Source organism: Oryza sativa, chromosome 8 (genome assembly GCF_034140825.1).
Source record: "Oryza sativa Japonica Group chromosome 8, ASM3414082v1".
Classification (NCBI taxonomy): Eukaryota; Viridiplantae; Streptophyta; class Magnoliopsida; order Poales; family Poaceae; genus Oryza; species Oryza sativa.
In genome coordinates this window covers 7,864,520-7,936,608 of record NC_089042.1, presented here as the reverse complement: position 1 = coordinate 7,936,608, position 72,089 = coordinate 7,864,520, and the positions used below count along the sequence as shown (strand labels likewise).

General features: G+C 45.2%; 2 protein-coding genes across 5 annotated transcripts; both read right to left on the bottom strand.

Annotated features, from left to right (window-relative positions):
• Positions 1 to 23,079: 23,079 nt before the first annotated feature.
• On the bottom strand, positions 23,080 to 31,146 carry LOC107276878 (uncharacterized). Of its 4 annotated transcripts, none has more exons than XR_010734540.1 (4): positions 30,916 to 31,086; positions 29,866 to 29,960; positions 28,807 to 28,918; positions 23,080 to 23,704 (listed from the first exon to the last, which is right to left on the bottom strand). XR_010734540.1 is itself a non-coding variant. In XM_015793545.3 (4 exons), exons 1-4 carry the CDS (start codon positions 31,095 to 31,097, stop codon positions 23,648 to 23,650), a joined length of 474 nt encoding a protein of 157 aa, XP_015649031.1. In that variant the 5' UTR covers positions 31,098 to 31,146; the 3' UTR covers positions 23,080 to 23,647. The 4 variants fall into 4 exon arrangements, 3 of the variants coding, with proteins under 3 accessions (XP_015649031.1, XP_066159653.1, XP_066159654.1); XM_015793545.3 differs by having other exon boundaries at positions 30,888 to 31,146; XM_066303556.1 differs by having other exon boundaries at positions 28,807 to 28,913; positions 30,916 to 31,146.
• A 17,611-nt stretch (positions 31,147 to 48,757) lies between these two features.
• LOC4344984 (BTB/POZ and MATH domain-containing protein 2) lies at positions 48,758 to 49,912 on the bottom strand. The gene has a single exon (XM_015793736.2). The coding sequence runs from the start codon at positions 49,910 to 49,912 to the stop codon at positions 48,758 to 48,760; it is 1,155 nt and encodes a 384-aa protein (XP_015649222.2).
• Positions 49,913 to 72,089: the final 22,177 nt, after the last annotated feature.

The following is a 72,089-nucleotide window of genomic DNA, read 5'->3' as shown; positions in this document are numbered from 1 at the left end:
TAGTTTCCCGGTGCAATTTAGGCAGCCGATCAATCTATAACGCCTACAACGTATCAAACGGATGAGACTAAAGGAAATATGCTTCTTCTCGAGATCATCTGCTTCTCCTATCTATTCCTTTTTCTTTTGCATACTTCGTCACTTGAAGCAATAACAACTTGGCCAAGAGAACCCCGCGGTTCAATTATGAAAACGGGCCGAACTCATCACATTGTTCAATTCCATCAAGATTCAAGGTTGATTGGGGTTTACTTGTGCTCCTCATTGGTCAAAGCATTCTCATTCTACGCTACTGAGTTCCGAATCGTTCGTTAGTTTCATGCGTAAGAGCAAGTACAATAGAGCATAGTCCGCAGGCTATAAAAAGTAACACATCATCCAAATACACATGTGGAGGAGTAAGAAAATTGGAGAGGGAGGGTAGGGGGCGCTAGCGCCAGGCTGCGCAAGAAACAATGTAAATCACGGGTAAGTGGTAACGGTGCAAATCAATGAAATAAGTAAACCAAAGGAAAATTTTCTTTCCTACAAGTTATAGAGAGAAAACATAAGAAATTTTACATCCACTCAAACCTCCATTTTTTCTATTCCCATGTTGAAATTCTCAAAACAAATAGGCCCTAAACTGAATTAGAGCTATTACCTATCTCGAGGACCTGATCCACTATAAAAGTTCATGTTTCCCGTCCTCTTCCAATCTCGCGTATACCTTGGTATCAATGCACCTTACGTCCTTGAAATACCGTTGTTGGTTACATTACTTCGACAAAAACATATGTTCAACGGTCAGCTGCTTTGGGCCTATTTGGTACATCTTCTATTCTGAGATCCTTGTCTCCTATAGTTCCTATAGTTAAAGTTGTACCAAACACTTCTGAGATTATATATAATATGAACCAGGGTTAATGGATTGACTCGACAAAAAATGGACAATGAGAATGGAGCGACATTCCCTCCGCTCAGCCCTTGGAGTAGGAGGTATACCAAAAGGTCCCTTCGTCTATTTAAACATAGATGTAATATTATATTATATATTTTAAAAATTACAATGTAGGTTTTATGATTTCTATTGTAAATTTAATTTAGAATAAATTTTACGAAACTACAAATACTTTGACCAAAGTATCACAAAACTAGATATTTAAGAATGTGTATCTAAAACTACAAATTTAGCATGAAATTTATCATAGAACTACAAATTTTAGAGTTTATATCCATTGCACTATTGAGATTATAAAAGTTTAATTTTGTGATTAAACTGATGTTAAATCTGTAGTTTTCTGATATGAAACCTTAAATATGTAATTTTGTGAAAAATACAATTTCAAATCTTTAGTACATGTAGTTTTAGTTTTGTGAAATTTACTCTTTAATTTATAATTTAAAAAAATGTCTGAAAATGTGGCGCTATAATTTAATAAAAATGCTTACAATCGGCCGTCCGATGTGAGGCGCAAACGTCGGACGGACGCGCGAGCCGTTCGATCCGCTAGGAACGACACGAGACTAGCAGGTAGCGAACCTTATCTCTTCATCGCTCATTGTCGTCCACTCATTTCCCTCACCCTTTCCTCCCTCCTCCCCTTCTTATCTCTCTCTTCTCCAAGAAACCAGAGCTGCTTGCAAGTCCAAGCTCCTAGGTGATGCAAGCTCCAAGGGGAGAGGGAGGTCTGGTCGGCATGCGACGGTAGCGTGGTCGACACTGGAGTGGGAGGTCTGGCCAGCGTGCGATGGCAGCGTGGTCGCCGATGTCGCCTAGGCAGCAGCAAGCTCCTAGGTGATGCATGCAGCGACCCTACGCGTCAAGCTGACCAACCAGGCGATGGCACCACTTCTTCTCTCGCGTTCAATGTGTCGCCGTGGAGGCCGGCACCGTCATGGACGTCGACGCCTCACCACCGGGAGCATGTAGGGGAGAAGTACAAGAACGGGTGTGTTGAGATTTTTTTCAATGTTTCAGATAGTTTAGTTTGATGTTTCTTTGGGTTGGATCGAATGTTGCAATTGGATTTTAGATGGTGTTCCATAACTTTGCTCCTTGATGCAAACCACCAATGGAAATTTGTTGTTTCACATGTGTGAATGAAATGTTTCGGTCATGACTTGAATATGTTTCAGCATTTTAACAATGTGAAACATTTTTTTCTAGTGGTGAAACATTTTCGTAGTAGCGCTGAAAGAGCGCCCAATTTTTTATTTTTTGATGTTTCACCCCATGTACCATAATATAGTTAGATTTAAAATGTTCCAGTGAGGTTGTCAGTAGTGTTTCATTCTTTTTTTTCGTCGTAGTTGGATGTGTTTCATGTTTCATTTTGTACCGTGTAGTAAAATGTTTTATTGCGTGATTTGATTGTGTTTCACTATTTTTTTTAATGAAACATATTTAGGAGAAAAATCGAGCGCCTGATTTATAGGTGCTTCCGCCGGCGACAGAGAGAACCGCTGGTGGCAGAGTCGTGCCGCGCAGCGCCAATCGCGCCACCGAGAAGATCACTTCGAGCTAGCGGTCAACGGGTTTATTTTGTTCGGGACGTTGCAACCGCAAGGCAGGGTGTCCTGTGCACACTTTTAATCGACGGCTAACAGCGTGCGCGCAGATCAGACGGTTCATATATACGTCTGAATTGACGCGTAGCGCTCTCCATAGTTTGGTCCTTGTAATATTGTGCTTTACTAAAATTTACACCATTTACAAATATCAAATATAACTACAGGTGTGTAGTGCACATGCACATGAACATGCATTGTATATTGACTTTTCTATAATTGTGAAAGTTAGCCATCGAATAGTACTATACCGAAAAAAAAAGAAAAATCCATCTGTCAGTCTCACATCCGGTCCCACATGTCAGTCTCACGTTGCTGCTCTCGTAACAAACACGGATTACACGAGCTCTTATATATATATTTGACTCCCGAAATCTCGACGCTTACGGCGGCGCGCGACTACTATTACGGCGATCGGATCTGCTCGCCGCCGCCACCGCCACCGCCGCCGCTGACGACGACGACGACGACGACTGAGCGAGCCATGGACTATTTCACGGGGACGGGGACTATCGTGGTCTCCGACGACAGCCTCTACGCCGCCTTCGGCTACGGCGACCCCTTCGGCTTCGCCCCGCGCGCGAGGCCCCCGATCCGTTCCCTGCCCTTCGCCGCCGGCGGCTACCAGTGGTGCCTCTGGTTCCACCCCACCACCTTCGCCGGCTTCTTCGGCTTCGGCGTCGAGCTCCTCACCGCCGGCGCCAAGGCCAGGGCGTCCTTCGAGTTCGGCCCCGTCGACGCCGCCTCCCACAACGTCATCGTGCGGATGCCGCCCTTCCTCTTCGACCACCCCCACCACCCCATGGTCATCATGGTCTGGCCCAAGGCCATGCTCGCCGAGGAGGCGACACTGTTCGTCCGCGACCACGCCGTCGTGTTCCGGGTCGACGTCACCGTCGTCCCGGACGAGCCGCTGCCTCCGGACGCCGGCGTCGGCGACGACGACGTGCTGCCGCCCTCGGACATGCTGGCCCAGCTCGGCAACGTCTACGACACCAAGGAGGGCGCGGACGTGACGTTCTCCGTCGACGGCGAGCTCTTCGCCGCGCACCGGGTCATCCTCGCCATGCGCTCGCCGGTGTTCAGGGCGGCGGTGTACGGCGAGATGAGGGAGAGCGGCCGCGGCGGCGGACCGATCGCCATCGACGACATGCGCCCCGACGTGTTCGACGCGCTGCTCCGCTACATCTACACCGACGCCCTCCCCGCCGCCGCCGACGACGACGACATGGAGGCAACGTGGAGCGACCTCCTGGTCGCCGCCGACCGGTACGGCGTGGAGAGGCTGAAGCTGATCTGCGAGCGCGCGCTGCGCGGGAGGCTCGACGCCGGCAACGTCGCCGACATGCTGGCGCTGGCCGACCGGCAGCACTGCGAGACGCTCAAGGATGCTTGCATCAAGTTCATGGCGACGTCGGGGAAGATGGAGGAGGTGAAGGCGAGCCAGGGGTACGTGCAGCTCCGTACTTCTTGCCCTTTGCTCTTGGTCGAGGTTTTAGAGAAGTCAAGCAAATTTTGCAAACCTTAATTACTAGGACAACTGGACAATTGTACAGATTAATAAAGGTAGTGATAAGTGGATACAATATGTTATAATGTTGGTCTTTTGGCCATTATTTTTCTATGCCTTACGGAATACGTACTTTAATGAAAACTGAATACTCCGTATGTAAAAAAAAAAATCCAACCTACGTAGGAATATGACAATGTGACACTACCTAGGACAACGGATATGAACAAACTGATCCGCAGCTAGGTTGGTTTTCCTTGGAACGGAGAGAGTACATCACTTTCAACCTCTGCATGTTCTATTCTTTCCTCTCTCATCCTACCTCCTTTCCCCAAATCCCCCATTCCGTTCTTCCTCTGCTAGGCAAGATGACAAGATGTAGACTACGCATGATTACCACCGGCATCGAGTGACCTCCAGGAATGCCTGATTCTCATTTATATACAGATGGTGGCCGATAGAGAAACGGGAGCCAAAGACCAAATCGGCGTCTACCTTGAGCTCATCACCAAGGGAACCAAGGCGAGAGCCTCCTACAAGCTCAGACTACTCAACCATGTCACCGCCTGTCCTTGCTTGTGGTACACCTGCCCACTCAAAATCTATGACTCTATCGATGATAACAAATCTTTCACCTGGGGAACCAAGAAATTCGCTGACAGGAGCAAGCTAGAAGTCGCATCGGAGTATCTACAAGACGTTCGCCTCGTAATCGAGTGCGATGTCATGCCATTAGTAAGGATCGAAGCGATCGCGGAAATCATCCGATCACCTTCTTCTCCTTGGTCGCAACTGTCAGAAGACATTGGCAAGCTGCTAGAGATGGAGACCGGACGGAGCCGACGTGAGCTTCAAGGTCAACGGTGAGGCCATCGACGCGCATAGCATGGTGCTGGTGGCACGATCACCGGTGTTCAAAGCGGAGCTCAACAGGCTGATTAGAGGCGAGAGAGGGCACAAGATAACCATCTAGGACATGCAACATGTTGTGTATGTGTCCTGGATGGTTATCTCATGCCCTCTCTCGCGCCTCATTGGCCCATGGAGCTCCACTTTGAACACCATTGATCGTGTCGCTAGCACCATAAGACGGGCCAATGAGAGGGAAGAGAAATATCTCGGTGAAGAAGAGAGGAAGGAGTTGATCAAGCATCTGCTCATTACCGTGGATCGCTATGCTATCGAGGGGTTGAAGACGATGCTCGAAGACGGACTCTGCAAGGTCCTTAGCTTAGGCAACGTCAAGGAGATGTTTGCCCTAACTGATCAGCATGATTGCAGCATATTGAAGGATGTGTGTTTTGAATTTATCACCTCCTCATCGGTCCATGGATTGGGCGATGTGGCTTTGAGTGAAGGGTATGAGAGCCTACGAGAATCTTGTCTTGCTGCCATAGTAGATGCCTTACAGCGAGTACAATAGCAGGCTATATGGGCAGTCCTAATCCTCCACCTAGGATGGTGTCTATAGCATTAACTACATTGCTATGTAGGACTTTTAGCTTATGTGGCACTATATTAATTGAGAGAGAGAGAGTGAAGAGAGGAAGAAACTGGGTCTTATGCAAGACACAGCTTCAACACGAGAACCTATGCATTAGACACTATCAAGTTTTGCATTGGGAGAGAATAATGTCTTCCTAATAGATGAAGAATAAATATGATTGGTAGAGAAGAGAGATGATGTATTTATTAATGGCCCACTTTAAGAAACCATGGGTTGTAGAGTAGAGTGTAGTTTCTATTGTGATGTCTTATTGACATGGCACCATAGACACTGCTTATGGGCACTATGGGTTGGGACTGCTCTAAGTCAGCTCTAAGCACACATGGAGGAGAGAAGAGAAAAGAGAGAAGAAAAGCGGGCTACAGATTTGTAGCCAGCTGCAGCACGAACTCCAATACATTTTGTGTGTATGAGAGGTGGGACTATATATTAGTGATGTAGTATATACTTATAGGTAACTATTATATGAATGAGCTATTAGATTGGCTATAGATGAATTGGAGCCTATTAAACTTGCCACCATACGTAAGAGACAATCTGTACACAAACTCTAGAGGAAAATGATAGTATTAAATTAAGGGGGGTTGTGATGATATGGATTAAATTAGAGTTAGCAACCACTGGCCTCTATTTTATATAAAACTTGCTCTTTTAGAGTACTTCATATTTCTATTTGAGAACGGTAGTATCAGCTCAAGAATCAAGACAGTCTGTGTTCCTTCCACAAGGTTCCCAACCTCACTCCTCCATTTTCCGCGCGCACGCTTTTCAAACAGCTTAATGATATGTTTTTTGCAAAAAGTTTCTATACGAAAGTTGCTTTAAAAAATCAAATTAATCTATTTTTTTTAAAAAAATCTAATACTTAATTAATCATGTACTAATGGACCGCTCCATTTTTCATGCGGTGGAGTTGAGTTCCCAACCCCAAGGATCAAACACACAGTCGTGCCTATATTTCTGAAGAGCGACTTCAACTGAATAAGTTGAGAGGAAAGGTATTGGGATAATGTGCTGGGGGTAGGGATGAAAACGGAGCGGATACAAACGGATAATGCTCATACCATATTCGTTTTCATATTTTTTGCCGGATACGGAAACGAATACGGATAGCTCGAATACGGAAACAAATACGGACTATCTTGAATACGAATAAGAATAGAATATGATCGGACACGAATACGGAAACAAATTTTTCTCGGAACATGAAAACAAATTCAACTTCTAATAGAAACAAATATCAACATATATAATTAGCTCATTTTATATAAAATGTAGTATAATTTATAAATATTTTTAAAATTTTAAATAATATTAATAATGTGGACTAATGTTAAGAGATGAACTACTATTAAAATCTAAAAAGGTATATTGAAGGTCATAGAGTTATAAAGAAATGAGATATGTCTTGTGGCTTCTGCGGATATCCGAATAACACTGTTTACCGGATATCCGAATTATTATCCGTATCCGACGGAAAACCTGATACCATATTCGTATTCGTATCCGAGAGAAAATATCCGTATCCGTATCCGTATCCGAACTATCCGAGAATTATCCGATCCGAAAGGTATCCGTATTCGTTTTTATCCGGAGCGGACGGAAACTATCTACTCCGTTTTCATCCCTAGCTGGGGGAACCGATCCTAGTATAGGCTCTTCTTACGGCTTTTCTATCCAGTGGATCGACATGGCTGTTGTTGTATGTGATACAGTACCAAGAGCGATACATATAGGGTACAGGGTTCACTATATTGGTTTAGTGTTTTCTACTGGGGTCACCGAAATCCTAAAATTTTAAAAATTTTGGAATTTCGGTCTGAAATTTCTGAAATTTTAAACAAAATTTAGTTGTATTTAATAAATATTATCCAAATTCATGAAAAAAAATTGAAAAATTCAAAAATTTCGGCCAAATTAATATCGTATCGGGGGTCACCGAAATGACCGAAATTTCCGAAATTTCTAACCCTGATAGGGTATTGCCTCTTCTTTGAGTGCGTTTATGAGCTACAGTACCCAAAGCTTGAACAACCAAAACCGGTCAGCATGTAGATATCTACCTGCTACTGGCATATTTTTGTTTAGGTAATGGAATTTATTTTAGCCTTTGCTTCAGAAAAACTACAACCCTTTATTATAGAGTTTGCAATTCGAACGTGTTACATATGTCAGTTGATGCATATATAGCAAGAAAACTAATTGGGTCACTATCCTAAAGACATAGCATACTTTCTATAGTTGGCGAAAACCCTACAGGTTGCATATACTTATTAGCGGATCTAGAAATATTTTTGAACCCGAGCAAACTTCAATTTACTAAAGAAATTCTATTTTAATTTTTTTAATTGTATGAAATTTTAATGGATTCCCCGCTGACGAGCCTGGGCGGTTGCTCAGGATCACCGGGCGATAGATCCATCCATACATATACATGTAGTCCTTGCTCTAATCAAACTAAAAACTAGATCGACTATCCAAAATCAGTGCCCGACCGTTCTATCAATCTAAAACTCACATCACCGCCGGCACCATCGAACCGAAGCGGAATGTATTCATCGAAGTATAACTGCATTACAAATTAACCGCTCGTCCAAGCGTAGTCGCTAAATGTAGACGGTGACCATCAACTGGTTAGGTTCTTGTTGTGAAACCAACCCACCTTCCAAACATAGTCGCAAAACGTGAGGAACAATAGATGGCGACCATTAACCGGTCCTATTGGTTAGGTTCCTTGTAGTGGAACCAATTCACATTGGTTCAAGTTCTAGACGTGATACATGTACTCACATTTATGATTATTTATTTTTCAGTGGTAGACGACGTAGCGTGCTGCGTTTTTTGGTCGCCGATGGCTGCTGCTCTCGCTATTGTGCGATGCGAACTTGCGAAGCTAAATGATAGGCGATCGAGGAAGGCGAGGCATCGGCGTTGGGTGTGTTGCCTATATCTGATCTCTCTCGATCTCTCGTTAATGGGCTGAAAAGGCAGACCATTTTTTACTAATGGGCTTACCAGTGAGAGAGAAATTGGGGCTGTCGGCCCAAATCTAATAGGGGTTGGGGGTGTGTTTGCCCACCTCGCCCCCCCTAGCTTCGCCACTCGAAGGTGAAGGGGACGTGGTGTCTCCATCCACGGGACGATCGCCCCTCGCCGTTATTAATTCTAGCTGAGCTCGAGCTCTAACGACCTCGATCTCGGCGGCACTGGGCAGATTACACTAGTGGAGAAACCATCTTTCATGAGTTGGTCAAAAATCACAATAGTTCTGGTTGCTCAAAAAACCGAGACTAAATAACATTTTTAGTCCCGGTTCATAAGTCCAATGGCACTTTATGATATTTAATCTGGTTGGTAACACTAACCGGGACTAAATATCGATCAATAGCTGTTAGGCCATGTCCGCCCCCTAACCGGAATTAAAAATCATATCTTTAGTTCCGGTTGATATCAACAATCGGGACTAGATATCTTTCTCCCACGTCCTACCTCGAGATGCAAATCCCACGTCTTTATCTCTCTCCCACGGCACGATTGACCCTAGAAAAATGAGAGAGACTGAGAGACCTAGCCACGTCCTTATCTCTCTTGTCTCTTTCTCTTCTATCGCTCGCTCTCTATCCGTCGATCCCCTCCTCTCTCGCCTTCAAACTAAAATATCCTTATTTGAAAATACAAGGAAAAAAAATCCAAACTACCAAACTACTAAACTCTTAGACTCCTAAATTACTAAACTACAACTAATGAATTCCACAGGCAAAACCTCGAGTGTATACTAGCCTAGAAAAACTCGTCGTTGCCGGTGACCTCGCTATCTTCTTGTCTTCTTGTTAGTAACTGCTTCAAGTTTGACTAAATTTGTAGAAAAAAAATAATAACATTTTCAACCCAAGACAAATTTATTATGAAAATATATTCAATTATCGATTTAATGAAACTAATTTGGTATTATAAATATTACTATATTTATCTATAAACTTAGTCAAACTTGAAGTAGTTTGACTATAACCAAAGTCAAAACTTCTTATAACCTAAAACAGAGGGAGTAGATGATAGCGATGGACGGATGAGATTATATGAGACGGCAGATGAACGGATGAGATGTGATGGGATGATTTGACTCGTAGGATTGCTAGGGGTGAACTCCTCCTTTTTATATTAGTATAGATTGATAGGATCACAATTCTCAAGTTAACAACGCTGGATAAATCACTTGCAACTCACCGGCTTGCGACATTGAATTTAAATATACTGGCCAAGAGGGCATGCGTTGCAACGGAAAACAAATTGAGTTTATAGCTTATTAACTCAATCAATCGCATATTTAATTCAAATAGTACTTTTATGATTTTCCTTATTAAATAAGTAGGTGATTTTAAAATTTTTGGGAGAGCCAACAATGAAAAGAGAAAGAACTTATTGGAGGGTGGCGTAATAATGTAATTTGTGGGACCCAAATATGAGCTGTAGGCGTAGTGTGGTAGAACAGATACCACTACCTCTAACATTACATTTATTTAATGTAACATAGGTTGTTGTTGACTTTATTTAATAAGACTTTTAAAATTTTTACCATCAATAATTCTCAAATATTTAGCTTGCAGAAATAAAAATAAAAAGTAGAATTTTTATAGTTACTTTTACAATATACCTCTTGAAATTTTTTTCATTCAATTCATACATTTTCCCTATGTTTTATACAACTGTATTTCTATGAAAATATTTTCTTTTACAATTGCGTGTTTCAAAAGAAACCTTTATCATTGTGTTAGATTTTGTTGTTATCATCACATTTATCAATATCACAAATTCAATTGCAAACTAAAAAAAAAATCACACCAGTAATACATAGCAAATCCCTTAAACATATGGCGCTATTGAATAATTCATGCAAAATTTTGAAACCTTGATCACTAATAATTCTCAAATATTTAGCTTAAAAAAACATATTGATAGATTTTCATAAGAACTTTTGTTAGGCTACCTTTTCTTGGTAGAAAAAACATATGATTCTTGGAGGATTTTAAATCCTTTATGGAAAATTTCTAGGAAAAGCTCTATGGCCCCATCGTTTGGCTTATTTAGGAAATAAGCCAAACGGCATATTTACAAACTAAAAATAATTTATAAATAACGTGTTCTTAGCGATTCAAAAGTAAATGCTGAAAAATAAACTTTATTGAAAAAAATCCCAAAATTAACATCAAATTTAAGGTTGAAAATTTAAATTTTCATTGATAAGCATAAGCGTAATAAAAAAAATGAGGCTACTAATCTCTTGGATTATTTTTTTCAAAGTTTACCTCAATCATGTGCTTCCTATATTTTTCCAACGGTCTATGATCTTTTCTCCTTTTGCATTTTTATGTGTTATGCAGTTACATTTCTTTCAAAATCTTGTGTATTTTTTTTCTCATTTATGCTTTTTTTTCATCCTTCATTTCAAAGTAAGTGTTCATAGGGTGAGCACGTGCGTTTTTGTACTGATTGAATCCAACGCTAATCCCCGCGCCACCCAACTCCAGCGAGCGAGGCAAAGGAGGCATGCGGCGGCGCGCATTGGACTAGCGGAGAGATAAAGAGAGAAGAGAGGGGCTTGGGTTAGAGACGGCGATGGTGGCAGCGCAGTCTCGGTGCAAATCCAGCGACGGCGTCGAGCTCACCACCCGGCGGAGAAAGGTGGAGCTAGGGGGGAGTGGCGGTTACGACCTCAAAATCCAACAAGCGCGCTACTGCTGGAGCTAGAAGGAAGCGGCGGTTGCGACCTTCAAATCCGACGACCACATCGCGGCCGGAGCTTGAGGGGAGGGTGGGTCCCTTGCAGCCTACGGGGGTTGGGACGGGTGATGTTTTCCAACTGATCACCTTTGTGGGGCAAGGGGCCAGGGGAGCGGGTGTCGAAACATGATTTCGGCAATAATAAAACGGGGTAGCGCACGAGACCTAAAAGTGGATGGATGTGGAGACAAAGGATTTAGACAGGTTCAGGCCCTCTCAATGAGAGGTAATACCCTACTCCTGTTTAGGGATTTGAATCCGCCGAGTGTGTATTGATCTGACGATCAGGTTGTCTCATATATGCCCCCTAGAGGGCCTCCTGCCCACCTTATATAGGATGGGGGGCAGGATTACAAGATAGAAACCTTAACCAATACGGTATCGGTTTCCTAAATCAGGACTTTAGGCCGTTCCGTAATATACAAGGAAACGTAACACCCAAGTCATGATCTGTTACATATTACATAGATATAAGTTATCCCCTATAACTAGTCGGATAACCATACCGTGTGGGTATGGGGTACCCATAATCTCCACAGTAGCCCCTGAGACCTTCACAGTCGGAAAGATAACCTTCTCTCGAACTAGATTACTCCAAAGCCGAGTGCTTCAATCATCTTCGCCATGGTCTCCCGAGTACTTTTACCAAATCTGAAGACTGTGGAGGGCTGAAAAATATAGTCAGGTGCATCGACTAGATGCACCTAATAGGTGTAACCCCCGACTATGTGGTTAATCGAACAAACCAAACATATAGTCAAGGAATAAATAATCCAACCAACCGAGTGGTTTTTGATAATTATAGTCAACCAAGTGACTTGATACCAATATATAGCATATGCGGTGTGAATCCCCGAATAATATGATTCAAGTGATATACCGACTGCTTGGCAAAATATGATGCGTACAACCTAAAGTTGACAACATCTTTGAAAGTTCACATAGCAAAACAATTATAAAGAAGCTTGAATGCTGTGAATAAAGAAATTTCCAAAGTATTGGGCATACGCCATGCGCACACTGCTTTAACAGATGTGCTTAAGTCCCTAAAAGACACATGGTTTCACCACACCTGGAAATATATGGCATATATGGTATAACATCCGAGTAAGTAAACTCATAAAGGATTTACCAACCGCCTGAAAAATGACCATAATATATAATCAGCCTAAGCCATAATATTGGTCAATAAAAATGCACACTTACGTGGCAAAAAGCAATGATATTGTATCCAATCAATTGCTTGATAAACCCAAACAGCACCTTGACTATATAAAAAAGCCAGCGGGGCAGCTATATAAAGCTTTACTGTTTGACACCTTTTAAGATGCATTGTACCAACTCCTAAAAAGTCGAGTAACTGCGGTATAAAAGGATTTTAAGGTATTGGGCACTTGATCACGCGCACTTTGGCCTAAGCGAAAAGTGCCTAAGTCCCTAAAAGAACGTGACAGGCCACACCTGAAAATATGGGCTGCAGACATATTAGGCCTAGACCAAAAAATATGCCTTCGACACCCTTTAAAGGATGACGCATGTAACATGCTCTCGAGTAATAAATCTTCCGGGTGATATAGACCAGGTGTAGCTCATATGAATAGCTTCTGATCTGAGTGATTATCCCTTATGAGATACTCCAAAATATATATAATAATTGAATCCCGACTGACGCAAGTATTCGGTTGATAGCCCTTACGGGGAATAATAATTGGTCCAGTCTTTGAGCATAGAAAATAGACTCATGACTATGAATCCATGTGGAATGTATCCGGAACAAGTCCAAATTGGAGATATAATCCTCACGCTTGAGTTGATGAGCCCCTGAGCATATAGCTTGTCCTTCTGTCATAGTCAAAATTGTCTATTGGCAATAGCTGACGCAGTCGGCATGGAGATGAAATGACCAACATGAAGACGAAATTGCTCATCAGAAGTAACGGAAGATGTCAGTGGTAGTAAAGATGCCACCAATCAAATGTAATGAAGTTGCATAACCATGGAGGCGAAGAAACCAGTCGGCAACAGTCAGGTCAGCTAGCAGTGAAGATGTAGGCGCCCAACAACAACGAAAGAACAGTCGGTGGTGACAAAAGCAAACCGACGATGAAGACGTAGACGCGCATCAACGGTGATGGCGAAATCCACCAATCATGAAGATGAAGGAAATAATCGGCGGCGACAAACGCATCCGACGGTAATGATGATTAGCGGCAACAGAGATAGCCGACTATGATGACGAAGTTTCCCATCAACGGCAGCAGAGTAGGCTATGTTGATGAGGCTTGACAAGATGTTGATGAAGATGACGATGTCGGTGATCCAGTCAATAGCGATGTAGCAGCCGATGATAACGATGAGATCCTCTATCGGCAGTTGCGTAGTAGGCCAACCGTGAAGACAAATAATTGGAGGAGAGTTGATGTTGTTGCCCAACTCGTCTAAACCGAAATATTTGAAGTTGTTGAAGTAGAATGTCTGTTCCGAAGCAAAGATGAAGATAATGACTCCTGGAGTTGACTCATTGGCTGATTAATTGATTTCTTCAGCTTGACATAAAATTTGTCAAATTTTGAGCCTTATATTTGTGTAGCCCCCGACTCTTTGGTTAGTTGGGAAACAACTGAACATAGAGTCGAGAATTATAGCTTCTTGTCGTCGAGTAGTCATTGCTTGATTGAAGATATGTGTTGAAGGTGTCCAAGTAGAAATCCTGAATATTGGAGAGTCACTTGTTGTAGTAAAATATCATGGCATTGCATGCCGAGATGTCGAGGTTCACAAAGACGTCGTGGTTGGTGAAGTAGTAAAACTTGCGAAATAGCAGCAATAGAGTTTGCCAGTGCCGAAGATAATAAAGATGAAGTCGCTCCACCATGATGACAAAGTTGCATCGCCGTGATGAAGTGAACACGAGTCGGCGGCAACAGAAGCAAACTGGTAGCGAAGACGCGCAGTTGTGAAGATAAAAGCACTAGTCGGCGGCGGCATAACCAGTCGACAACGGAAGACGATGATGTCCATCAGTAGTGGTAGCTGTATAAACCAGACGTTGAGGTGAGGGCACTAGTCAGCAGCAGACGAGACGACCGGCGGTGAAGAAGATAAGGCCAATCAATACTGGCAGAATCATGCAGCCATGGAAGTGAAGAAACCAGTCGGCAGCCATGGCAAACGTAGGCAGCTTGTGTTGAAGATACTGATGCCTATTAGTAGTGACAGCGATGTAGCCAGCCGTGAAGAAGATAGCATCAGTTGGCGTTATAACAGGCCAGCCGTGCAGGCGGTGACACCAGTCAGCGGCGGATGCGGCGGCCGGTCGGTGAAGACGTAGACGCCCAACAACGGCAGCATAATAGGCCAGCCGTGTAGGCGGAAACACCAGTCGGCGGCGGTCGAGGCGGCCGGTCGGTGAAGACGTAGACGCCCAACAACGACGGCATAATAAGTCAGCCGTGCAGGCGGAAGCACCAGTCGGCGGCGGACGAGGCGGCCGGTCGGTGAAGACGTAGACGCCCAACAACGGCGGCATAAAGGCCAGCCGTGCAGGCGGAAACACCAGTCGGCGGCGGCGAAGGCAAGCCGGTCGGTGAAGACGTAGACGCCCAACAACGGCGGCATAATAGGCCAGCCGTGCAGGCGGAAACACCAGTCGGCGGCGGCGAAGGCAAGCCGGTCGGTGAAGACGTAGACGCCCAACAACGGCGGCATAAAGGCCAGCCGTGCAGGCGGAAACACCAGTCGGCAGCGGCGAAGGCAAGCCGGTCGGTGAAGACGTAGACGCCCAACAACGGCGGCATAAAGGCCAGCCGTGCAGGCGGAAACACCAGTCGGCGGCGGCGAAGGCAAGCCGGTCGGTGAAGACGTAGACGCCCAACAACGGCGGCATAATAGGCCAGCCGTGCAGGCGGAAACACCAGTCGGCGGCGGTCGAGGCGAGCCGGTCGGTGAAGACGTAGACGCCCAACAACGGCGGCATAAAGGCCAGCCGTGCAGGCGGAAACACCAGTCGGCGGCGGCGAAGGCAAGCCGGTCGGTGAAGACGTAGACGCCCAACAACGGCGGCATAATAGGCCAGCCGTGCAGGCGGAAACACCAGTCGGCGGCGGCGAAGGCAAGCCGGTCGGTGAAGACGTAGACGCCCAACAACGGCGGCATAAAGGCCAGCCGTGCAGGCGGAAGCACCAGTCGGCGGCGGCGAAGGCAAGCCGGTCGGTGAAGACGTAGACGCTCAACAACGGCGGCATAAAGGCCAGCCGTGCAGGCGGAAACACCAGTCGGCGGCGGCGAAGGCAAGCCGGTCGGTGAAGACGTAGACGCCCAACAACGGCGGCATAAAGGCCAGCCGTGCAGGCGGAAACACCAGTCGGCGGCGGTAGAGGCGGCCGGTCGGTGAAGACGTAGACGCCCAACAACGGCGACATAAAGGCCAGCCGTGCAGGCGGAAGCACCAGTCGGCGGCGGACGAGGCGGCCGGTCGGTGAAGACGTAGACGCCCAACAACGGCGGCATAATAAGTCAGCCGTGCAGGCGGAAGCACCAGTCGGCGGCGGACGAGGCGGCCGGTCGGTGAAGACGTAGACGCCCAACAACGGCGGCATAAAGGCCAGCCGTGCAGGCGGAAACACCAGTCGGCGGCGGTCGAGGCGGCCGGTCGGTGAAGATGTAGACGCCCAACAACGGCGGCATAATAAGTCAGCCGTGCAGGCGGAAGCACCAGTCGGCGGCGGACGAGGCGGCCGGTCGGTGAAGACGTAGACGCCCGACAACGGCGGCATAAAGGCCAGCCGTGCAGGCGGAAGCACCAGTCGGCGGCGGCGAAGGCAAGCCGGTCGGTGAAGACGTAGACGCCCAACAACGACGGCATAATAGGCCAGCCGTGCAGGCGGAAACACCAGTCGGCGGCGGTCGAGGCGAGCCGGTGGTGGTGTTCTGACTGATCCATTCCTGGAGCGTAAGAGATAAGCTTAAAGCCATGAATCCCTTTTATGCACATCTGGATCTGGATCCTGCGGAACAAACATATAGGATGAGTAGTATCTGATATAAATATAATACTCGAGAAAAAATCAAGTATTTAAAATATTTATAAATATGTATTTCTCCTCTTGTCAATTTTGATTTCCCCGAGCAGATGACTCATTACGTTTAAACACTCTGCCCGACTAGTCATAGCCACCAAGCACTGGGAGTCGGCCTAGGCATTTCCCAAACATGCATATGAGTGACATGAGTTCGTCATTAATGGAACAAAGTTTCACGGATCAGAATTTACTACTTAGGTACTTTTGCAATTATTAAGAGCAGAAAATAAATTTATCTCATCTCTATGCTTTTGATTTATTCCGAATAATACTTAGCACCTTGCGTTACTCGGTCCATCCAACGAGCCCCCGGGTGCTAGGAATCGGCCCAAAGGCAACCATCCATTGGCAAACCAAACGGAAAGCATAGGAAGATAGAACTCCATAACTCGATAGGTACTTTTGTACTCAGATTATGTCGCAAGCAATCAAGATAAATATTATGAAAAATATGATATAACATCTGTAGCCCCCGACTCACTACTCAATGGAAGACCAATTGGTGTAGTGAGGCAGAGGAAAAGGAAAAATATCATATAAAGAATAAAATAAATGATGACTTAGCTTTGTAATATTCCCCTTGGTGATGGCAGAAGTGGCCAATGTGGGAACAAAGTCGTCCATCAATAACAATGAAGACACCAGTCGGCGGCGACGAAGGCGGTCGACGGTGAAAGCGAAGATGCCCACTAACGGCGGCATAATAGGCCAGCCGTGTAAGCGGAAACACCAGTCGACGGCAACGAAGGTGAGCCAACGGTGAAGATGTAGACATCCAACAACGGCGGCAAAATAGGCCAGCCGTGCAGGCGAAAACACCAGTCGGCGAAGGCCAGCCGGTCGGTAAAGACGTGGACGCCCATGAACGGTGGTGTGACCAACCGACCGTATAGGCAGGGACACCAGTCGGCGGCGACGGAGGCAGGCCGGCGGTGTAGATGACGATGCCCATCAACGGTGGTGTGACCAACCGACCGTATAGGCGAGGGCACCAGTCGGCGGCGACGGAGGCAGGCCGGCGGTGAAGTCGTAGACGCCCAACAGCGGCGGCATAATAGGCCAGCCGTGTAGGCGGAGGCACCAGTCGGCGGCGACGGAGGCAGGCCGGCGGTGAAGTCGTAGACGCCCAACAGCGGCGGCATAATAGGCCAGCCGTGTAGGCGGAGGCACCAATCGGCGGCGACGGAGGCAGGCCGGCGGTGAGGACGTAGACGCCCAACAGCGGCGGCATAATAGGCCAGCCGTGTAGGCGGAGGCACCAGTCGGCGGCGACGGAGGCAGGCCGGCGGTGAAGTCGTAGACGCCCAACAGCGGCGGCATAATAGGCCAGCCGTGTAGGCGGAGGCACCAGTCGGCGGCGACGGAGGCAGGCCGGCGGTGACGACGTAGACACCCAACAGCGGCGGCATAATAGGCCAGCCGTGTAGGCGGAGGCACCAGTCGGCGGCGACGGAGGCAGGCCGGCGGTGAAGACGTAGACGCCCAACAGCGGCGGCATAATAGGCCAGCCGTGTAGGCGGAGGCACCAGTCGGCGGCGACGGAGGCAGGCCGGCGGTGAAGTCGTAGACGCCCAACAGCGGCGGCATAATAGGCCAGCCGTGTAGGCGGAGGCACCAGTCGGCGGCGACGGAGGCAGGCCGGCGGTGAAGTCGTAGACGCCCAACAACGGCGGCATAATAGGCCAGCCGTGTAGGCGGAGGCACCAGTCGGCGGCGACGGAGGCAGGCCGGCGGTGAAGACGTAGACGCCCAACAGCGGCGGCATAATAGGCCAGCCGTGTAGGCGGAGGCACCAGTCGGCGGCGACGGAGGCAGGCCGGCGGTGAAGTCGTAGACGCCCAACAGCGGCGGCATAATAGGCCAGCCGTGTAGGCGGAGGCACCAGTCGGCGGCGACGGAGGCAGGCCGGCGGTGAAGACGTAGACGCCCAACAGCGGCGGCATAATAGGCCAGCCGTGTAGGCGGAGGCACCAGTCGGCGGCGACGGAGGCAGGCCGGCGGTGAAGTCGTAGACGCCCAACAGCGGCGGCATAATAGGCCAGCCGTGTAGGCGGAGGCACCAGTCGGCGGCGACGGAGGCGGCCAGCCGTGTAGGCGGAGGCACCACTCGGCGGCGACGGAGGCAAGCCGGCGGTGAAGTCGTAGACGCCCAACAGCGGCGGCATAATAGGCCAGCCGTGTAGGCGGAGGCACCAGTCGGCGGCGACGGAGGCAGGCCGGTGGTGAAGACGTAGACGCCCAACAACGGTGGTGTGACCAACCAACCATATAGGCGAAGACACCAGTCGGCGGCGACGGAGGCAGGCCGGCGGTGAAGTCGTTGTTGTTATCAGCAATGGCGGTGGCGAAGACAAGCCGGCAGAGTGGACTCGCGGCCGATCGACCGGAAAGCTGAGACGCCTCGAGTCCATGACCAGCATCAATCGCCTCAATAGTGCCGCGTAGTTATATGCGAACAACAACAAAAAATAGCAAGAGATTAATCTGAGATTAAAAATCAATATGATAAATAATGATAAAAATCAGATTGAGTTTCCCCCTGACTGATTTGGATCAAGTCAGAGAAGAGGAGCTTGAAGAAGTGGTCGACGGAAAGGAAGTGAAAACTCCCAAAGCGAAAACGAAGTCGGCGACTCATGAAATTGATTCCATCGCGCTCGTTGATAGGAAACTCGGCGCAACCCCTACCTGGCGCGCCAACTGTCGAAACATGATTTCGGCAATAATAAAACGGGGTAGCGCACGAGACCTAAAAGTGGATGGATGTGGAGACAAAGGATTTAGACAGGTTCAGGCCCTCTCAATGAGAGGTAATACCCTACTCCTGTTTGGGGATTTGAATCCGCCGAGTGTGTATTGATCTGACGATCAGGTTGTCTCATATATGCCCCCTAGAGGGCCTCCTGCCCACCTTATATAGGATGGGGGGCAGGATTACAAGATAGAAACCTTAACCAATACGGTATCGGTTTTCTAAATCAGGACTTTAGGCCGTTCCGTAATATACAAGGAAACGTAACACCCAAGTCATGATCTGTTACATATTACATAGATATAAGTTATCCCCTATAACTAGTCGGATAACCATGCCGTGTGGGTATGGGGTACCCATAATCTCCACAGCGGGGGCTGGGTCGTTCCAGCCCGAACCGTCCCATTGTCATTCCTACTTGGGATCTCGAGTACACCGGTTTTGTAAGTTGAGAAACGTGTTATATCTAGTATTACGGGAATAACGTAATTTGAAGTTTGCATTAAGATGAGGGACCTTAAGTGAACTTATTCCTCATCGTTTGGAGCGCAGGCTGGGCCTGGCCCACATAGAACGAGACCCGAGCCTGAGTCGGATTCCGACTCCGACTACTAGGATAGGGTTTGCATCCTCTATAAATCGGAGCCCGCCGCTGCTTCCTCTTCTTCCCACAATTCCCCAAGCATCCGTACGCCTCGACGTCTCCAAGCAAGGGCGGCAAGGCGAATCGCGGCGGCCGGTCAGGCGGAGCAGCAGCGCATCGAGCACATGGAGACCAAGGAGGGTGCGACGACGACCCTGATGCCCGCGGCTAAAGCTTTCGCCGGGGCCGGAGGAGGTGGAGACAACGTCGAGAAGAAGCCTCCTGTAGTGAGCAAGAAGGTGCCGATGCCGCAGGTCTTGCTCGACTACATCCTCTCATGGACGAGGATGGGACCATGGCCGAGCTCCGACGACCACTCGGAGTTCCTCCTCTCGCCGGAGCATCGCAACCAGGACGACGACGATGGCTTCGCCGCGTTCGAGGCCAAGGTCCGTGCGCAGCGCGAGGAGCTGTCCGCCTTCCTCGACAAGAAGGACGATGAGTTCGCCGTGTTCCAGGCCAAGGTCCGTGACGAGGTCGACGAGAACGGCTGCTACATGGTCGATGGCACCTACTTCGCCGATCTGGAAGCAGCCCAGGCTCTCTCCAATGAACTATTTGCCAAGCTGAACATGAGTGGCATCCTGTTCGAGGAGGACTGACTGAGATGCATGCCATCCTGATTGACAACAGTCAACAGGCTTCTTAACTGTCATGGTAGTAGTGGGCACGACTAATTGACAACAGGCTTAATCGTAATTGTTTAATCAATTATCTCTTGTTTATATTAACTAGAAAAAATACCCGTGCATTGCGACAAATTAGTTTGATAGCGCATGTCGATGGTACTTTCTTCCTGTGCCCATTCAATATTTATTAAGCTTGCATGTACAAATGTTCAGTTTCATATATCGAATGCAATGTATTAGGGCACATTAATTATATCTTTGAGCATGATTCTGTTTTGCCATTACCTTTATCTCAAGTCGTAAGCATGGCGCGACGTCTCCTCCCCTCCCGGTGTGCAACCACATCTCCTTCTGTTAATTTTTCATATATATATATATATATATATATATATATATATATATATATATATATATATATATATATATATATATATATATATATTTTCTACTGGTTTGCTGAAATGCAAATTAGTATTTTTGTTTTAGGATTGTTATACTTACCCTCGCAATATGGTAGATAATTGGATAGGCAATATGGTAGACAAGCAGTTTTGTGCAACTTATCCTTATTGATTGTGGTTATTGTTCCAAATCTGCAGTGATGTAAGAGGAAACAATCTCACAGGGACCATTACAGTGAGCATATATAGGGAGCTGCACTAGCTTTGAGATTTTGTATGTTCGATCTTGCTAATATTTCAGTGATATTTCATTGTTCATGAGTTTCAGACACCATGACGCGAACTTCTTATATGCATTGTAGGGACATTTCATATAACCAAAAGTCCAAAACTCTGGAGAAATACCTTACAAAAGTCTTTCTTCGAGTAGCCACACTATAAGAATTCCTTAGTTATTGCAAATCTTCTAGCTTGTTATGTGATTTTTCGTTCGTATCTTCTCAATGTTATAGATGCTTACTTACAGCCTCTATGTTGTGCGCTTTCTATTCGTGTTACATAGGTCACTTCAAGAAATAGAATGACCGGAAAAATTCCAGATGTGATTGGCCTTATGCGGGTTCTTGCTGTTCTATGAGTAGACCACAACATTTTAATCCATAGGTTCAGTAGTTTCTGTATGATTAGATAATGAATTCTTATATTCAAATTTTGATTCTCAGAGACCTGAGTGAGAACGAGCTGGTAGGTTCTACTCCCTCCTTCCCTAAATATCTGATGCCGTTGACTTTTTTAAACATGTTTGACCGTTCGTCTTATTCAAAAACTTTTGTAAAATGTGTAAAACTATATGTATACTTAAAAGTATATTTAACAATAAATCAAATAATAGAAAAAGAATTAATAATTACTTAAAATTTTTTGAATAAAACGAACGGTCAAACATTTTTAAAAAAGTCACCGACGTCAAATATTTTGAGATGGAGGGAGTATTTCTTCAATACTGGGCGATCTATCCTAGATTGCCAAAACTGTTAGTATCATCGGATAGACTTGCTTTTTCCCTGAGATTGTTTTCTTATCTTGAGCAAACTTACTGGAGTCATACCGCCGGAGCTTGGGAACATGAGTAAATTTAAAATTATGCTGTTACCATTTGTGAGCAAAATGAGCCGCAACATGTTCTGTTAATTTATTATACAACCATTTTGCTGCGCCGTACACCCCAATATACCTTCGTTATATGATTCTTACTTCTAGTAACAACAATCTCCATCGAAACAACCATTGCCCATATTTACACTACACATCACCAAATTCAGCAGGTGTTATGAGCCCCGGCGTAAGATCGAATAGGATATGGTAATTTAGCGACGAGCAGAGGATGAGAAACAGAGAAAGGAGATCTGAACTGACTTAATTGATTTCTCCCAAAGTTGGCCTCTAAATAGGCTTACAAATCTTAACTGAAATGTCTAACAAATTATGAGTGAAAAGAGGAAATAACAAATCTAATCCAAACTGAATATATCCCCGGACTGTAGCTGTCCGGCAAAACGACTTGCGCCGGCTTCCGCGCTCCGCTGTCCACGCCGGCTTTCGTAGACGATACCGACCATGACAGCTAGGGATGGCAATTGTGCCCGTTTGCCCGTTTACCCGCGGGTAAAAACCCTATTAGGGTTGGGTTTGTTCTCCATTTTATACCCATGGGTATCTTATTGGTTCAAAAACTATGCCCGATGGGTAAATGGGCATGGGTATGGGTAATCACTACCCATGCCCGCTTTACCCGTTTACCCGCGAAATCTAACTTACATGTAGGCTAGGAGTAAAATCCACTAGAATACATAAGCCACGTTCTTTGTTTTCTACGGTTTCCCTTTTATTTCCCTTATTATTTCTCTCCTCTTACTCTATCGCCGCCAGAGGAGAGACACGACACCGAGGCGGAGAATATTTGATGTTTTAAGTTCGATTCGAAGTTAGTAGCTTGTAGACTTTTTGTTCCACTGCTTTTGTTGTGGCGGGTAAACGGGCACGCCCGTGGGCATAAGGCGCCCGCGGGCAATGGGCATGGGCAACCATCCTTACCCGTCATGTAGTAATGGGTATACCCACGGGCACAAATAATCTCACGGGCATGGGTATGGGTAGGCACTACCCGTGCCCGTCACGCCCGATTGCCATCCCTAATGACAGCATGCAAAAAATATCAGACACCCAAATGATGAAGAACTCCCTTCTTCCTTCCTTTTTGGCAAAGACAAGAGGCACAATTTGCTGTTCTTCACATAGAAGGGTAATGTATCAACCCTGATTGATTGCATACACACACGGTGTGCTGAAACTTCTTCAATGTGCCATCACACCTGATATATATATTCAGATAAAATCATGATGATGGTGACTACGGTGGCTTTATTTCATCATTGCCTTGCCGATGGCCTTTACCCATAGCTTCTTCCTCCAAGTGCTCTTTCAGACCTTCTTTGTAGGACTCGACATAGTTCTTCAGTGCATCTGTGTAGTTTGAGGCGCGAGCCATGTACATCCGTTGTAACGCATTCTTGGCTTTCTCTGCTCCGCCCTTTAATGCGCCGACAAGGTCTTCAACCGTAGTAGGCTCGCTTCTTCCCTCCTCGGTGTTGATGTCAGGTTACTCTTTGGCCTTCTTGTAGTTGTAGTCATTTGGTCTGATATCAGGGCCAATGTCTCTGACCCAAGAAGCCCCATACAGCCTGGTTGCCTCCTTCAGAATGCACCACTTGTCTTTCCAGGAGAGCTTTGGCCGCTTCATGCCCATCGGTACTGCAGTGTTCTCTCCTTTGTGTGGTCCGACAATAGATTAACCTGCACCACAATGAAATGTTGTCAAGCATTAAATTTTTTTTAGCTCCCTTGTTCTAGATTCTAACATGAGACATGTAAAAGAAATGCACCGTAAAGTTGGTATGAATGCCAGAGCTAACCAAGATTTAAGCATATAAAGTGACTAGGGAGCTAGCAATTCATCAAGCTGTGCCACAGGAAAGGTACAGAGCCAACTTGTTAACATCAAGCATTCAAGCTAATCTTCTAGAACTATCTAGTATCCATGTCTACAACTAGCTAGAAGGGATAAATGTCGCCATGTCAACATGTTCTACATTCACATTTTATTTCTCCTCAGGTGCTTATCACCTTGTAAAACACCTCATAATTATTCAACATAGATAAACTGAAGATTCACAATGATGTCAGAGAAAAGCTACACACGGTGATCAGTGGAACACCTGATGAAAAAACTTGGAACACAAGGAGAGTTTTTGGTGCTGCGAAGCAGCAGCTTTTCTTTATCTGATATTGCAACTTAAATAGACAAAACAGAAACTAGATCGTGGCCTTGATGGCACTGCACATGCCACGCCCGTCCACTTCTTGTGCCATCCCACACATCAGGGCGTGCTGCGCCATGCACTAACTAAACAGAACACAAGAAAGAAATGAACTGCATGCACAAGAATTATTTGCTAACAAACGATTGAAAACTTATAATTTCAGTCAATGTATGTCGATATCAGTACTAGTTAACTACCTAGCCAAAGTTTTAGTTTCAGTAACAGTGTGTAGAGCACTAGAGCTAGCCCTATATTTTTTATTCAAGAGGCAGAAATGTTTTCATGGAACTAGAATGTACAAAATCGACACAATTACAGGGAGCATATATACAGCATAGAAGTATTGCAGTATAGTGGTCAGTCATGCAACATGGCATTGATTTCCTTGAACAACCCATGCATGTCAGAACCTCTGACCAGTTACGACGTCGATCGATCTGTGTCCATACAGGCATACACTACTCCATGACCTAGTATTCCCCTCAATGCAACTGCCCTAGATGGGCAATAATGTATTCTCGGCACTTAAAAACTGCCCTATAAAGTCCTGTAGCGAAAGAGAATTCCTAGCAGATTTTTTTTCCCTAGCAATTAACTACCCTATAAACACGAGCATTCCCGGCACATAGTTATATGCCTTGCAATTAAGGGGAATTTAACTATTTACCACTTTTAGGTTTGGCAATTATCCAAATACCCTTATTACGTTTGCTCTTTTTTTTTTGCCCCTCTTAGATGTGGCATCTTAACTATTTACCACTTTTGCCCACGTGGCATACCAACGTGGCAACCCAGGTGACAAAATGGTGTGGGACCCACTTGTCATTCTCTCCCCCCTTCACTCATTTCTCTCCCCCCCAGCTATTCAGGCGTCGGCGACGCCGGCGAAGAGGCCCAGGCCGGCGTCGAAGGAGAGTTCAGGGAGAAAGAGATGAGTGAAGGGAGAGAATGACAAGTGGGTCCCACGATGTTTTTTCACCTGGGTTGCCACGTTGACATGCCACGTGGGTAAAAGTGGCAAATAGTTAAGAAGCCACATCTTAGAGGGGCAAAACAATATGAGCAAACGTAAGAAGGGTATTTGGATAATTGCCAAACCTAAAAGTGGCAAATAGTTAAATTCCCCTGCAATTAACTGGCCTTGATGCTTAGAGCATCCCTGGCATTACTCTGAATTAGATGCAACCATTACGCCCTTGTTTATCAGTTATTTCCCTGGTAGATAGTAGTTTTACTGGCACTTGTTTGTTTCAATAATGCACCAAAGCAGTACACATGGGTCCAATGTACACCAATCCAAATTAGTACCAAATCAGCCCACAAAATCAGTACTGTGTTCATTAGCTTTCTTCCAACAACTTTTTATACACTTCTTGCAAGGGCATAGTACTATGTTCTCTTTGGCTAAATGGGTAAAAGCAAATTGTATAAATTCTTTGACCCCCTGTATCTATTTAGATGTGTGCCCTACAGTTCTTTTATGGAAGTTTAGAGAAGATCAATGAATGGAAAAAACACATGTACGCTACATTAATTGTCAGGTTACTATGTACCTAGGAAGGTCCATCCATCTCTTCTGAATTTTTTACATTTTGGTCCTTTTAGAAAACTTATTTTACAAATAGACCCCTAGAAAAACTTATTCTAAAAATGGTCCTTTTTGGTGCGCCGGAGAGGCTGGCGCCATCCTCCAACATGGTGGCGCCAAGTTGACGTCATGCCCGTGCCACCCCGTAGATGAGCCGGCTGACGTGGCAAGAGGGGGGGGGGGCGCTAGCCCGTCCTAGTGCGCTCCCCTTGGGTGAGACACGCGGGCCCCACCCCTTTCTCCTCCCCCTAGCCATTCGCAGCTCTTCCCAGTCCGAGCCAGAGCAGTGCGCTCTCCATCTCTCTCTCCCCCCTCACCTCTCCTCAAATCCACTCAATTTGGAGGCCTATTTTCGCGGGATTTTTTGTGGAAACCGAAGAGCAAGGTATACACCTCCATTCCCCCCTCTTTTTTTTCGTTTTAAATGGTGAAATTTGTAGATTGGAGGGTAACCCTAGAACCCCATTTTTGCCCAAATTTGTGATTTTCAACATCCAATTTGGGGATTTGCTGATTATAGTGCTACATGTATGCAATGTACTCGTTAGTGCCACTCTTTTTTGAACTATATATGTGGTAATGGTAATTTGGACTTTTAGGTGGTTTGGTTGGATGGATGGAAAAATTGACTTGAGACATGAAAGAAATATTTTAGGTATGAATTATACGAAGGAGGGACGAATTTGGTAGCATTATAGAAATTTATTAAAGTTAATTAGAACTAGGTTGGGTTGTATGACGGAGTATTTGTAATATTTTGATGTTTAATGCACTAAAAAACTTGTTGGTACTGTTGGATGTGGATTAAATATTTTTCGTGAAGTAGTAGCTTTGGGACAATTTAAGTTATGCATTGGTTATAATTTGTCAGTTTGGACTATGTTTAGGAAGGATGATGTAATTTTTGGTAAAGTCAGATTTTATTTTTTTTGGTGTAGATGGATAAACTTGTTAGTGTTTACTACGATGGTAGAGTGGTGGAATCTTACGTTGGCGCACATGTTGAGTTTGAGGATATGTCATTTTGTTTCCGACCCACCCGACTCTATATGAACTAAGATCGCGAGTGAAAGAAGTTCTTCAATATATACTTATGTCCTTGACCAACATCGTATCTCCCATAAATACGAATCTCTACATTATCCTCGGTCCATTCAAGAACTTTCACTTAGGACCTTAGTTCATCTAGAGTCGGGCGGGTGGAAAACAAAATGGTCTTCAATGACATATCCTCAAACTCAACATGTGCACCAACATAAGGTTCCACCACTCTACCACCATAGCAAACACGAACAAGTCTATCCATCTACACAAAAAAATAAAACATGACTTTACAACAAAAATTACATCATCCTTGCTAAACGTAGTCCAAACCGATAAATTATAACAAAATCATAATTTAAATTGTCCCAAAGCTACTACTTCACAAAAAATATTTAATCCACATCCAAAGGTACCAACTAGATTACTAGTGTATTAAACATCTAAGTATTACAAATACTCCGTCATACAACATATCCTAATTCTAATTAACTTTAATAAATTTCTATAATGCTACCAAATTCGTCTCCTCCCTCATATAATTCATACCTAAAAAAAATCTTTCATGTCTCAAGTCAATTTTTCCATCCATCAATCCAACCAAACAACCTAAAAATCCAAATTACCACATATATAGTTCAAAAAAGAGTGGCACCAATGAGTACATTGCACACATGTAGCACTATAATCAGCAAATCCCCAAATTGAATGCTGAAAATCACAAATTTGGGCAAAAGAGGGTTGTAGGGTTACCCTCCGATTTACAAATTTCACCATTTAAAACGGAAAAAAAGAGGGGGGAATGGAGGAGTATACCTTGCTCTTCGATTTCCACAAAAAATCCCGTGAAAAAAGCCTCCAATTTGAGTGGCTTTGAGGAGGAGAGGTGAGGGGGGAGAGAGATGGAGAGCGCACTGCTCTGGCTTGGGCTGGGAAGAGTTGCAAATGGCTGGGGGGAGGAGAAAGGGGTGGGGCCCGCGTGGGTTAAGGGCACGGCCCACCCAGTGGGAGCGCGCCAGGACGACTGGAGCCCCCCTCCTGCCACGTCAGCCGGCTCGCCTACAGGGTGTCACCGCGGCACGGGCACGACGCCAGTGTACCTGGCACGCCATGTTGGAGGGCAGCGCCAGCCTCTCTAGCGCACCAAAAAGGACCATTCCTGAAATATGTTTTTCTAGAGGTCTATTTCTACAATAAGTTTTCCATAAGGAGCAAAATATAAAAAATTCAGTCCATCTCTTATCCATAGCTGATATTTGCAATGAAATTTCACATGTCACCTAAATTACTCTGTGTTTTAGTGGTGCTTTCTGCATGCCAAGTAAAAGTACTCACTATTGTGCTCATGAGAAAAGGATTTTATATATATATATATATATATATATATATATATATATATATATATATATATATATATAGGACACTCATATGGGGCACCATGGTGCCCGGGCACCATGGTTTCAAATGCACAAAATTACTCAAATTTTTCAAAATTTTTAAATTGTGAGTATATACCTAGTTATAAGAATTCGATTCATACATATATCTATCAACAAAACAACTCAAATTTAACTTTATTTCACAATTCATGATTACATACCTAACTAATTATATGTATAGATGCTATATACCTAGAATCAAAATCTAACAAAAACAAGTTCAAATTCAGTTTAAACTTGCTTTGAACTAGTTAGTAAAGTAGTTAATGTTAATACCTAAATAATTGAAAAAGTTTCATACTCATTTGAATTGGTTATATACTCAATTTCAACAATGGTGCCCGGGCACCATGGAGCACCAAACAAATTTACTATATATATATATGTATATATATATATATATATATATATATATATATATATATATTGCACAAGACAAATATAACACGAGGATATAACATTTCAGCCTTTAAGCATAGTACTCATGACAAGCTCGAGGGTACTAACCGTGGTACGATGTATTGTTCGAGACCTCCTGCTGGGTAGATGCTCAGCAACGTACACCTTAGATGATAGACAGCTAGGTCGATTGCAGTAGAATCGATAGTGGACCACTAAACTGTACCAAAAGCCACATAGTTCATATTTAGAAATAGATTATAATGCTGACTTAAAATTAAATACTTGCTTTAATAATTTCAGAGATTTCCCAAGATATCGATCTAGGTACAAAGTGCTAGAACATTTCAGTGGTTGCACAGCAGGAGACAAAAAACCCCTCCTCATGCACATTTCCAGCTCAGCTTAACATTTTAACCAAATCCTTATGTAGGAATAAAACAGGTAACCATTCTCACATGACTGACTTTCTTGAAACAAATCAACATCCTATAAAGAACTATATTCATCCATGAGCATACCTTATATGCAAACAAAATTGATCCATGAAGACAACCAAATTACCAACACATTATATATATGCCGGGCAGACATATAACAAATACTGTAGATAGGGATGAAACTATGATAAGTTGTATATCATACACTATATGTATATAGGAATAAATATATCTATAAGACAGCAGCAGTAGCAGCACATGACCTTTGTATAGTACTAGTATAAGTGTATAACTAACTGACAGTATATATGAGGCAAGACATGAATGTCAATATAGAGGCCCCTCTTGCTTGTTTCCCTTCTTCTGTGATCTCTTCTCTATCTCTGGTCCCCATGAATTTGACATTCTACTACTAGTACCTACTAGTAAGCTTCACTACTCTGTGCCTGCTCTGATCCATCTTGTTGCTTTGCATTGCCATTGCCCCTGTTTCTTGCTAGCTAGCCATGGAGACAGAGAGCTAATCTATAGTACTACACCCTAATTAAGTACATGTTGAATTTTCCGATGCACAATACAGCAAATGCAATTTGGCAATACATAGGCCAACCAGTGCAGTGTACTTATATGTAGACAAATTGAGTAAATCACAGGGCAGACATACATGAGCCAAAAAAAAAAAAAACAAGTCACAGTCACAGATCTTGTATAACTGGGAGAATTTTACCTGAACAAGGGGATTTTCTCGGTGCTTCCTGGATCTCGATACCGAGGGCAGTGCTGAAGAAGAAGAAGAGGCGGTACAAGAAGAGGTGCACTAAACTGCACCATAAAGCCAAATAGTTCACATTCAGAAATATATTATAATGCTGACTTAAAATTAAATACTTGATTAATAATTTCAAGGATTTCCCAAGATATGAATCTATCTACAGAGTGCTAGAACATTTCAGTGGATGCACAGCAGGAGACCAAAAAAAAAAAAAATCCTCACGCGCATTTCTAGCTCAACATAACATCTAACCAAATCCTTATGTAGGAGTACAATAAGTTAACATGCTTACATGACTGACTTTCTTGAAAAAAAAATCAACTTCCTATAAAGAATTATATTCGTCCATGAGCATAGCTTATATACAAGCGAAATTGATCCATGAAGACAACCAAATTACCAACGCATTATATGCAGGGCAGACATATAACAAATCAATATATAGCTTGCATATAAGGTGCACTGTACTTATTTGCAGACACACAAGATAGAAGTTTCCTCATGTGTATAACTTTGGCTAACACAAGTAGTTAGCACTAATGCTTCAGAATAATTGCTGCCATGATGCACATATTCAAGGAGTGTAGATGAAATCTCCAAATTGTAAAGGTCTCATAATTGAGGCAATAAAATACAGCTGTCCTTACAAGACAGTAAACATTGCGAAAACTACATGAATATATATGTAGACAGGTGTAAAAAAAAATCAGGTTAAATTTTTGTAGCATTGTATCTCTGAATCATGTTCACCTACTCCTTCTATCCTAAAAAAAAACAAAAAAAACAAACGAAATTCTAGGTTTGAATATTAGAATAGTTGGTTCTATCAGGACAGAGGGAGTATGTAGCTACATATTCAGAACAAAAAGCATCCTATGTAGTGTACTGACATGCCAACTACTGCAGTGGTACTTATAGGCAGACATATAGTAGCTTATAGGCAGGATTGTAAAAAATTAAAATAAAGTCACACTCACAGATCTGGCATAACCAGGATATTTTGACCTGAACAAGGGGGTGTCCTTGGTGGTCTTGATGGGTGCTGAAGAAAGAGAGGATGAGAAGAGGAGGGGGAGGCGGCGGAGGAGGCAGGGGTGAGGAGTCGGCGGCGGCGTGCGGGCGGAGTTGACGGCGGCGGCCGGCGGAAGGAGTTGATGGCGGTGCGGGTGGAATGGGTTTTGGCCCATGAAATTTTCCTGTGTTGACGCCGCGGCCCACGAAAACTCTCATGCCAAAATTTTTGCGAATTCCAGCAATTTGATTTATTTTCTGGCATAAACAATCTAGAGCAGATCAAATGACTAGTTAATTATTATTACTCCCTCCGTTCCGTTTCGTATTATAAGTAATTTAATTTTTTCAAAGCTTTTTTAGTTTGATCAAATTTACAGAAAAAATTAGCAACATCTACGATACCAAATTGATTTTTAAAATTTAATATTGAATATATTTGATAATATGTTTGTTTTGTATTGTGTTAGTATATTTTTCTACAAATTTAGTTCAATTTAAAGAATTTTGACAAGAAAAAAGCTAAACGACTTATAATATGAAACGGGGGAGTAGTAATCATTGCCCGTAGTGAATTTCCGGCAGATATAATGACATTTGTATCCATCCCTGGCTCTTGTTATATTTCCAGCAAATAATTCAACAACAAATCAATTTTTTTTTGTTCGCGCCAATTAATTGCTAGGTATACTGAGCTATGGTGTAGTGATATCGGTTGCTTACATAAGTTCTGTATGTAATTATTGCTAGAGCATGATGAGGTGGCATGTTTACATATTGAGCTTTAGAATTAGTGGGTTATAAATTTATACTAAGATAGGATAGGATTCTTGATGCTAGAGGGGTAGATATAGCTGTTGTCAGACATTACACAGAGAGTTGTACATCAATTAAGTCAACCTTTCACAACAATGAAGCCATGCATGCTATTGTTTGCGGTTTTATCATAGAGGAGCCATGATTTTTGCAAATGCTCATGATACCCTCTTTTAGCTAGTAGTAGACCTATTTTTAGTTTAATTTGCGATACTCTAGTTACTAATTGAAATAAGAAATTAGTGCGACATGCTGGCGGTATATGGCATTATTTGTAGAGAAATTTTATAGTTTTTAGGAAGTACCAAAGAGGTATATTTAGAAAGCTCCGTACATGAGGTATGGGAACATACTCAATTTTCTGGATAATGCTTCTCGTCGAACGTCCGAAGCAAGGAGAAAAATCGGACAACATCCTCTGACACACATACACATCTCCAACCATATAACATGCACCTTTAACGATATTTAAAACGAATTTTCTCTTAAATTATTTATCTAATGTACAATCCGATCATACCGTTGTATTCATTATAATTAAATCTTTACAACAAGATGTCGCATGATTATATTTCGATAAAATATAATCATATGTTTCAATCCATTAACACTTTTTGTTTCATACGTGATAGGGACATGTTTCAATATGTGTCTTTAGCGTGTTTCACAAAATTCACAAAATAACTGTTAGCTAGTTTCAAAACGATTTTTCTCTTAAACTAATTATTCAATCTACGATCCGATCACACCGTTGTATTCTTTGTAATTAAATTTTATAACAAGATATCACATGATTATATTTTGATGAAAGAAAAACATATGTTTCAATCCATTAACATTGGTTGTTTCATTTGTGATAGCGATATGTTTCAACGTGTATCTTCATCATGTTTCATAATTTTTTTAAATGTTTCAGTTACTGATTTTTGGTTTCACCCTATATAACTTGATGTTTCACTCGTTAGTTAACTGGAACATTTAACTGACCGATTCTTTTTTGCATGCTGCATACGTAGGTGGTGTAATGACGTGTAAACAGTTGGGCGTCCGATATTTGATGAAATATCGGACGTCCGACGCAGAGTCGTCTCCCAATTTTCCACTGTAAAATATGGTGCTCCCAAATACTTGTTGTTGTCCTAATTAAGATACTCGATTCTACGATTCTCTATAGATGGAACCTACGATTTTCATGTATACGATTTTGTAATACCGATTCCAATTCAACATCGCGAGTTAACAACCTTGTTTTTGGCACAACAGAAAAAAAAAGAAATAACTATATAACTTTCGACAAAAAAAATCCCTTTGAAATCTTTCGAATGTAACTGTAGTGTAACTATAGTACAGTTACACTGTAATACTATAGTATAACTCATATGTGACTTGTATATAACTCTGTCAAGAAACTAGCTAGTATGACTTGGTTGGCTAGCACCGAGAGGGCCTTCAGGTGCAAGGTCAAGGGTTCCAGCGTTGTATATCATTGCGTCACTCGCGTCAGTCATGGGTGCAGTGCTTGCCGGTGCCGGCTTAGGCTTAATTAGTTTGGTACCCTATGTTCCCAACACAACTCCCTCGTGTTCTGTGCGCACGTTTTTTCAAACTCCTAAACGATACGTTTTTTGCAAAAAGTTTCTAGATAAAAGTTTCTTAAAAAAAATCATATTTATCTATTTTTTAAAAAATAAACTAATATTAATTAATCACACGCTAATACAATGCTCCGTTTTCTATGCATAGGATATGTGTTCCCAACACAGGCTACCGAACACAGCCTTAGAGTGAGCCGGCGCATGAGCAGAGCAGGCAACCAGGATAGCTGCCCATTGCAAGTTTGATTTTTGAACACCAAAGAAGCTAAGGAATACATGGCCGGTCCTAAACTTGTGTGGTGGTGTCACTTAGGTCTGTGAATTTGAAAATTGCACATTTAGATCCGTGAACTTGGTTTAATGTACCACCCTGGTCCAAACGTTCTTTGACTGCGTTCGACTGCTAACATGGCATGCCACATAGACAATACTTTTGCTTTCAACACCCTCCATATCATAACACATCGCATATATCTCCTTGTAGCTATACAGTGACACTAGAATCCCCAAAAAAAATCCTCAAGTCGTTCTTCCCTCTCATTCTTCTCCTTGCATGTATAGAAAATACGGCCCCTGTTAGCAATTGCCATTGCTCTGCGCTCCAAAATGACTTTATCCTTGCACAACGGGCACTTGATCAACAACACCTTTTCCCAACGACTTCAAAACGAGGACGAGCTTGGAGAATCTATGGGGATGCCTAGCATGCAAGACGCATTACGCTGCCTCCCGCCGCTAATCCGGTCGCACTATGCCACCGCTAACCCCGTTGCATTCCGTTGTATCCTGCTGCTAATCTCACCGCCGAGGACGCCACAGCCGCTACCTCTTAGCCTCCTTCCGCTAATCTCACCGTCGAAACCCTAGCCGATTTTAGTGATATTGAAATGCACTGGTTAGGGCAAGTTATGTGCGAAGGTATATATGGAGGGGGCTGATCACAAAAGTGTTGCCTAGTGGTATGCCACTTTGGCGGTCAAACGTGGTCAAAGAATGGTTGGACCGAGCTAGGGTGGTACATTAAACCAAGTTCACGGATCTAAAGATGCAATTTTTAAGTTCATGGACCTAAGTGACACCACCCCACAAGTTTAAGTACCGGCCATGTATTTCACTCTTTATTTTATTTTATTTTATTTTGTGTTCTCTGTAAGCTTTGGCGTGTCTGTGTTTCGCTAGTCAAATTGCATCAAGAGTAACCTTAAAACCATAGTACCACATTACTTTTTATCATAGGCACGGCTCTTGTCAATGCCTATTTAGTGATATAGTCACATGATGTACCGAAAACTTAGTATTGTGTTTACTATCGACTCTGTTGATTAGCCATACCTCTTTTTTTTCCGTCCTCCGCCGGCCACTGGTTCAGCATTGCATTCAGAATGATTTCAGAGTACATCTGAAGGTGTGTGTGCAGTGTTCTGAGAAGGAAACTGTGCAATGCTCCGATGATGAAACTGACTTTATGTTGAGATATGGTGGATTTTTTTAATGTGGGTAGCGGGATTGCCCATTTACATCCTAATGTTGTCCTTGATGAGGTTATTTCTTCTCGGGGTTTTCTGGACAAGATACTTTTTTCAATTAATATTGAGCGATTATTTCTTAATTTGAATATATAAACAGATTTTGTCATGCACTACCTTTGTGTTAATTAGTGGTGTAGGAGTATCCGGAGGGCTTTCAGTATAGAACAGCAGAATCTATTGTCAGTTATATTGCTACAGCACATGGACGTCTTCAGAACATAAGTTGAAGAGTTAATGCAAATGACACTACAGTAGAATCGTTAGTCTGCACACATGCATGCGGGTTAACATCAATTCTTGAAAAGTTGTAATGCCTATTTAACACTCTTAATAATTTGAAAAAGAAAAGGTTATCAAGAAAAAATATAGATCTCGTCGAGTTATACAATTTTGTTATACAGAAAATTTAATTTCTCCATCCAAGATATTTTGGAAAATTCAAAAATTCGTTTTCAAAATATATTTGAAAACTTGTAATGCATATTCAGACATTTAAATGATATAATAAAAAAATGAACTATAAAGTTAGAGATCAGGTTGAGCTCACAACTTTAATATCATATCACTATCCGAGATCATTTGAAAAATTAAAAAGTCGTTTTTCAAAATAGATCTAAAAACTTGAACACATATTCATACATGAAAACAATTATAAATAAAAACATTATCAACTATAAAAAGTTATAGATCTTGATGAACTCTACAATTTTAATAAAGTTTATCTTCATCTAACTGTCACACCCCAATCTGATACCGCCGTACGACGGCACCTGACAGGAGCGTGTCGTAGGGAAAACGGCGCGAACCGCTTCCTACGAAACCGCGATCTCGGTACCAGTCCCAGGACATAGTGCTCGTACCCACGGTGACAAATATGAATCATAGCAATCCTTAAAATAAATAGAGGACTTATTTACCTTAACTTAGGTTGCAACTCAAACAGCCCGAGAATACAACCGACGACACGGACGAGGCGAACACCAACAACAACAGCAGCAGCGGAACCAACGGTCTAACACCCAATACCACAGGCGACGGCTGGGAACCAGGACGAAACCCTAATCTTCACTTCACCTCATCTTCAACTTCAGGGCGGAGGAACAATATATATTTATATAGAGCAAGGGTGAGTACTTTCGTACTCAGCAAGTCACGGGAATTTAGGTGTTTAATGCAAGCTTGGAAGAGAGGCAAGGTTGTTTTGCAAATCCTTTGTTTGAAATCATTTTTGAAATCACTAAGTGATTTACTTCTTGTTAGGTTTGGGTCGAAAAGAGACTTGCGTCTCAAATCGACTTAAGAGGTGCTTTTCTACAACTCAATAGGTAATGTACCGACCTCCCGGGTCAGATCATTACTTCTCGGCTTCCTAGAGCCATTCCACTTGATTAATCGGCTCCCAGAGCCTTTTTCATTTTCAGCAGCACAACAATCCGCTTCCACTCGGGAAGCCTAGACTATGATGCCCATAGACATCCCGAATCACACAGATTCGTTTCTTGACCACTCAGGTCATCCATCTGCCACATAGGCTGATTCTGGTTACGATTCCCACACCACAACAACTTTTCACAAAGCACAGGCAAACAAATCTACGCAACGGGAACCACCTCACATCCGCCCATGACCGTGGGCACGGCTTTTCGAACAGTTAGTTAACCTCTGCAGAGGGGTACACTTTACCCACAAGACACGAACTTACTCCAGACACTGGCCGGTGTCAGAGGTTCGCGACAAAGCCTTTCCCAAGCCGACCTAGGGATACCTCATGCCACATAGAAGGATCAAATCCTCACATAAATATAGGCCATTTTAGGCGTTCACAAATCAAACTCCAACCACCTCGATCGGTAATTCAGCAAGCTTCTCGTTCTTGCATTACCAGGAACCCGGTTTGTCCGACCCTGCCCCGGCGTTCCCAACTATTGGCATGCGAGGTTTCCCTGAATCGACTAGTTACTTAGCCAGGGTGTCCCATTCCACCTTGTGGTTGCACTTTGATTATGTTCGATGAGTTTCCCACAGGAATCGGTCCTTATATGCGAATACGGGACAGTGCCACATAGGCACAACCCCCGCATCGCGAGTTTTCACAATTCATTTTATTTTCAAACACACCGACACCACATGTCGGGTTTTGAAGGCTTCACAAACCCATTTCCCAAGTTTTCGACAAACAACGGTGTATGTGGGATATTTGGTATACGCGCTCAGAGAGCACGATTACCGAGGTACCACAAGGGTGGAGCGACAAGGAATCAGGGTAGTACGACCTACGGAAATTAGTGCGACTACTGGGTAGGTCCGTCGGTTTGGCACGCAAACCGAGGCCAAGCAAGTTAAGTGTGTGATTCTAATAATGCAAGTTGCAAACAAAATAATAATGACTTTTCAATTATAGGGGCAATTGATCAAGGGTGACTTGCCTTGCTCAAGGTCTTCACGAAGCTTCACGAATCTTCGAGAAAACCCGCGATCGACGAAAATCCGATAACCACAACTATACGCAAACAATCGAAAACCTAAACAAAGGACCAAAAGAAAGATCCTATTTAGACTAATTAGTAGTGCCATTAAATAGATCTCAATTTTACGGAATTAGTGGAAGTGGAACGGAGGCGATCGGAGCTACGGATCGAGGGATATGAATTTTGGAGGTCTAAATGGATTTTCTGGACAAGGAAATGTTTTGTCAGAATTTATGGAAATAATATTCTCAAGAATATTATTGACAGTCACTGACCAAGGAAAATGATTCATGGAATTTTGGAATAAGGAATTGATTTCTGAAAGAGGGAAAAATGATTTATTGAATTTATAGAAAAGAGAAATATTTGTGGAATATTGGAAAAGACATTCTCAAGAATATCTTTGACTCATTGACAAGTGGGGTCAACAAGAAGGTAATAGAGAATAAAATTGAGAGGGAGCAAATTTGGACTTTTAGTTTATGAGTGATGGATACTGGGCTTGGGCGAAGGGAGTATATGTGGACTTTTGTTTGCTTTAAGGGGCCGAGGGGAAGGTGCGCTGATGGGCCAAGCCCACAAGCACGGGAGAGAGGGGGAGGAGTGGGGCGACTGACTGGGCGCCGGCTTGACCCGGTCAAGTGGGGCCGATGGCTGAGGTGGCGCGAACGTGGACGTCACGTCGGATGGGGAAGGGAGAGGAGGCCGGGCAGCTCATCGGACGGCCCACGGCGCGCGGCGGGATCCGGCGAACGGCGGCGAGCCGGAAGGGGCGGCTAGCACTGGCGGCAGGAGAAGGAGAAGGGGAACTCATTCCACGGCTCGGATCAGGAAGAGGACGCGCGACGACGGCCGGCGGCGGTGGCCAATCTCGCCGGCACGCCGACGTGGCCGCGCGCGAGAAGAGCGAAGGGTGCGCGGGCTCGGGCTTAGCCGAACCGGTATGGTGTTGCGACGCGCACGCGGTGACGCGGGACCCGATGGTCACCGGCGGCGCACTCACGGCGGCGTTATGCGGCGGCGGAAGCGGCGACACGGCGTGGAGACAAAGGAGAAGGCCGATGGCCTTGGGGCAGCAAGGGGGAGGTCAAGGGGATCCCCAGGAGCGTGGCGGCGAGAGGAATCGACGCGAGAGGAGCCGACGACGGTGGATTGCGGCGGCGGCAATCACCGGAGAGCAAAAGGGGAAAACACGACGAGACGACGAGGGTTCGATTCAAAGGGATGGGAGCATCTCCGGGGTTCAAGGAATCCGTTTCCGGCGTCGGATTGGACGGAGCGTCACCGAGATTGGCTGGCGACGAGAGGCGGCCTCCGGGACAGAGCATGGCGGCCGGCGAGCTAGCGCACGGCGCAAGGGCAACGAGCGGCGGTTCGGCGGTGTTCCATGGAGATCAAGGAGGACGACAACGAGAGGAAATTAGGTGGAGGGCTCACCGATGGCGACGGACGGCGTCGGGGCAAGAGGAGGAGGAGTGGATCCTTTCCACCGGCGCGGATTAGGGCGCCGGGGTCGGAGGAGGGCCGGCGACGGCGTCCGGCGGTGGCTGTGAGAGCGGCACGGCGCAGGCGCGGAGGGCGAAGCTAGCGGCTGCGGCGGCGCTGGGAATCAAGGAGGGGAGGGAGGCCGATGGCCGGGGAGGCACGGTGGAAGTGGCCGGTCGCGGCGCACGGCCGAGCGCGGCAAAACGGAGGAATGGAACGCGGCGGGCTATGTCGAGCAGCGGCGGGCGCGATGCGGCGAGAGGGGGGGAGAAGAAGGGTGGCGTCTTCAGTGCTATTTCGGGTAAGGATGGGGAAGAAGCAGACGGCAAGCTCACCGACGAGAGAGGAGCAGCGTTGGCGACGCGGAGGGAGCCGTGGCGAGGTGGTCGCGACGGCGGGGCGGGGGCGAGCAGCTGGCGGCCGGCATCAATGGCGCGTGTGTTTCGAGCGAGGCAAAGACGAAACAAGAGGGGAGGGCGCGGGCTTTATAGGCGAGGAGGAGTGGTCGGTTTGGAGGAGGGAAACCGACATTGGTGGTCAAGGGAGCTCAGCTGGTGTTCACGGGCGGCAGCGGCGGTTTCCTGGGCAGTGCAAAAGCGGCGACGGCGGTGGATCGGACGGCGAAGATTGAAACGCGAGCGCGGGCTGGCAGCGTGGAGCGGTCAAGGTGGGGGCGGCGAGCTGGCGTGGTCAAGGTGGTGGCAGGCGGTGACGCCGATGGTGGTCGGGCAAAAGGAAAAAGGTGGAGAAGAAAGGGAGCTCTGCTCCTTGCTATTTCGGGATAAAGGAAAGGGAGAGGGAGCGAGGCCGAGGGCTCTGCCTCCCTCCCTTGGACGCATGCGCACAGGCAGGGCTGGGCGACGCGCGGTCACGGGCAGCGTCAGGGCTGACGCGGCGGCGACCGAGCGGCTGGCCTCGAGCGAGCGCGCGCGCGCGGGAACGAGCGGCACGGCCGAAAATCAAATGGCGACAGCGGGAAAAATCGGCGATGGCGGCAGCGCTGGCGTGGGAGAGAGAGAGATCGAACGAGAGAGAGAGAGAAACATAGAGAGAGAGGAAGAAGACGAGAGAGCGAGAGAAACAGAGAGAGCGAGCGACGGCTCTCTCTTGGCTCGCATGCGTGCAACGCACGTGTGGGGGGGGGAAGATGATGGGCTGGGAGGGGAGATGGGCCGGGGGAGGAAAATCGGTCCATCCAAAAATACAGGGAGGTAAAGTAGACTTTTACAGAGAAAACCGATTTGGATAGAATTGTAGAGATTTAGGGTTTGGATTCGAATTCAAATTTGATATTCGAACTCGAGGGTTTAGGGATGTATCAAGGGAAACTCAAGGAGAAGCCATGGAAAAGATTCAAAAGGAATACTTGGGTATTTGTTCTCGGGAACATAGGGTGGAGTCAAGGAAATGATTTGGATGAGAATCGATTCTCTCGAAATCGGGAGAAAGATTTGGCAACGAGTTCAAGGAAGGGAGAGATTGACTTCCGGAATTGGGATTTGGATGAGAGGGAGGAGTCGCCAACGGGATTAAAAAAAGGGGATTTGAATCTAAATTTTGATACTTGTACACAAGGGTTCAAGGAGACGAGTAAGGAAACAAAGTGGGAGTTTGATACTTTCGGGATGAGAGGGAACAACAGGATTAAATTGGGATCCTTGGCACAACTTAGACTCTCACACAAAGAACGAAAATTTTCGCAATTAGGATTTTGCCGAGTTAGTTTTTAACGACTCGCGAAAAGCGGAGCGTTACAGATCGACCCCGAGATTCGAAGGTGGACCACGCACACGAAACCAAAAAGGGATCTTCAGACTCCTTCACAGCTTCAGACTCTGCTAGTCTTTCTTCAACTTATTGTTGCATACTTGCCACAAAACGGTCTGGTAACTTGATTCACTTAGCATTTTTCATCTTACTGTGGCTCTGCTCTTGCCTGTGAAACCTGTTCTTCTCCTGCTCCTTCAACTTGCTCGAGATTCACAACTTTTCCATTTGTTTCTACTTGCACATGGTTCAGACGACCTTGTCCAACGGGCGGTGAGGTTAGCAGGACAGATCCACTGTTTGGTGACTTCGAACCTTTTGATCCAGGTATGTTGGGAAGGATTGTCGTTGGTTGAACTGGCTTTGTCTTGACTTTGTGAAGGCACTTTATCTTGGCTTTCTGAGGGCAATCCCACGAATAGTGTCCCATCTCATGGCAGATGAAACATTCGACTCCTGCCTTATGACCACGTCTTTTTGAAGGTGTAGGGCATGGTACGGAGTTGCTTCCTTCATGGCTATTACTATTGATCATTGTGGCTTGCTGACCAGGTTCTGACATAGTCGAACGAGACGTAGAACCGGAACCATTTGAATGCTGAGATGCTTTCTGATAGTATTGTGCTGGCGAGTTTGTTTTTCGACACAAACCTTCTTTTGCTTGAATCTCTAGGGACATTACTTTGCGTCTCTTGTATTCTTGCATCTCTTGTTCTGCATCTTCTAGTAACAAGGACTTATCGACCATTTGCTGAAACGTCGGAAAGTCGTGAGCCAAAAGTTTCACTCGCAGTTTCGCATCCATTCCTTTTAAAAATCTTCTGATCTTCTTTTTATCAGTGTCTACATCTTCTGGGGCATATCGGGCCAATCTATTGAAGCGACTCAAATACTCGTTGATGCAAGAGGATCCTTGCTTGATATTTGCAAATTCTTCCTTCTTCAAATCAATTATGCTTTCAGGGATGTGTGCTGAGCGAAAGGCTCCTGCAAACTCTGTCCAGACGATGGTACTAGCATCTGTATGGGTAGCACAGTAGTTATCCCACCAATCTGCGGCAGGTCCTCTCAACTGATGTGCGGCGTAAAGGGTCTTCTCATACGGAGTACACTATACCAGATTTAATCTCCTTTCCACATCTTTGATCCAATCGTCAGCTTCAATAGGCTCAGTTGTTTGAGAGAACTCCGGTGGGCGAGATCTCAAGAAATCATTCAATTTTGAGCGGCCATTATCTTGAACCATATGGGGTTGACACTCTTGAGTGTGTTGTTGTTGCATAGCAATTATATTCTGAATCACTCCTTGTAATATATGGGTCTGCATGGCCATGAGTTGGTGAAGGTCCACTGGTGGGGGTCGGTTACCTCTTGAGACATCATTAACTGATCCGGAAGCAGCCATATGATCACTCTCAGCTTCTTGCTCATCTGTCTGGTTAACTGGTTGATCGGGAATTTCTGACTGAACTAGCTCTTCTTCAACACCAAAGCGATTGGGAGCAAGGGTCTGACGGGTAGAACGACGAGCCATCTGCTTCAAAGCGGCTGAGATCTGACTGAACCAGAAATGGGACAAGAAAAGGAGAAAAACAAAAACACTACATCAAAATGGTTTTCGAAATCACAGAAGACATAGGTGGTGTGTTCCAGCCGGTAACCCAACTGGTCTAACACCTAAACACGGACTACCAAACAAAACTCACACACGCACTAGTTCACCACAACTCCTACCGTGCGGGTGACGGTACTAAGGTTAGCCTACCAACAAGGGCTTAACTAAGACTCCTAGAGGCTTGAGCACACCTTTCTTCAACTGGGCGTGAAGACAGGTTTACTCTAGGATAAAAGTCAAAACACTCGACTAACTTCTACCTTTTTGGACACAAAGGGATTTTTCGCAAAACTAGAGCAAAAGGGGACAACGACACCTTAGCTTTCACAAATAGTTTTTTTTTTCTTTGTACTCAAATAATGCCTTCCTATTAAGGGGTTTCGATCCTAGGGCCAACCTATGCTCTGATACAATCTCGGTCACACCCCAATCTGATACCGCCGTACGACGGCACCTGACAGGAGCGTGTCATAGGGAAAATGGCGCGAACCGCTTCCTACGAAACCGCGATCTCGGTACCAGTCCCAGGACATAGTGCTGGTACCCACGGTGACAAATATGAATCATAGCAATCCTTAAAATAAATAGAGGACTTATTTACCTTAACTTAGGTTGCAACTCAGACAGCCCGAGAATACAACCGACGACACGGACGAGGCGAACACCAACAACAACAGCAGCAGCGGAACCAACGGTCTAACACCCAACACCACAGGCGACGACTGGGAACCAGGACGAAACCCTAATCTTCACTTCACCTCATCTTCAACTTCAGGGCGGAGGAACTATATATATTTATATAGAGCAAGGGTGAGTACTTTCGTACTCAGCAAGTCACGGGAATTTAGGTGTTTAATGCAAGCTTGGAAGAGAGGCAAGGTTGTTTTGCAAATCCTTTGTTTGAAATCATTTTTGAAATCACTAAGTGATTTACTTCTTGTTAGGTTTGGGTCGAAAAGAGACTTGCGTCTCAAATCGACTTAAGAGGTGCTTTTCTACAACTCAATAGGTAATGTACCGACCTCCCGGGTCAGATCATTACTTCTCGGCTTCCCAGAGCCATTCCACTTGATTAATCGGCTCCCAGAGCCTTTTTCATTTTCTCGGACTCCCAGAGTCCAGCTGCCCAGCAGCACAACAATCCGCTTCCACTCGGGAAGCCTAGACTATGATGCCCATAGACATCCCGAATCACACAGATTCGTTTCTTGACCACTCAGGTCATCCATCTGCACATAGGCTGATTCTGGTTACGATTCCCACACCACAACAACTTTTCACAAAGCACAGGCAAACAAATCTACGCAACGGGAACCACCTCACATCCGCCCATGACCGTGGGCACGGCTGTTCGAACAATTAGTTAACCTCTGCAGAGGGGTACACTTTACCCACAAGACACGAACTTACTCCAAACACTGGCCGGTGTCAGAGGTTCGCGACAAAGCCTTTCCCAAGCCGACCCAGGGATACCTCATGCCACATAGAAGGATCAAATCCTCACATAAATATAGGCCATTTTAGGCGTTCACAAATCAAACTCCAACCACCTCGATCGGTAATTCAGCAAGCTTCTCGTTCTTGCATTACCAGGAACCCGGTTTGTCCGACCCCGCCCCGGCGTTCCCAACTATTGGCATGCGAGGTTTCCCTGAATCGACTAGTTACTTAGCCAGGGTGTCCCATTCCACCTTGTGGTTGCACTTTGATTATGTTCGATGAGTTTCCCACAGGAATCGGTCCTTATATGCGAATACGGGACAGTGCCACATAGGCACAACCCCCGCATCGCGAGTTTTCACAATTCATTTTATTTTCAAACACACCGACACCACATGTCGGGTTTTGAAGGCTTCACAAACCCATTTCCCAAGTTTTCGACAAACAACGGTGTATGTGGGATATTTGGTATACGCGCTCAGAGAGCACGATTACCGAGGTACCACAAGGGTGGAGCGACAAGGAATCAGGGTAGTACGACCTACGGAAATTAGTGCGACTACTGTGTAGGTCCGTCGGTTTGGCACGCAAACCGAGGTCAAGCAAGTTAAGTGTGTGATTCTAATAATGCAAGTTGCAAACAAAATAATAATGACTTTTCAATCATAGGGGCAATTGATCAAGGGTGACTTGCCTTGCTCAAGGTCTTCACGAAGCTTCACGAATCTTCGAGAAAACCCGCGATCGACGAAAATTCGATAACCGCAACTATACGCAAACAATCGAAAACCTAAACAAAGGACCAAAAGAAAGATCCTATTTAGACTAATTAGTAGTGCCATTAAATAGATCTCAATTTTACGGAATTACTGGAAGTGGAACGGAGGCGATCGGAGCTACGGATCGAGGGATATGAATTTTGGAGGTCTAAATGGATTTTCTGGACAAGGAAATGTTTTGTCGGAATTTATGGAAATAATATTCTCAAGAATATTATTGACAGTCACTGACCAAGGAAAATGATTCATGGAATTTTGGAATAAGGAATTGATTTCTGAAAGAGGGAAAAATGATTTATTGAATTTATAGAAAAGAGAAATATTTGTGGAATATTGGAAAAGACATTCTCAAGAATATCTTTGACTCATTGACAAGTGGGGTCAACAAGAAGGTAAGAGAGAATAAAATTGAGAGGGAGCAAATTTGGACTTTTAGTTTATGAGTGATGGATACTGGGCTTGGGCGAAGGGAGTATATGTGGACTTTTGTTCGCTTTAAGGGGCCGAGGGGAAGGTGCGCTGATGGGCCAAGCCCACAAGCACGGGAGAGAGGGGGAGGAGTGGGGCGGCTGACTGGGCGCCGGCTTGACCCGGTCAAGCGGGGTCGACGGCTGAGGTGGCGCCAACGTGGACGTCACGTCGGATGGGGAAGGGAGAGGAGGCCGGGCGGCTCATCGGACGGCCCACGGCGCGCGGCGGGATCCGGCGAACGGCGGCGAGCCGGAAGGGGCGGCTAGCACTGGCGGCAGGAGAAGGAGAAGGGGAAATCATTCAACGGCTCGGATCAGGAAGAGGACGTGCGACGACGGCCGGCGGCGGCGGCCAATCTCGCCGGCACGCCGACGTGGCCGTGCGCGAGAAGAGCGAAGGTTGCGCGGGCTCGGGCTTAGCCGAACCGGTATGGTGTTGCGACGCGCACGCGGTGACGCGGGACCTGATGGTCACCGGCGGCGCACGCACGGCGACGTTATGCGGCGGCGGAAGCGGCGACACGGCGCGGAGACAAAGGAGAAGGCCGACGGCCTTGGGGCAGCCAGGGGGAGGTCAAGGGGATCCCCGGGAGCGTGGCGGCGAGAGGAATCGACGCTAGAGGAGCCGACGACGGTGGATTGCGGCGGCGGCAATCACCGGAGAGCAAAAGGGGAAAACACGACGAGACGACGAGGGTTCGATTCAAAGGGATGGGAGCATCTCCGGGGTTCAAGGAATCCATTTCCGGCGTCGGATTGGACGGAGCGGCACCGAGATTGGCTGGCGACGAGAGGCGGCCTCCGGGACAGAGCATGGCGGCCGGCGAGCTAGCGCGCGGCGCAAGGGCGACGAGCGGCGGTTCGGCGGTGTTCCACGGAGATCAAGGAGGACGACAACGAGAGGAAATTAGGTGGAGGGCTCACCGATGGCGACGGACGGCGTCGGGGCAAGAGGAGGAGGAGTGGATCCTTTCCACCGGCGCGGATTAGGGCGCCGGGGTCGGAGGAGGGCCGGCGACGGCGTCCGGCGGCGGCTGTGAGAGCGGCACGGCGCGGGCGCGGAGGGCGAAGCTAGCGGCTGCGGCGGCGCTGGGAATCAAGGAGGGGAGGGAGGCCGATGGCCGGGGAGGCACGGTGGAAGTGGCCGGTCGCGGCGCACGGCCGAGCGCGGCAAAACGGAGGAATGGAACGCGGTGGGCTATGTCGAGCAGCGGCGGGCGCGATGCGGCGAGAGGGAGGGGAGAAGAAGGGTGGCGTCTTCAGTACTATTTCGGGTAAGGACGGGGAAGAAGCAGACGGCAAGCTCACCGACGAGAGAGGAGCAGCGTTGGCGACGCGGAGGGAGCCGTGGAGAGGTGGTCGCGACGGCGGGGCGGGGGCGAGCAGCTGGCGGCCGGCATCAATGTCGCGGGTGTTTCGAGCGAGGCGAAGACGAAACAAGAGGGGAGGGCACGGGCTTTATAGGCGAGGAGGAGAGGTCGGTTTGGAGGAGGGAAACCGACATTGGTTGTCAAGGGAGCTCGGCTGGTGTTCACGGGCGGCAGCGGTGGTTTCCTGGGCAGTGCAAAAGCGGCGACGGCGGTGGATCGGACGGCGAAGATTGAAACGCGAGCGCGGGCTGGCAGCGTGGAGCGGTCAAGGTGGGGGCGGCGAGCTGGCGTGGTCAAGGTGGTGGCAGGCGGTGACGCCGATGGTGGTCGGGCAAAAGGAAAAAGGTGGAGAAGAAAGGGAGCTCTGCTCCTTGCTATTTCGGGATAAAGGAAAGGGAGAGGGAGCGAGGCCGAGGGCTCTGCCTCCCTCCCTTGGACGCATGCGCACAGGCGGGGCTGGGCGACGCGCGGTCACGGGTGGCGTCAGGGCTGACGCGGCGGCGACCGAGCGGTTGGCCTCGAGCGAGCGCGCGCGCGCGGGAACGAGCGGCACGGCCGAAAATCGAATGGCGGCAGCGGGAAAAATTGGCGATGGCGGCAGCACTGGCGTGGGAGAGAGAGAGAGATCGAACGAGAGAGAGAGAGAAACATAGAGAGAGAGGAAGAAGACGAGAGAGCGAGAGAAACAGAGAGAGCGAGCGACGGCTCTCTCTTGGCTCGCATGCGTGCAACGCACGTGTGGGGGGGGGAAGATGATGGGCTGGGAGGGGAGATGGGCCGGGGGAGGAAAATCGGTCCATCCAAAAATACAGGGAGGTAAAGTAGACTTTTACAGAGAAAACCGATTTGGATAGAATTGTAGAGATTTAGGGTTTGGATTTGAATTCAAATTTGATATTCGAACTCGAGGGTTTAGGGATGTATCAAGGGAAACTCAAGGAGAAGTCATGGAAAAGATTCAAAAGGAATACTTGGGTATTTGTTCTCGGGAACATAGGGTGGAGTCAAGGAAATGATTTGGATGAGAATCGATTCTCTCGAAATCGGGAGAAAGATTTGGCAACGAGTTCAAGGAAGGGAGTGATTGACTTCAGGAATTGGGATTTGGATGAGAGGGAGGAGTCGCCAACGGGATTAAAAAAAGGGGATTTGAATCTAAATTTTGATACTTGTACACAAGGGTTCAAGGAGACGAGTAAGGAAACAAAGTGGGAGTTTGATACTTTCGGGAATGGGAACAATTATTTGGGGAGGATTCAAGGGAAGGGATTGACTTTCGGAATTTGATTCCAGAGACTCGAATCGGAAGAGGAATTTTTGAGGTGGAGGATTTTGATTTCGATGAGAGGGAACAACGGGATTAAATTGGGATCCTTGGCACAACTTAGACTCTCACACAAAGAACGAAAATTTTCGCAATTAGGATTTTGCCGAGTTAGTTTTTAACGACTCGCGAAAAGCGGAGCGTTACACTAACTCTATAAAAAATCAATTTAAAAAACCAAAATGTATGCCTTGCAATGCGCTGATTTAGGCCATATTTGTTAATGCTATTACTAATATGTAGGTATGTCATTTCACCTAAAAATATATGCAGGTATGTCACGCATTTGTGATAGACATTAGGGACACTTTTATGGAAACCCATGTGTGGTAATGGATTTCATTCATATCCCTGTAGCTCTGATGCCACCGCCACCGCCACGCCGCCCAACACTAGCTTTCATGTAAACCCACACTATCTACCCCCCTCCTCACTAGCAGCGGAGCTAGCTCCTGGGCAGGTTGGGCGGCCGCCCAGGCTCCGCCACCAGCATCTCCAATGTAAATAGCTTTTGATGCCTGAAAGAATTAGTCGATTACTGAAAAAGGCTAGTACTCGTCGGGCTTCATGACATCTCTGGCTCTGCCACTGCCTCTCACCAGCACCTAATCTTGAAAATCTCTGGTGGTTCTTGCAAGAGTTTCAAAGACGCCAGCTTTGAGAGGAACTCGTTGCTGCCGAGTGCGCTTCGTGGAAGTTGCCTCTAACGTCTCATGCTGCCATGTCCCTGTCTTTCTCATGCCTCCCCATAGGCTGGAGGTAGAGGGCTTGTGCTGGCCCTCAGATCTGTGACCGATGGCTTGGATCAATCAACTGAATGATAGCAAATATGAATTAAATAATAGCCTCAAGAAGTCAACAACTAACTTAATTTGATCCAAGTTAGCATACAATAGAAACTTTAACTCTCACCTGCAAAGTATGATTTGTTAGTTTCAAGAGATTCAGTACTCCTAAAAAGAATGAATTAATTTTTAAGATGGATTCAAAGGGAAACAATATTGAGCACAATATTTAAGGTGTAGTATGATCACTAATACAGGGGATGACTCACTAAGGAAAACTCCATAGGTTGAGTTAGGAACCAAGGCACACAATTAGCAAGACATGCAATTTTAGCTAGTAATTCTCACAATTTAAACTATCACTAATTAATACATCCTAGCTAGGATACGCCACTAATTAATTTTGCGAGACTTAGTTGCCATCTCGATTACATCCAGTAGGATAGAAGGGCAAGATGTTTTGAGGCGACCATACCCTTCAGTCTCCACAACATCATCCAATCTATTTGATGAGGCGATAAATTTAACACACGCTTCTTTTAATCTTCCGCAATTGTGCTGATCAGCTAGGGCAACAATTGTTGCCACATTATCAACACTAAGACTCATGCAGAGTGCCTTTTCACAAATGGTTTTCAATCCTTCCACAGCATAACGATCTGCAGCTACAAGCAGATGCTTAGCCAACTCCTGCCTTTCATCTCTACTGAGATCATCATTAATAGCAGGAGAGAAGGAGTCCGTGTACATAAAATGAAGTAGAGCCTTGAACACAACAGGTTGCATATCCTGGATGGCTATCCGCTCTCCTCTCTTGGCCCTCATCGGCCCGTAAAGCTCCGCCATGAACACCGGTGATCGCGCCGCTAGCACCACGCTATGAGCGGGGAAAACATCTCCTCCAACCTCGAAGCTCAAGTCGGCTCCGACATTGTCCTCCAGCAACTTGCCCAGGTCCCTGGACAAGTTTGTCGGAGGCACTTGGAAGTGGATGATATCACCTGGCATGGCGGCTCTCTCCTCCGTCTTCACCAGTGGTGTCTTGATGACGGTGAGATTGCACTCAATCATAAGTCGGTCGTCGCGCAGATAAACCGATCCCTCCAGCTCACTCCTCCTGATGAAATTCTTACTACCCCACACGAGACATTTGCTTTTGAAATTAGTCGTGCCGAACACTCTCCGTGTGTTGTTCGTAGTCGAGACCAGAACGCAAGACGAGTCGTCGGTATATTGATCCAACATCCTGATGTCAAAGATGGTTCTCACCTCGGCGTCCTTGGTCATAAGCTCGAGGAAGACGGAGATGTAGTCGTCGTCGGACTCGATGTTGCCGTTGTGGTAGTAGCGGAGACACCAGTCGAATCCACCGACGTCGAAAGCCGCGGAGCGGATGAAGCTGGCTTTGTTGCTGCCGGCACCATCGACTGCTTGCAGGCTGTATCCGTGTATGGTGAAAACGTGAGTTCCCCGTGCTGTCTCTGGCTTGCAACTCGATGCCGTCCTCGTCGTGCTCGACGGTCTCAGCCGTGACGCCGACGCCACCATGGTTGGAGTTGGAGAAGAAAGAGGATCACCGGACGAGGCGACGTACACGGCGACGGCAATGAGCTATAGGCTCGTTTGTAGTTATCGGATGCAGCTGCAGGGAAGAAAAAGTTGCGTTTTGTACAGCTCGATCTAATTTAAGCAACTCTCTGCTGTCAGGGAGCATCGATCGGGACGTAAACTAGGTTAATTTTATGTCTTGGGGCTCCCATCCTCCTATTATACTACTACTAGTAGTAAATTAAATTACCATGTAGATTAAAGTTCCTCTCTCCTTATTCGGTCCAAGCTTGCCATACGCTGCATATCTCTCGAATCTCTCGACTCCTCTTCTTCACCGATCGGATTCTAAGACGTCACAGGAAGTAATTAAGCGTCAGCAATATGGCATCCATACATTCATCCATCCTGCAATTACACGACGAGTAATAATCCTGGTTGATAGACAGAGGTCTCTAATTCGATGGTCATAATCTATCACTCGATCGTCAGCTAACTGAGCTGTCTGATCTCCATGGTTTTGCAGTGTCCGGAGTGATTTCAGTACAAACATCAACAGGGTATGTTCTTTGTCGGGCATTGGGCATGAGGTTGATCAGTGGTTGAACCCCAATTATTTTTTCTGAATTTTTTCTAGGAACAAACTGTTGTTCTCACCGGCGAGGATGCGGCGGAAGCAGCAGCATGCATGGTCTCCGGACTCCGGTCGGCGCGCGCCGGCGAGATATGGAGATCGGCGAAGGTGGCAGACGAACTCGATCGCGATCAAGGACGTAACGGGGAGATCGACGAAGGAATACGGGCTAGTTACGCTTAGGATATTTGGCGGTTTCGGTTTGGGCTTTCTATTGCCGCCGTCCAAATTAATCAAATACGTTGGGCTAGCTGAAACAAATTAAACCCAAGGATTGCTCATATCTGTTAAACCGATTATGACCGGCTTAAGTAGCCAAGTCGAATCGCTTCTCAATGGAAAAAGGTCCAATTTGATTACAAGTTGGATTTGATTCGTATCACTAATTAACCGTAAAATCGGGTATACTACTGGCCCCTCCAGTGCAAAATGACCCCTCGTCTTCTTTAAGAGCGTGGTTTTCCCTGGTGTGGCATCCACGTGGCACGTTAACTGCCTTTTTCTAACGTGGTGTCTACATGGTATTACAATCCGTTAAAATATAATAAAATAGTGGGACCCACATGTAAGTCCCCAATCCCTTCTCTCCATCATCTCCAGGGGACTTAAAAGAAGTTGAGGGAAGTCGAATATCTTGTGAGGAGGCCTTCAAAGGAGGAGAAGGCAAGAAATGAGAGGAGGTCATTCACACTATGCGTCCGACCATAATTACCTGCCACAAGCGCAAGATAGAAAATTCCTTGCAATACCTGTATGCTACTTCCATTTATTACATGATTTATTAGTATCATTAAAATTACATAAAAATTTAATGCCAACTCCTTTTTTGCTATAGGTTAATAAATATGAGATACCCCACAGACATGTGTTTACACCCAAATTTGGCACCTAGGATTAAAATAGGAAAGATTGCCAAAATTTGGAAGTCTGCCGGTTTCCTCCGAGTGGGCCGGTCTGACCGTCGTGTGTTGAGCGGTCAAACCGCCGGTTGAGGGCCGGTCATACCGGCGGTGTGTGGCCGGTCTGACCGGCAGGTCCGAGTCCGACTGTGTTTCGTCGGGTCTCGAGGTTTCCTTGCTCGAGAAGGCATGTTTCAGGTTTCCTTTGGTTTCTACCCCGAGCTGGACGTGGAGGAGGGCCTGTAGAGGGCAAGACCAACCCCTATATAAGGGACATGGCCGGTTCATTGTAAAAAACCAATCTACAATCAATCAATCGAATCGTTTTTCATATTGCTTTTAGTTTTCTCTTAGTTTGTCCATCTTTGTCGGTTTGCGCCGTAAACCATCCGCCGCCGCTGCGAGAGTGCGACATCACTTTATAGGTTTGTCCTGAAAACCTTCCGTTTTGCCCACGAGACGGGTAGTTATCTAGAAATCGGCTCCGCTAGCCGGTTATTTATCAAAACCCATCTAGGTTTAGCTCTTTGCTAGATCGAGGTGGTTGACGACTCTAGAATCACCGCAAGGCTTAAGGTGCTATGATCGTGCTTGTCAATTTGTCACAAAAAGTTGCCAACACGATTTTTGGCGACTCTGCTGGGGAGGAGATCCGTTCATCGTCAACTCAACTTTGACTTCGCCATGACGAAGCCGCTATCTAAGACGGAGGTGGAGCCATCTAATGTGATACCGGTCGCATTGGAAGACTTCGAAGGAGAAGATCGTAAAGCTATGGAGGAGTACATCAACGAGCTCACACGGGAGGCGTTGATGAGAGCAAGTACTAGGACTCGTCAAGGCGTGACCATCAAGCCCGGACCACGTCCCAAGCTCGCTCCCGACGTGGTAAGCAATGATGAAGTATCACAATCTATCCAACAACAAATTACATCTACAATAGATTCATTTATAGTTGTTTTTAAAGATCAGTTAGATGTAATTTTTAAGGGTAAATTTGATGAGTTTTTAAGGAATAAATTCGGTTCTCTTATGGACGATTAGACATTAAAAGATAAAGCCTCTACCACTGCTAACCAACCTCCTATAGATCAAACGGGTGGTAAAACCGACGGGACGGCGTTCACGACCGGTCCGACCGGGCCTGACGGCCGGTCAGACCGCGACACAGCCGTCGGTCCGACCGGCCAAACGGCCGGTCGGACCGGGTATTACCCCGGCGGTCAGACCGGGTCTCAGGCCAGTCCGACCGCGCATCTGGACGCCGGTCAGACTGGGCCATGGGCCGGTCAGACCGGTGCAATTGTTCCGATACAGGGAATAGATCCGATGATTAATGCTAGTTATTTGTATCACTTTAAAACATTTGATCCTCCTGTATCTACTGCTACAAGTAGTCCCCAAGTTCCCCCACATGTTCCTAATTCTTATAACGATGTTTCTAGGGGGTATCCTCCCGATACTAGACAAGGCCAATATAATCATATTGCACCATAAACACAACCTATTAGGCCACCGAATCCACCGCTAAATCAACAAGGGCCTAATAATATGGAGGATATAATTAGTGAAATTATGAGGAATAGATTCGGGATTGAAACTAGGAATCGTGCTAGAACTTACAAAAAGCCATATCCTGATTATTATGATAATGTGCCGTTTCCTCGAAATTATAGAGTTCCCGAATTTGCCAAGTTTAGTAGTGAGGATGGTAAGACCACATGGGAGCATGTAGGTCAATTTTTGGCGCAATGTGGTGAGGCTAATAGTGATACTTTTAAATTGCGCTTGTTTTCTTTATCTTTATCCGGTAATGCTTTTACATGGTTTATTTCTTTACCGGCAAATTCTATTCATACTTGGGCTCAATTAGAAGAAAAATTTCATGATTATCTCTATACTGGAGAAACTGAGCTTAGGTTATGTGATTTGACATCGGTTAAGCAAAAGTATAATGAATCTGTCATAGATTATATTAAAAGATTTAGAGATGTTAGAAACCGATGTTATACTTTGAATATAAATGATAGAGATTTGGCTGGTCTTGCTTTTAATGGTTTAGTTGCTCCTCTTAGAGAAAGACTAGATGGCCAACAATTTCTTGATGTTAGTCAACTCATGCAAAAGGCTCTGGCTCAAGAAAGCCGGGTTAAGGATAATAGAAAACTTGCTAGACCATTTGACAAAAAGCCTAATGTTAATGTGGTCGATTACCCTGAGGCTAGTGATAGTGAGGAAGAGGGTGATCATGATATTTATGTTGCCGAATGGTCATGGACTAACAAAAATAAGCCTTTTGTTTGCTCTAACCTAATGCCGACTCCTCGCAAAGATCGGCAAAGTAAGGTTAAGTATAGTTTTGACGTGGCCAAGTGTGAGAAGATTTTTGATTATCTTTTGCAAGAGAAACAAATTAGATTACCTAAAGGCCATGTCATACCTTCTCAAGAAGAGTTGAAATGTCGAGCATATTGTAAGTGGCATGATTCTCATTCTCACTCTACTAATGATTGCAATGTGTTTCGACGACAGGTTCAATCGGCCATAGATGAAGGACGATTGAAGTTCACCGATGGCTCCAAGATGAAGCTTGATCATGATCCTTTTTCGGTGAATACAATTAATTTCAATGATAAGAAGGTGTTGATTCAGCCGGAGCAAGCCAAATCTGCTAAGGGAAAGGAAGTGATCATTGGTGAACCAAGGTCCAAGATGATAGTGCCAAAGAAGCCGGAGGTTGGCGTTTGGAAGGAGAATAGGAGTGGAGCTTCAACTTCTAAGGCCCCTAGGAAGACCAAGGTGACTTTTGATATGCTTTTGGAGAAATATGAGAAGCAAGGTGGTGAGAAAATTCGCAACAAAGGGAAGAGACCAAGATCACCTCCTAGGGAGCGATTTGGTCATTCACCAAGATGGTCGCATTCACCTTCGTATCATTATCCACAAGACATGTCATGGGGTTCTTATCCAATGCCGCCGCCGGGTTATCCTTATCCTTGCTTTATGCCATGGGGGGCAACACCGCCAATATTCAATCATATGCCTCCAATGTGATTCAACCAACGGTGGGGAGGACCACGGAGGCCAATTCATGAGCGTTTGTCTTCACCAAGCAATAGCTGATTTATGGTAAGAATCGGGCTAATGAAGAAAAGAGGGAAGGAAAGCGCGTCAAGGTGGAGGAGAGGACTTCGGAAGTGATTACTATTAAAGTGGGGTCTCATGATGTGCCAATACCTACTGGAGATGGAATTGGAATGTCCCCGAACAGAAAATCCGAAGCCGGTACCAGTTCCTCGCAGTCGGCCGGTCTGACTAGGCCTTCTGGCCGGTCTGACCGCGGTCGTGCGGCCGGTCTGACCGGGCCATTAGGCCGGTCTGACCGCCGACTCGATAGCGGTCCGACCGGCACCTCAGGCTGGTCTAACCGTGCGCCCAGTGTCGGTCTGACCGGCGCATCTGGCCGGTCTGACCGGTGGTCTACGACCGGTCTGACCGGGCTCCAGCGCCGGTTTGACAGGAGGATTGCAAAGGGCGATGTGGAGACTTCATCATCTTCAAACAAAGTTAATAGAGGGCATTATTTACCTCCTGGAATAGAGCTGAATCCTAGGTGGATGCCTAGGGATTTGACGGCTACTCAAAAGAGAAGGTTGCAACGTCTTTGGACCCAAGAGTTAAGAGAGAAAGAGGCCGAAGAGCAAAGAGATAAAAGGTTCAATGAGTTGCGACCCCCACTGGTTTGAAGGCCTAAATCCATAGAGAAGGCAAAACTGATTGATGTAGAGGAAAAGGAAGAACAATCGGTTGATAAAAGTGAACCATCTCCAAAAGAAGACATAGATATCAACATGGTATGTATGTTGCCTATGGAGTTTTGTGCTATGGATGAAGCCGAGGTTGCTCAATTCTCATTAGGTCCTAAAGACGCGGTTTTTGAGAAGCCCGATGAGTCAAACCGTCACATGAAGCCTCTCTATCTCAAAGGCCATGTTGATGGGAAGCCGGTCTCTAGGATGCTAGTAGATGGAGGTGCCGCCGTGAACTTGATGCCGTATTCGTTATTCAAGAAGTTGAGGTGTGAGGATGATGAGTTGAAGAAGACCAACATGATTCTCAATGGCTTTAATGGTGAACCAACGGAGGTGAAGGGTATCTTTTCGGCGGAACTCACCGTGGGAAACAAGACGCTACCAACCGCTTTCTTCATCGTCGATGTGCAAGGTAACTACAATGTTATTTTGGGTCGTTGTTGGATTCATGCCAATTGTTGTGTGCCTTCTACCTTGCATCAATGTTTAATTCAATGGGACGGCGATGATGTTGAAATTGTTCAAGCGGATACATCGGCCGAGGTTGCAATGGCCGATGCTACTTTTGAGTGGCATCATGGGAATATCCAATGCTTATCGGGGAGGGATCTTTCTAGTTATGATTTTATTAGTATCTCTGATGGCAAATTTGTACCTATCTCTGTAAAGTCGGCTAGTGTAGCACGGCTAAGCCATATAAATTTGTATAATGAGTAAAGAGGCTAATTTAGAGTGGTTAAAAAAAGTGTGCAAGAATATCGGTCTACAAAGAACGATATTGGTGAAACCGTTGAAGATTTTGATGAAGTGGAGAAGCTTGGACAAGGGTTTACATCGGCCGATCCATTGGAGGAAGTGGACATAAGTGATGGAACTAAACCAAGGCCGACTTTTGTAAACAAAAACATGAGAGCCGATTATAAGGTTAAGATAATCGAGTTACTTAAAGAGTATGTTGATTGCTTTGCATGGGAATACCATGAGATGCCGGGTCTTAGCCGTGAGCTCGTCGAGCATCGGCTTCCAATTAAACCGGGTTTTAGGCCTTATAAGCAACCACCTCGTTGTTTTAATCCTGTGCTATATGACCGAGTCAAAGAGGAGATTGATCGGTTGTTGAAGGCGGGGTTTATTAGGCCATGTCGTTATGCGGAGTGGGTTTCTAGCATAGTCCCGGTGGAGAAGAAGGGGAGTGGTAAGATTAGAGTTTGCATAGATTTTAGAGATTTAAATAAAGCCACTCCCAAAGATGAGTATCCTATGCCTATAGCCGACATCATGATTAATGATGCCTCGGGTCATAAGGTGATTAGCTTTCTAGATGGTAATGCCGGCTACAATCAAATCTTTATGGCGGAAGAGGATATGTACAAGACGGCTTTTAGGTGCCCGGGGTTTGTTGGTTTATTTGAGTGGGTTGTCATGACTTTTGGGTTGAAGAATGCCGGTGCAACATATCAAAGGACAATGAATTTGATCTTCCATGATTTGCTAGGTATTATCTTAGAGATCTATATTAATGATATTGTTGTCAAATCGGATGGTATGAAAGGACACATAGCCGATTTGAGATTAGGTTTTGAGAGGATGCGCCAGTATGGTTTGAAGATGAACCCGCTTAAATGTGCTTTTGGTGTGTCAGCGGGGAAGTTCTTAGGATTCATGGTGCATGAGAGAGGAGTTGAGATTGATCCTAAGAAGATAGAAAAAATTCGTGATTTCAAAGCGCCGACATGCAAGAAAGAGGTTCAAAAGTTGCTAGGTAAGGTGAATTATTTGAGGAGGTTTATTTCTAACCTAGCGGGTAAAATCGATGCTTTTGTTCCTATACTTCGCTTGAAAAAGGAAGCCGATTTTACATGGGGGGCAAAACAACAAGAGGCGTTTGAAGAGTTGAAGAGATATTTGTCTACTCCACCCGTTGTGCGAGCGCCTAAAGCCGGAAAGCCTTTTCGGTTATATATTGCCTCCGAGGACAAAGTCATTGGTGCCGTTTTGACGCAAGAGGAAGATGGCAAGGAATATATCATTACATATTTGAGCCGCCGTCTTTTGGATGCCGAAACGAGGTATGTCTTTATAGAGAGACTTTGTTTATGCTTATACTATGCTTGTACCAAATTGAGGCATTATTTGTTATCTAGTACATGCATAGTTACTTGTCAAACCGATGTTATTAAACACATGTTGCAAATGCCAATTCTAAGTGGGAGAATTGGCAAGTAGGCATATGCTTTGATAGAATATGATTTGGCTTATGAACCATTGAAATCTATGAAAGGCCAAACTGTATGTGATTTTATAGTAGACCATCATATAGATGTTGCTTATGAGGGAGAGGTTTGCTTAGTTGAAGTTATACCTTGGAAGATTTATTTTGATGGTTCTTCTTGCAAAGAAGGTCAAGGCATAGGGGTAGTTTTGTTTTCACCTAATGGAATGTGTTATGAAGCATCGGTTCGTTTGGAGTATTATTGTACAAATAATCAAGCCAAATACAATGCTTTATTGTTCGGCTTACAAGTTATGGAGATGGTTGGAGCTAAGTACGTGGAGGCTTTTGGTGATTCGGAATTGGTGGTGTAACAAGTCGCCGGAGTATACAAATGCTTGGACGGATCACTAAATAGGTACCTCGATTCATGTTTGGATATTATTGCCAATTTTGATAATTTTGCTATTAGGCATATTGTTAGGCGTGATAATTCTAGAGCAAATGACTTGGCACAACAAGCATCTGGCTATAATGTGAAGAGGAGATTATTTCTGATATTAGAAGAGCCGGTGCTTGATTTTAAATCTTTGTGCGAAATTGGCAAAATTGGTGACCAGGGGCGGTCTGACCAGCGTTGCACGGCTGGTCTGACCGGTGACCAGGGGCGGTCTGACCGGCCGCATGCCGCCGGTCTCACCGGCGACCCCGAGCGGTCTGACCGGCCCTGCATGGTCGGTCTGACCGGTTATGGGCAGAACGCTGGGGGGCACGTTTCAATCAATTTAGAGGCCGAATTAATTGTGAATTCGGACATTTGTGTCCAGGATACAGAATAGGATTGGAGAATTCCTCTGATTCAATATTTGAAAGATCCCACACTTAAAGTTGATCGGAAAGTTCGGCGGCAAGCATTCAAATATACGTTGCTTGATGGAGATTTGTATCGCCGAAACATAGATGGTGTCTTGTTGAAGTGCTTAGATGAAGATCAATCTAAAGTGTCTATGGGAGAGGTACATGAAGGAATTTGTGGAACTCATCAATCGGCCCACAAGATGAATTGGTTGCTTAGGAGAGCGGGGTTCTATTGGCCGAAGATGATTGATGATTGCTTCAAATATTATAGAGGATGCGAGGCTTGTCAACGGTTCGGTAATGTTCAATTGGCACCCGCCGCTATGTTGAACCCTATAATCAAACCATGGCCGTTCCGAGGATGGGCTTTGGATTTCATTGGTCAAATTTATCCTTCGTCGTCAAAGGGGATAGGTTCATGCTAGTTGCTACGGATTACTTCACCAAGTGGGCCGAAGCCGTGCCTTTGAAGAATATGACTCATACGGAGGTAATTGACTTTATTTTGAAGCATATTATTCATAGATTCGGTATTCCGCAAACATTAATTACGGATCAAGGTGCTTCTTTTATGTCTAAGGAAGTGAAGAGTTTTACCGAATCTTATGGTATTAAATTGTTGAGTTCTTCTCCTTACTACACTCAGGCTAATGGACAAGCCAAGTCGAGTAATAATACATTGTTGAAGTTGGTGAAGAAGAAGATTGAGGAATACCCAAAGAGGTGGCATGAGGTGCTTTTTGAAGCATTGTGGGCGCATAGAATATCTAAACATGGTGCCACTAAAGTTACTCCTTTTGAGTTGGTTTATGGTCAAGAAGCCGTTTTACCGGTGGAGGTAAATCTTGGCTCTCTTCGTTATGTCAAGCGAGATGATTTGTCAAGTGAAGATTACAAGATGTTGATGGGAGACAACCTTGATAAAGTCATCGACAAGCGCTTGAAGGCATTGGAAGAGATAGAGAAAGAGAAGAAGAGGGTGGCCAAGGCGTACAACAAGAGGGTGAAAGCAAAATTGTTTCAAGTTGGAGACTTGGTTTGGAAGATAATTTTGCCTTTGGGTACTCGATCCAAGGAGTTCGGTAAGTGGTCTCCTAGTTGGGAGGGTCCTTATCGAGTGTGCGGCATTGTTCGAGGGAACGTGTACTTTTTGGAGATACTTCAAGGGGAGCGTTTTCAGCGAACAATCAACGGGAAATACTTGAAGAAATACTTCCCGAGTGTTTGGCAAGACGCTTAGGAGGTACTATGGCCGGTAATTGGGTTCGTCCTAAGACCAAAAACATGTCCTATGCTTTTAGATTCACGTTGTTCATCAAAAAGGCAGGGGGACATGTGTTTACACCCAAATTTGGCACCTAGAATTAAAATAGGAAAGATTGCCAAAATTTGGAAGTCTGCCGGTTTCCTCCGAGTGGGCCGGTCTGACCGCCGTGTGTTGGGCGGTCAGACCGCCGGTTGAGGGCCGGTCAGACCGGCGGTGTGTGGCCGGTCTGACCGGCCGGCAGGTCCGAGTCCGACTGTGTTTCGTCGGGTCTCGAGGTTTCCTTGCTCAGAAAGGCATGTTTCGGGTTTCCTTTGGTTTCTACCCCGAGCTGGATGTGGAGGAGGGCCTGTTCATTGTAAAAAACCAATCTACAATCAATCAATCGAATCGTTTTTCATATTGCTTTTAGTTTTCTCTTAGTTTGTCCATCTTTATCGGTTTGCGCCGTAAACCGTCTGCCGCCGCTGCGAGAGTGCGACATCTCTTTGTATGTTTGTCCTGAAAACCTTCTGTTTTGCCCATGAGACAGGTAGTTATCTAGAAATCGGCTCCGCTAGCCGGTTTAGTTATCAAAACCCATCTAGATTTAGCTCTTTGCTAGATCGAGGTGGTTGGCGACTCTAGAATCACCGCAAGGCTTAAGGTGCTACGATCGTGCTTGTCAATTTGTCACCAAAGGTTGCCAACAATATGCACATACCTCGATGCATATACCATGTCCTACACGAAAACAGAACTCCAAGATAAAAATAGTCTTGCATAGATAAGGAAAACATCCTCGACTGTGAAAGGAAGACAAAGTCCTAATAGCGCACGATCAGGTCTGCTCAAATTCGTATCCTAACTTGTCTCCCAGAGAGAAAGGACCGGAACTCAACCCAAGACAATACACATCTCAACCCAATTAGCAGAGACAATGCAAACCACATGCAATCTCATTGAGTAAACATCTAGAGGAGCTCGCTCACCGCTTCATCTGAGCTTTACACTGACAAAGTTATAGGCCAAATTAAGATATATTCCATCCCATATGCCGTGGGAGAATGCGCAGTGGGAGAAGAAGGCAGCAGAGGGAGATCAGTGAGTAGAGTTTTGGGGATGCCAGTTTTTCCAATCAGAACTTGCAGAGAGAAGGTAGCTAGGCATGCAGCCTATGCATCAATTGCGACTTGCAAGCCCAACAACGTTTCTGATTACGTTGCAAGACAAGCGTTGCTGTAGGCTTTTTTCGTGTTGTAGACTTGTAGTGACAGGTGAGTGTACATATTGTCATTGTTACTGCATTTTTCTTAGTTTCTCTTCGTTTCATGCGATGATGAAGCTAGCTCTTAGCTAGCTAGCATCCTTTCACCCCAGGCTCTATCAAATATACTACATCCATCCCAAAATATCACTGATGGAGAAACCATCTTTGATCGGTCGACCCAAATCTACGATAGTCCCGGTTCCATTTAAAACCGGGACTAAAAACGATTTTTAGTCCCGGTTTATAAGAACAACAGGACTAGATGATCTTTATTCCCGGTTTGTATGACCAACCGGGACTAAAAATCATCTTTAGTCCCGGTTGGTACATCTTTAGTCCCGGTTCTAAAGATGATTTTTAGTCCCGGTTGGTTCCATGTCAGACCGTGTCAGGCGTTTAGGATCTTTAGTCCCGGTTTGTAACACCAACCGGAACTAAAGATAGATTTTTAGTCCCGGTTGGTGTTACAAACCGGGAATAAAAATCAACACGTACTATATAATCCCTATTACTTATCCTCTTTTCTCGTCCACACAACAAACTCTCTCTTTCTTTCTTCCTCTCTAACTCCTGCCTTATCTCTTTCTTCCTTCCCTGCTCTTTCTTCCTTCCTCTCTTCTTTTTGGATCGGGCGGGCCGGGCGGCGGGCGGCGCGGCCGACGTGGCGGCGCCTGCGCGGCGGCGGCACGCGGGGCCGCGCGGCGGGGCGGCGGCCGGCGCGGCACGCGGCGCGGAGGGCGACGGGGCGCGGCCGACGGGGCGGCGGCCGGCGCGGCGGCGGCGCGCGGGGCCGCACGGCAGGGCGGCGGCCGGCGCGACGCGCGGCGCGGAGGGCCGCGGGGAGGCGCGGCGGCGAGCGGCGGCGCGGAGGGCGGAGGGCGGCGCGGCGGCGGGCGGCGGCGCGGCGGTGGCCGGCTGGCGCGGAGAGGAGGCGGCAGCGGCCGGCCGAGCGGCGCCTCTGTGGTTTTTTTTTAAGAATTTGTGATTTATTGCATGATCCTGTGATGTATTTGATTTGTGTGTGATGTGAACTTGTGATGTATTTGCGATGAATTTTGTAGAACTTGTGATGTAATTTGATTTGTGTAATTTTTTTTAGGATTTGTGATGTATTTGATTTATGTGTATAAGTAACTTAAAGATTTGTGATGTGGATTTGGGATGTTACTTTGATTTGGGATTTGGGGATATGCATCCCACTTAATTCGGGAGAAAATAAAAAAGAAAAAAGAGGACCATCTGTAGTCCCGGATTCGTAGTCCCGGTTGAAAAACCGGGACTAAAGGGGGGTTACGAACCGGGAGTAAAAACCACTTCTCCACCAGTGTATAACAACTTTTAGCTATGAATATGGATACACTATCCAGATTCATAGCTAAAAATGTTTATATTTTGGGACGGAGGGAGTATGTATTAATTAAGCAAACACTCTAGCTTATTTTCTAAAAATAAACGGATATTGATTGAACAAAATATGTTTTCCGGCGTGCTTGGGCATATGACTTCTTTTTTACTGCGGTACATGTGTTCCCATGATGTTTCAATTGTATTATTAATATTCTGGTTAATCAAATTGGGAATTTGTTAATGAATAATGTAATTAATGAACCTGGTAAATACTCCATATCCGTACCAAAAATATAAACATTTCTAGGATCTAAAAAAATTATATCACAATATAAGCAATTATGGGACATTAGCTTATTCCCATCCAAGGTAATCTACACATTTTCACTCAGTGAGATATTATATACATGAGTGTGCATATATGTAATTGCGTTTGGCGTAGCTAGATAAAAATAAAATGAATTATACAATTAATTGGGGGGATTTTACAACACATGAGTTCCTGCAGCTACATTTTATGAAACAAATCAGCTTGGTATTTTTCACGTAATGAGAATCCAGACGCTCGGCCCACTCGGCCCATCCCAGCCTGCAGAGCCGCCGCCGCCGCCGCAAGCGCCCGTTCTACCGAAACCCTAAGCGGTCGCCCAGCACGCATCTCGATGCAAAGCCGGAGCTCGTCACCGCCGTCGATCTGCGCTCTCAGCCCGGCCAGCCACCGTGAAAACCTGGAGCTTCTCGATCCCCCAAATTCCACCATGCATCCGCGCGCCGCAACCCGTCTCCTCGCTCTCGCCGCCGGCGCGGCGCCGCCTCGACGACTCGGTAAAGGTTCCCCCCTACTCTCCCTTCCCTCTTCGCCGCCGTAGCAAGCCCCTAGCTCCACCTGAGCTCTCTCAGCTCGTCGCTGGCGTGCGTCTCCCGTCGCTCCGACGTCTCCCGCTCCGGCCGGCCGCCGCTGATTCTTGCCGACGAGCGATCTGCGGGACGTCGACTTCGATCCCTAGCTACTTGATCGAGCCGAGCCGAGCCATGTGGCTCGAGCCCGATGAACAGTATCACGGTTAGGCTGAGCTCGAGCCAAACCGGCCGGCTCTTGTATATGTGTGGCTTCGCTCCCGGTTCACTCAAATTTTAAGCCACTTCAGCTTCTTTTCTCCGACAAGAGTAGGATGAAGATTAAGATTTTCGTGTATACACTTTTCAAACTGCTAAACGGTGCATTTCGTACGAAAAACTTTCTATATGAAAATTGCTCTAAAATATCATATTAATCTATTTTTCAAGTTTATAATAATTTAAACTCAATCAATCATATGTTAATACCACCTCATTTTGCGTAAATAACTTAATCTTTATCTTTATCTTCAGAAGAAAATAACACCACCTGATCAGTCATATTACACACCCACTCTAGTCTTGATCCTCACCCTGTCCCTATGTACACCATAGAACCTAATAATCCTAAAATAATCTTTTAACCTTTGAACTCGTTCTGTCCTTCGGTTCTCCAGAATTTCTCTATTGTCGCTCCAATATTATATTGTTTTCGTCATTTTCTTTTGCTCTTCATTTGTAGCATTTTCTTGTATGTTTATTCATTGCTGTTTTTGTGTGTATATATGTTAGATCACAATGACAGAACCATCGATCAGAGCGGCAAGAGCTAGGTGGACCATGAAGGCTATGCTAATGTCAGCAAATTAAGACCTTGATTGCAAGGCAAGTCATGACCTACTCCTTCCAGTTTATCAAACACCAACAGATCATACTATTACTATTTCATGCTTTAATTATTTATGAATAGTACTGATCTCGTTAAATTAATTAATCCCTCCGTTTCAGCTATTGCAAGACGAACATTTCTTGCATCTAGTGCAAAACCTGGAAAGTGTGTTTCCATGCTTCGCCATAAAATGGGTGGACCACAATATCAGGATTATCACAAGCACTCTCCTTGTGAAACCGCATGTGCTTGGCCGTTACTGGCTCCATGTACATCTGCTGCATTCATGGTATAAATGGTAAATAACGTATAACTTTGTGTGGCACTAGCTTTCATTTTGTCCCTTGATATCCCTCTTCCACGGCTACGTAACAACTTTCGTTACAAATATCATATTTTTCTTTCTCTGAATCCTCTTTGTAGTATATCATGCAGTTATTTATGCAAACATCTATTTTGACATATGGCATTTTTAAACCACCTAGAAGACTCTTGCACTCATATACAGGTTGGATAGCATTTTGTGACCTGTTGGCAATATATCACCAATGAGGCTAAGTAAATTATTCATGCATTCTGAAGATATATTTGTTAGTTGCGATCTCCGGGGGATCGGGAAACCGATCCCCACTCCTCCTCTACGCACCCTGATCGGGGGCGCCAGCCGTTCGATGGCTGTGGGCCCCTCTCACACAGTGCACAATAAAAAGGGGGAGCTGCCAGTGCACGCGAACCAACGTTCGTTGCCGTGCACACACGCTCCCCACAAACCCTAGAACCCCAGGATTTGCGCTGAAGTGAGGGAAAGTCCATCGCCATCGTGCTCACCATCTACGCTGCCAGTCGGCCTTGTCGTCGTCATCGCCATCGTGCACTCCGCTGACCCCGGAAGCACCCACAAACCCAGCCACACCTTTGCTATGGCCGCATCGACCTCTAAGGGCGAAGGTATGTCTCTCACGTCTCTCTCTCCCTCTCTCCCGTTTATTCTCTAAGGTCATCACTAATATTGCCATGAGTTCAGCTCAACCGGATGAGACATCTATTATTTACAGAACTGTGCCAACGTGTGCCTACATTGTTTGATTTACCAGTTCCGTGACGATTCGCTCGCTATCTGAGGCATTAATTTACTTACTAAAATATCGCTTGTTTCTACCCAAGACCCCAACTTCACAACTGTTGTCTACCTCTAGATCCGCACCTAGGCAAACCCTTAAACCTAACAATATTATGCTGTGATTTAATTCCCATAAGCCGTGTGACTGCTGTAAATCGTGACACTTGAGTGAAACTATGGAGTTGTTCTTGTGAAGCAGATAGCATGGCATAGAATGCCTTGGCATCTGCTGTTGGCTCATCCTCTTGAAAATATGTATCCATTGCATCACTCAAATTGCATAGCATGTCATCTAAGGGGTCAGTAACATTATAAGTTTCCACTGCTGTAAATAACCTAACAGGAGACTCTCCGTGTTTGATCCATCTAGTGTAATCAGGCATGAATCCTCTTTGACAGAGTTGCATACTCATTACATCTTTCTTTCTTCAAATTCTATTGCGACAACTTGAACAAGGACACATTACTCCAAATCTTTCTGCATTAGGTACTCCACTGAAAACACGCTCAACAAAACCATTTGTGTTGCGCACCGACTCTTCACAATGACAACCATCACTATCATTCCATCCACTATACATCCAACTATGATCTTCAACTTCCATTGACATGATTATTTTTGCACTAACAAACTAGAAAAAAATAGACATGTGCCATGAGAAAAACTTATCAAAGTACTGTTAATTCTATGCATATGAAACTGCATGTGCATACTATATATCAACAATCTGTACCCTACACTACACAAAATTATTTACCATTACTAAAAAGAGACCCACTGCAATCCCAAGAAAAGAGTAGTTCTTTACCAACTTCATTGAATCTAGCCACAAAACAAAGAAAATATGAAGATGAAGATTTGCAAATGAAAAAAATAAAGATGAAGATTACAAAAGTATTTCATTGCATCGGTACTTACTTCAAGATGCAGTCAGTGTAGAGCTTGGATGGGTCACCTCCTGGTGTCTTCACGTCTCTTGGAGGTGATTTCTTTACTTTGGGTTTCTTCCCCTCTCTTCTATATATTTGGGAGCAGAAAATACACCAACACCTCCTCGATGGAAGCTGATAATACTAAGGTGTTGATACCAAGTTGACACCACATCTCCGAAGGTTGTTCGTGTTCTCGATGGGAGGGCGAAGCTGACACCCTCACCTTCCCGGAGCCGTGACTGCGATCGACAAAGGAAGAGAGGGATAGGATTTTGTGTAGATCAATCTTGCTTGCTTTATTCTCCATTAACCTTGGGCCTTATATAGACCATTACATTGGAAAGGATAAAAACTACTTGAACTAATTTGAAGGCATAAAAACTATATTATCGCAAGAAAAGACAACAACAGTGATGCCACTTCTTCCGCACAATCGGCGCTCATCGCGTTCCCGCCTTCCTACGATGCGCAAAGGGAATTCCCCATGTAACATTCCCAAATATAAAGGTTAACCCCTGGATAGTTGGTGCTTGATCCAACTTTGGTACATTGTCCCACTATATGCAAGTATGAAGGTCTGTAGTTGGCTTAGTGACCGGTCTGAGGGGCATACAAAACGAGGCCTTTTGTCATACCACCTTAATCTATACAGACTACAAGAAATAGAGACATCTTTCTAATACTACAGAGATACTTTCCGAATGCCTTTACAATATGGTAGAGTCATTTTTAAAAATTCCTAATAAGTGCCTTACGGTGAATTGTCTCTACAACAGAGGCATTTCATAAAATGTCTACAAGAGGGTAGACGCATTTTCTAGAGGATTTAAATTGTACCACAACCATATCAACCAATGCTACTCAAGATCTCTTGGGCAAACTTTTTTTTATCTTTAATGCACTAACCGACCCAACATCATGTCATTACTTATATGTTTGTGCCTTGTGTTAATTATATTTAGTCCCTTAGTATACTTATCATTCTAAGAAGTGTCTCTACAGAGTTTAAAATGCTTCAAGAATATGCCTTTACATATCAGACACATTTTAAAGTGCACAAAAAATGCCTATATAAGATAAAATTTAATAAAATATTCTGAAAATGTCTCTAAAGGTCTCTAGAGTAAAAGTTTTCTACTCAGTTTTTAAAGTGCCTCTAAAGTGTCTACACTATAAAACTCCTAATTTTAGAGGCAATTTGTAAAATGCCTCTACAAAAGTGCCTATACATGAGGTTTTGTTGTAGTAACATTAGAGGTCTGAAAGCAACTCCAAAACAGTATACAACCGGTAGCGGTACCGCTTCTAGGCTTTCCCTAGGTCTTGCAAGTTCCCGGCTACCAGCTATTGGATATGAACATATCTCCTGCTCGATGGTATTATGGTTATGATGGAAATGCTAATAGTAACATGTGGTAATTACCAAGGGAAAAAATACTACCGAATAATACCAAATGTTACCGGGTGTTCTGGGAACACACGGTAAATCACTGTTCCATTTGATTCCGTTAATACGTATGTTACCGGGAGTTCACGTACACCCGGGAACATTACCGTGTGTTTAGGCACACACGGTATGGTTTTGGCCATACTGTACGCAAAATCGTAAAACACCCGGGAAATGCGCACGATAACAGATGAATTGAAGCCGCCGTGTGTCTGTTACCGTGTACTGGAACTCGGTAACATTGTTACCGTGTGTTTCTGAGACATGGGAGCCTTCCCATCTCAAGTAGTGCAGTAAATGAGAATCTAGGGCTAAGGTGTTATCTATGTCAACTGACCAAGTCAAACCTCATAGATAGGCATCCGTTTGGAGCCGGTTCAAGTTTCTTGTTTGATTTTAATTTTTAATGTATTACGGATGCCCAAAATTTTCCTACTAAAATTAATTGTGTGTTCCTTTGGAAAAAAAAGGTAGGAATAGTACCAATGCACAATGCAAAAGTAGCCCTCTGCATCATGTGAGTTGTAATATACTTATAGCTATAGTTGTATTCTACTGCTAGTGCATGTGTTAACATAACAAGAAATCTCTCCCTCCCGTCAAAAGATATTAGAACAGAATTTCTCTTCATGTGAGCAAGGTAAACATTCTTGGAATTCACATGGTATATATATAAGCATCACATATATAGGGAGAAGTACAATGAATGGCAGTTTCACTTTATGTAGGATAAAGGCATGGCCAGTTTTACCTACTATACTATGATAATCGCCATATGATTTCCTAGTCCTAGCTAGTACTCAGATTGCAAAACAATGAAACAGATGATTACTTGCATGGATAAGCTTGGGATTTAATTTTCTGTACACTTACACACTTTGCATCTGATCGTTATCCAATATGGTCTACAATTGGCTCCAGCCATGCTAATGTTATGCTTCCGGAATACACACTTTCAGGATTTATATAAAGGCACCCTCCCCATCAGTCCCAACAACAGGAGCAGCTTGATCAACTCTAGCTACTTTCTCTCTACCAACTCTGGTAAGTCAAGATTTCCTATATTATAGAAAACTCCAGTGATAGCATGCCTATATACAAGTCAAATAATGTTGAGTACATATATATGCTTGTACACCTTCATGGCATCCAATATATAGTTTAATTATTTTCATTTCGAGAAACTTTGATCTTAAAACTAAGTACCTGCTAGCTTTTCCTTGATGTACCTGTTTCGTGCACTATATGCACAGCATATTAGCATTGATGGATTCGTGGACGAAACCCCAACCCACTGATGTTGTTGGATAACACAACTCATTATAACTAGCTTCGTGTTGCTGACAGGTACAGTCACTAGTACAGATCCTTCCATCTGTGACGGCCCATAACAAGACTGGAATTTGTGGGCCGTCACAAGGAAGTAATTTCAATCGGGCCGAAGTTTCGCCCGATTGAGATATGGTCGCACAGGCATGGTATATCGGCATAAAAATAAAACCCGTCACGGATGACACTTATCTGTGACGGGCTATAGTTGAGGCCCGATTGAGATGAGGGTTCCATATCTCAATCGGGCCCTAAAATAAGCCCGTCACAGATGAGGGTTATCTGTGACGGGCTCCAACTAGAGGCCCGATTGAGATAAGTGTAGTGCCCGTCACAGATAACACTTTTTTTTGACGGCCTTTTATTAAGGCCCGATAGAGATTACTTGTATGCCCGTCACGGTTGATTGTTTTAGGGCCGTTATAGATATTTGTTGCACAGTATAAATACCCCCCACTACCTAGTGTAATTGTATCCCACTGCTCACTATTTTGGTGGGAGGCTGTAGGGGGCGATTTTTTGCCCTTTTTCCAAGGAAAACAGAAATTAAATTCCTGTAGGTGATCAAAATGGATCAATCAAGTGAGTAATATTAATCATTAATTGAGCAATTTCATCACGTCTTACTTTTGCAATAATGATCTTATAATATGTGCCTCTAATTTGTTTTTTTTTATTTTGTAGCAATTGATCGAAGTTGGATGTATGCGAAAAATTTGAAACGTCATTCTACGGAGTACAGAAAGGGCGTAATAAATTTTATGAACACCGCGGAGGAGGATCGAATAAGAAAAAACAGTGATTACATGTGTTGTCCATGTGCAGATTGCAAGAATGAGAATATGTTTGATAGCGGAGAGGACGTACACGGTCATCTGATACAACGAGGATTTATGGAGGGCTATACATGTTGGGTGAAGCATGGAGAGCAAGAATCAGGAAGTGGAGCAGCAGCAGACAGAAGTGGTGCACATAATCAAGAAGATGAAGATGAGCATGACATGTTTATACCTTCTCCATTGGGCGGTGAAATGGTTGATGTGGATCACGATCTGCTGCAAGACATGTTACGTGACATTGAGGACCTAGCCCAGAATGAGAGAGATGGAATGAAGTTCAGCAGGTTGGTAAGTGATTTCGAGACGCCTCTGTATACTGGATGGAAAGCAAAACACACTAAGTTGTCAGTTACCTTGGACCTAATGAAGCTGAAGGCAAGTAGTGGATGGACAGACAAGAGTTTCACAGATCTTTTTGGAATTTTGAAGGTTATGCTTCCTATTGAGAACACATTGCCCGAGACGACATACGAAGCAAAGCAGGTTCTGTGTCCACTGGAGTTAGAGGTCCGTAGAATTCACGCTTGTCCTAACGACTGCATATTGTACCACAAGCAATATGCGGACTTGGATGCTTGTCCTGTCTGCAAGGCTTCTCGATACAAGCGAAAGAAAAGTGCTGACGAAGGAAATAAGTCAAAGAGGGGTGGTCCGGCAAAGGTTGTGTGGTATCTACCTATCATTGATCGTTTCAAGAGAATCTTTGCCAACCCGAACGAAGCGAAGTTAGTACGTTGGCACGCCACGGAGAGAAGGAATGACAGTATGCTTAGACACCCAGCGGATTCGATTGAATGAAGGAATATCGATCGAAAACACAAAGACTTTGCTGCCGACCCTAGACACATGAGGATATGTCTGTGTACGGATGGCATGAATCCTTTTGGTGACATGAGTAGTACTCACAACACTTGGCCAGTTCTTATTGCGAACTATAACCTCCCACCATGGTTATGCTTTAAACGGAAATATATTATGTTGTGCTTGTTAATCCAAGGTCCAAAGCAACCCGGCAATGATATGGATGTATTCCTGGAGCCTATTATCGACGATCTGGAGATTCTTAGAAAGAAGGTGTAGAAACTTGGGATGCATATGGTCAGGAGAACTTCAAGCTAAGAGTTCTATTGTTCTGCACCATTAATAACTACCCTGCACTCGGTAATATTTCTGGACAAACTATAAAAGGAAAGAAGGCATACTCCGATTGCAAGGAACATACACGAAGCCGGTGGCTGAAGAAATCACGAAAGATGGTATACATGGGTCACCGGAGGTGGCTCCTGCTACGTCACGCATTTAGAAGAAAGAAGAAAAATTTTAACGGTAAGAGAGAACTTCAGCCTGCTCCTAAAGATTTGTTCGGAGATGAGGTCCACAATATGGTCAAGAACATAAGCAATGAGCTTGGGAAGAAAAGAAAACGTAGCAAGACAAAGGAGAAGGGTATGTGGAAGAAAAAATCCATATTTTGGCGGCTACCTTACTGGAAAGATCTTGATGTCCGTCATTGCATTGATCTCATGCATGTAGAAAATAATGTGTGTGAGAGTTTGGTTGGCCTGATGCTGAATATTCCCGGGAAGACAAAGGACGGGTTGAACACGCGCCTTTGTCTACAGGACATGAATATTCGCAGTGAACTCCAGCCTATACGAGATGCAGAGACAGGTAAAGTGTACCTCCCTCCAGCCTGCCACACACTGTCGAAGGATGAGAAGATCGCAATGTTATCATGCTTGAAGGATATTAAAGTTCCATCGGGCTATTCAGCGAGGATAAGTATGTTAAATTGGACGATCTAAAACTTGTTGAAATGAAGTCTCAAGATTGCCACGTGCTAATCACACAAATCTTGCCAGTTGCTATCAGAGGCATCCTACCACCGAAAGTGCGTCACACGATCCAACGTCTGTGCGCCTTCTTCAATGCAATTGGACATAAGGTTATAGATCCAGAAGATATAGATGGGCTGCAGACGGATATTGTGAATACCCTCTGTCACCTGGAGATGTTTTTCCCACTGTCTTTCTTTGATATACTGGTTCATCTCCCTGTTCATCTGGTGAAGCAAACAAAACTATGTGGCCCGGCTTTTCGAAGGGAAATGTGGCTGTTTGAAAGGTACATGGGAGTTCTGAAGTTGTACGTTCGTAACAGAGCTAAACCCGAGGGGAGCATCATTGAAGGTTACACGACCGAGGAGGCTATTGAGTTCTGTGACCAAAATAAAAGTTGTAGATCCTGATGGGAGGATCAACTTTGTTTTTGACCATATTTCCATTTGAAATCATTTAGTATTTACAAATGCTATTTAGATTTGTCATATTGTCAAAATCAATTTCAAGCTGTTGGAAACAAAGTTATATAGACAAATGACCAAAATAAAAGTTGTAGATCCTGATGAGAGGATCAACTTTGTTGTTGACCATATTTCCATTTGAAATCATTTACTATCCGAAAATGTATTATGACTAATAAAATGAATTATTATACAACAGCTATATA

Excerpts from the sequence above, each read along its gene's own strand:
- LOC4344984 (XM_015793736.2), bottom strand. The coding sequence starts at position 49,912 with ATGGTGGCGTCGGCGTCACGGCTGAGACCGTCGAGCACGACGAGGACG.
- LOC107276878 (XM_015793545.3), bottom strand. The coding sequence starts at position 31,097 with ATGGGCCAAAACCCATTCCACCCGCACCGCCATCAACTCCTTCCGCCG. Across the intron at positions 29,961-30,887 it reads ATCCTGGTTATGCCAGATCT|TTTAGTGCACCTCTTCTTGT; the intron begins GTGAGTGTGACT and ends TTTATGGTGCAG. Across the intron at positions 28,919-29,865 it reads GAGAAAATCCCCTTGTTCAG|TTTAGTGGTCCACTATCGAT; the intron begins GTAAAATTCTCC and ends CTTTTGGTACAG.